The sequence below is a fragment of the Anomaloglossus baeobatrachus genome, chromosome 3 (assembly GCF_048569485.1).
Source record: "Anomaloglossus baeobatrachus isolate aAnoBae1 chromosome 3, aAnoBae1.hap1, whole genome shotgun sequence".
Classification (NCBI taxonomy): Eukaryota; Metazoa; Chordata; class Amphibia; order Anura; family Aromobatidae; genus Anomaloglossus; species Anomaloglossus baeobatrachus.
Window position 1 is genome coordinate 683,644,806 of NC_134355.1, and position 72,089 is coordinate 683,716,894.

The 72,089-nt window shown below is 45.9% G+C and overlaps 3 protein-coding genes across 3 annotated transcripts; all 3 read right to left on the reverse strand.

Moving 5' to 3' along the window:
* Positions 1-3,920: 3,920 nt before the first annotated feature.
* Positions 3,921-4,817, reverse strand: LOC142297424 (taste receptor type 2 member 38-like). Its single transcript, XM_075341652.1, has one exon. The coding sequence runs from the start codon at positions 4,815-4,817 to the stop codon at positions 3,921-3,923; it is 897 nt and encodes a 298-aa protein (XP_075197767.1).
* Positions 4,818-21,716: 16,899 nt separating this feature from the next.
* Positions 21,717-22,613, reverse strand: LOC142297425 (taste receptor type 2 member 38-like). Its single transcript, XM_075341653.1, has one exon. The coding sequence runs from the start codon at positions 22,611-22,613 to the stop codon at positions 21,717-21,719; it is 897 nt and encodes a 298-aa protein (XP_075197768.1).
* Positions 22,614-66,048: 43,435 nt separating this feature from the next.
* On the reverse strand, positions 66,049-66,915 carry LOC142297426 (taste receptor type 2 member 1-like). The gene has a single exon (XM_075341654.1). It carries the CDS (start codon positions 66,913-66,915, stop codon positions 66,049-66,051), a length of 867 nt encoding a protein of 288 aa, XP_075197769.1.
* Between the last annotated feature and the right edge of the window lie 5,174 nt (positions 66,916-72,089).

Below are 72,089 nucleotides of genomic sequence, written 5' to 3' on the forward strand. Positions count from 1 at the left end.
TCACTGGGGAATCCTACTCTGGTAAAAATAATAACCAAGGCCTCGGCCACCTTGGCTGCAGAGATACTTGACAAGGCCACGGCTTCTGGATATTGGGTGGCATAGTCCACAACAGTGAGAATGTACTGCTTTCCAGATTTACCTGGTTTAGCCAGAGGTCCAATGATATCAACAGCTACTCTTTGAAAGGGTTCTTCTATTATAGGGAGCGGTTGCAGGGGTGCCTTTGGGTGATCTCCGGGTCGCCCTCTACGCTGACATATGTCACAAGTTCGGCAGAAATGCGCCACTGCTTGGGAAATCCCCGGCCAATAAAAAGTTTGAGTCAATCGTCTCTCGGTGCGGGTTTTGCCCTGATGGCCAGTCGTAGGAATGTCATGAGCCAGGTGTAATAGGGGAATTCTGTACTTCTGAGGAACAATCAGCTGTTTGCTATAAGTCCAGGGCTTATCTAGGGAGTCGGCATTGGCAACCCGATACAGAAGTCCATTTTCTCTGATAATTCTTTCTCCGTTCTCCCCTAGCTGCCCTATTTCAGCTCGGGCTCTAAAACTAGCAAGGGTGGGGTCAGTCTCTACTTCTTGTCTAAACTGAACTTTATCCCAAGTAACATTCATATTATCCCCACAAGAAGAATCACTCACCGGCTGTAATTGCAGTTCTGGTGGCCTCATTTCCATGGATGGGTTGTACACGTCCACATGGGCTGCTCTCTTGGCTTGACTTCTGGTTACCGCACCGACAAAGTGGCAATGAAGATTCCCCACATCATTTCCTAGAAGAACGTCTGCAGGGAGGCCGCTCATCACACCGACCACACATTGTTTTGTCCCAAAGCCATAATCCAGGGTCACACTCGCTCTTGGAATATATCTCTGGGTACCTCCTGCCAGTTCAATGGCAATTCCTGGTCCCTTTTGAATTGCTTGTGGTTGAATTACTCGGGGATCGGCTATGGTGAGGAAAGCCCCAGTGTCACGGAAGCCAACAACTTTTTGGCCATCCAGCACGACCTCCTGTAGATGTTTGTCCTGAAGATCAGAAGAACAGGTGGCTGGAGCTTGCACCCCATAGACTCCGGGTAGGGGAGCCAGGATATCTGAGTCACTTGGCAAGTCATCAGGCACAAAATCCAGCTCTTCTCCTGGTGAAGGTGTCTGTAGATAGTGAACAGGCAAAGGCGGTCTGTAGCTGTTCTGTCTCTGAACACCTGGACATTGGAATTGCATGTGCCCAGGCTGCCCACACCCATAACATCTGCGCTCTGGGATTCTTTCTCCACGTCGTATTCCCAAAGGTGGTGCATGAGTAATGCGAGGCACAGTCACACGAAGGTCCCCATGAGTTGACGGTCTAGGGTGATGGTGAACATTGGGGCCAGAAGGACCAGGGGCCGCCAGCGTTGGGGGGTTGGTGGTTTTTTTCTCACTGGGTAGTAGTTTTTTCCACTGAGGCTTGATGGTGAGAGCCTCATCAGCTAGAGCTGCAGCTTCCTCCACAGTGGCTGGTCTCCTTTCACGCACCCATTCCCGGATCTCAGCGGGGCACTTGAAGTAAAACTGCTCTTTTAGGAGGACCTGGAGGACGGTCTCCAAGGTTAAGGCCTCCTCTGCCTCCAGCCAACGATGCAACAGATATTTGAGTTTGTGGGCATACATCTTGAAGGACACTTCCTCATCACATGCTAAAGTACGGAACTGAGTCCTGTAAGTGTCTGGCGTTACAGCATAATGTTCTAGAATAGTCTGTTTAATATCCGCATACTCACAGTTCCACCGAGGGTCCATAGCTCTATAGGCTGCAGCAGCTCCACCCTCTAAGAGCCCAACCAGATGCCGGACGTGCTTCCTTTCTGGGACTTCCATTAATCGACACTGATGCTCAAAGTCCTGGAAGAAGCCCTCAATGTCACCAGCAGCCTCATTAAACTTCTTGAAGTCACGGGACCCCCTGGGAAGTTCCCTCATGATGGGTGCTGGGGTTACAGTCTGTCTGGAACCTCTCGCGGCTTCCACAGCGAGCTGCTTATCCAGCAGTGCCATCTCCTCCATCCTGCGCTCCTTCTCTTTAGCTCCACGCATGACCTCCATCTTATATTCTATGGTGGTCTCCTCTCCCAGCAAGGCCATCTCCTCCTCGTACCACACAACCCATTGACTTTTTTGGGTATTTACCTCCGGCTCCCGTCTTTGCTCCCCTTGCTGTGGAAATTGTTCCTCGGTGCCATCTTGCAGGCAAGCGTTTTCCAATGCCTCAATTAGTTGCTCCTTAGAGAGTCCTTTGTAGCCGACACCTAATTCACGGGCCTTTGTTTGTAGGCTCACCACAGTCCAGTTCCTGTATCCTGAGGTTCTGGTTTCAGACGTTGATTGGCCGTTGTCCTCCATTTCTTCTGCTCTGATCCCGCCGCTGCCACCAGTTTGTGACGGGGTGTACATCAGAGCAAAGAGAGACAACAGGCCGAGGATGATCCAACAGGTTTACTAACAGGAATACAGGAACAGCACACGACAAGTCCAAATAAAACAGATTCGGGGGCACCTCCCGATAATCCAAAGTGCCAGATCACAACGAAATAGTCCTCTTCAGAGTCCCAGAAATCCCACACAATCCACTGGACGGCGAGATCTGTCCACAGAATCAGATCTCGCTCCCTTCCTCTTCAAAACTCAGCTCCCAACTGCATTTAGAAACAGGAGTGAATTGTCTGAGCTCGTGGGCCCGCCCCTCAAGGGTAGGGGTCTATGCAATGGTTGGGCCCACTAGAAGATTCTAGAAGGTTGGCTCCGAGATGTCTACAGGTTTGTGTAGTTGACGTTATCCACTGCTTACGAAACAATGAGAAGTTCCCCTGGCTGTGTGGACAAGAGATAATTGCATTATGGGCCCAGAGACACAGGAGATGGGGGGAAGGTATATTACAGCAAATACAGTGAGAAGGTAAAATACATCATGACACTATTGCCACAGATTTCAAATTCATTTTTGCTGTATTTGTAAACATCAATAAAGTCTTTAGCGGCATTTGCTATATTTCTGCCTGTGTTGTCTGATATGTCATGTGAATGTTCTCGTACCCTGCACTTCAATTTTCTCTTTCTGGAACCAACATTTTTGAGATCCCATGCTTTACAATATATAAGTGACAAAATCAAAATTGCAATTCAAAAAATTATGAATTTTGAATGATCTACGGTAGTATGATCAAAATTCTAGAATTCATGTTTTTTTAGGGAGAATGTGCACGTTTGCATTTTAGGTCATGGGTTTTCCAGCAGAACAATGACCCTAAACATACTTCAGGAAGTTCCCAGAAATGAATGGAACAAAGTGCTGGAGAGTTCTGAAGTGGCAGCCATGAGTCCGGATCTAAATCCCATTGACACCTGTGGAGAATTATTAAACTTGCAGTTTGTATAAGGTGCCCTTCAAGTATGAGAGACCTGGAGCAGTTTCAAAAAGAAAAGTCCAAATTTCCAGGTGAGAGGTATAAGAAGCTTGTGGATGGTTCTAGGAAGTGGTTGATTGCAAATATTAATTCCAAAGGATGCACAACCGAATATTAAGTTGAGGGTGACATCAATTTTGTGCAGCCAATTTTTGGGATATTGTGCGAAATTCTGTCCAATTTGCCTTTCTTTCTCTGTTTTGTTGTGTTGTTCCAATGCAGACAAAGGAAATGAACATGTGTATAGCAAAACATCTGTAATTGCAATCATTTTCTGTGAGAAATTTTTCATTTCCGAGAACAATTTCAAGGGTGGACGTGGATGGCATAGACTAGCGCCAGTCCCGCAAGTGACGTCTTTTAGTATGAAATTTAATTTGTGTTTCGGACCCCCTTTTAAATTTCATTTCAATTATATGGTCCAATAAATTATATCCAAAAAATGGGTGATTTATAGAAACAATTTGCAAAATTATGGAATTTGATGCTTTAGTTTTCTTAACCAAGTGCAACGAAGAACAACATAAAATAAATTTTTCAGCTTCTTGTTGCTAAAAATTAAAGGAATAGAGTGTAGACTTGGGTAGGCACACATTAAAATAGCACAAATTAAGCCATATATAGTATCCCAGATATTAATAGTTAAAGTTGCAATGATGTGGGCGAAAAAATACAAAGCATAAAATAAAAGGAAAGAGGCCATGTTCCAAATGACACTAAGATGAATGTCTCGTTGAACGTCATTGAAACCGGAGCTCATATTCCTGGTGTGACGTAAGAGAGACACAATGATAAGGCATATGGCAACACAACACACCGTGAATGGTATCATGGATCCAAAAAAGATGATAACAAACAGATGGACTACATTTACTTCCATGTTTCTATTTCCATAGACAGTCGCATTAACACCCTTAATAGGAAACAAAACCCATCTAAAGGACAAACTAAATAGAAAGGAGATGACCAGTGAGATGAGGAGCATCCAGGGGACCAACTTGGAGATGTTCATCTTGAGCCTCATGAAGAGTCTGTTGCTGTAGTTTGTGATTTTCACACAGTAAAACACAGAAAGAACCGAGCCCCACCACAGACTGCAGAAGACCATACAATTTCCAAGAGTAGCAATATATTCGGGACTATTGAACATAGACCAACGAAATATAGAAAAACAAACATATTCCAAGTGTGTAATTAGGAGTATGAGTCTCAAAAGTCCCAAGCCGGTAATAAGGACGTCAACTGTTGAAAGAGTTTGGTATTTCATCAACCAAAAAAAGTTTGCTGTAACAATAAATCCATTTAACAATAACCCAATGATGACTATGAAGAAGGAAACAAATAAAATAAGTAATTTTTCAGGAGACATGTTAAGTTTAAGGGATCTACTCTGGAATCTCAGATTCTCTGTGAACAGCCAACACCAAATCTCCTACATGAGTTATGGAATTCGGCTTCTACCAGGGTGGACCAGACATGTGTTATTTGTTTCATGTTTTGCATAATATTTGTCTATAAATGTAAAATAGAAAATATAGTTACATTTGAATATATTAAATGGAATTGTGCTGTTAGGTTTCTGTATGGAAATATCTGGAGAGATGTTCGAATTATTTTCCTAATCTAAAAAAACAAACTTGTATCATGCAATAATTATATTATTTTCTCTACGAGAAGCTTTATACAAACAAGCTCAAGATTTCACCAACTTCTGACCTGAAAGCCGAAATTCAGACATCCATGAAACAAGATCTGAAAACAATGCTTGGAACAGGCAGAGGGTCTACTGACCAACACCCGAGAGCCTCATGGGTATATATAGCCCTTCCTATGTACACATCATGAAGACAAAACAATCACTGATCTCGGGGAGACCAGCCAGAAAAAACACTGCCGGCAGCCAGCAAAGGCACTCAACACAGTGAAATCCTAGGTGCATTGTCCCCTGGGAAGTATACAAATTAATAAAGGTCCGTGGAGCCTCTGTTAGGAGTCTCGAAACAGAAAAATAGCCACTGTGTTGAGCGCCTTTGCTGGCTGCCGGCAGTGTTTTCTCTGGCTGGTCTCCCTGAGATCAGTGATTGTTTTATTTTGCTGGTCTACTAGGCATTGCTCGCACCTAGCCAGAATAATACTCCACACTGATGAGGGGAGTTCTACTATTCATATGTGAGGCCGTATGGCACATTTTATAAAAATATTTTAGTGTAGGACTGCCTCAAGTGAGATTTGCTGTGACGTGGCGGGGCGGCTCAGGAGGTTGCAATTTTTTGCCAAAAATCTCAAAATTTTTATAATAAGTACAGTTTGGAATTGTTAGTGCTGAAGTGTACATTTAGTGCTGGCTTTTTGTTTTACATCATGAAGACAAAACAATCACTGATCTCGGGGAGACCAGCCAGAAAAAACACTGCCGGCAGCCAGTAAAGGCACTCAACACAGTGAAATCCTAGGTGCATTGTCCCCTGGGAAGTATACAAATCAATAAAGGTCCGTGGAGCCTCTGTTAGGAGTCTCGAAACAGAAAATTAGCCACTGTGTTGAGCGCCCTTGTTGGCTGCTGGCAGTGTTTTCTCTGGCTGGTCTCCCTGAGATCAGTGATTGTTTTGTTTTGCTGGTCTACTAGGCATTGCTCGCACCTAGCCAGAATAATACTCCACACTGATGAGGGGCAAAACCCTGAAACAGCTGTCTGTGGATTGATACTTGGACTTGGTATTTCCCTTGTTATATCTTTAAACTTGTCAAGAGTTGGATATTGACTAAAAGGGCCACTTAATATGTTGGTCATGGTCGTCTCCTTAAAAAGAGCCACTTCTTGTCTAGGTCCTTCCCGGAGGGATATCTGGCTATTTTTCTGTGTCGAGACTCCTAAAAGAGGCTCCATGGACCTTTATTGATTTTTATCTACACATCATGGTATCCTGCTGACACCATTTTATCTGGCTTCCTGATGACCCTTTGGGAGAAACGCGTTGAGGCATATTGAGGCAATTTGAAGGACGGACACATGATTTTTTATACGATAAGTATCCTTTGACTATCCCAATGATTATCTTGTCTTCCTAAACAATACTATTATGCACTTTATCTAGCATAAGCACTTTATCTAATAGCTGCTTGAAACTACTGTTATGCACTTTACTCAGCATAATCATTTTTATATTGACTATCCTAATTAATGTATTTACTGAATGACACTGTTGTGCACTTTACTCCAGCATAAGCACCTTATTTATCTGCTGATAGGGTGCATTAGGGCAGCTTAGGGATAGCCATTGGAGAGTAGGGGCGCTATATTGCTTATCACTAGGGTGCCGACCTCCACGTAAGGCAGTTGACAGAAGGGAGAATCTATCAGTAGGGTATATCTATTTATGTGGCCCCTTCTCTTACTCCTGCAGGAAGATATTCCAAAACCTCCTATAATGCTGTGAGGTGGAATTGGTGCATTTGTGCGCCTGATTTATATAATTTGGATTGTCCACTTGTCTAAAAGTAAATTTTCAAAACATTTTTTGTACCTTGTCCGTAGATGTGAGCACCTTTGATATCTTTGTGGGGGCAAGGTAGGGAAGTTTAGGGATAGCCTACAGAGAGTAGGGGCACCATATCGTTTCTATCATTAGGGTGCCGAGTTGCCGATCTCTGCGTTAGGTAGTGGACAGGAGGGAGGTGAAATTTTTTACGGTGTGAGCTTTACCCTTCTCCCTTTTTGCTTTGCACTTTAGTTCACTGTGTATAATTTGGATGTTTTTTAAGTAAGCTTGAATAAAGTTTATATTTTAAGGGTTATATATTTTTTTTATTGTCATGGTTCGCCTCCCCATCCACATGGCTAGGGGGCAGAGCCTTCTCCCGGGCCTCACTTCCGGAGCCTGGATGCCTTAAAAGCTGACATTTCCCGTGAACCAGCGCCGGCTATAAGCTTAGCTCTGCTGTTCCTGTGATTGCTGGTTCTGTGAGTGATATCCTGATCTGCTTGTTCCTGTGCCCCTGTGCCCTTGTCTGTGGTCCGTCCCCTTGTCGTCCTTCTTGTCCTCTGTCCCCTCTCCTACCTCCCCACTCGGTTGCTTCCTCTGGTACTGACCTCGGCCTGACCTTGACTCTGCTTTTGCTCTTTTCTCTGGTCCTCCTTCTGCCCGTACTGTGCTTGACCCGGCTCGCCTGACTATTCCTCACACGTCCCGCTGCTCTGCTCTCCAGCTGTGCTGTGAGGCAGTGTACGAGAACACTGTGTATCTACTTCCTGGCTCTCGTTGCTCCGTTTAGTGTCTTCTGCTGCAGAGCTCCGGCTCCCCCTGGTAGCAGCTTGACAGTTATGCAACAATTTCCCTTTTCTGCTATACTTTCTGTATATATGAGGCTATTACATTTGGGTCAGGAAACCAGCGGCCAGACCATGTATTGTGGTCTGTACTCAGACCATGGTACATGTGTGTCTGTATTCTGCCTAATGCTGATTTTAACCCCAAGTTTTTATTTGGTGTAACAATAAATCTGGGTTTATAATATAACATTGGGAGCAGCTGTTATATGGAGGGCTTCCTGGGAGCAATTAAGTCAAGTACCCACTTGGTACCTATGGATTGATCATTCCTCTATTAGTAACGGTAGGAGAAAACTTCTAAAGTAGGACATTACAGAGCATAAAATAAAGGATATAGCTTTGCTGTGGAATGTGACATTTTTATACACCTACAGGCACATCTGTCAGTCAAAACCTTGTTCCGTGTGTATTCAGTGAATGGCATTTGATAAAGAAAAGCTGTCATCAAAATTTTATACCCCAAACTGATGGCATGTATATAAAGATGCTATGTTCCTGATTACTGCGATTGCTTACTTTTCTTGTAAAAAAATATTTTGCTGTTTTATAGAAATTCTAAGTTAAAATTGTTTGCTAATGTGTTGCAAGTGCATTAGACCGGAACTGCACGTACAGCTCTCCTGCCTCACTCCTTATCCTTCTGCCTGAATACTAACTCAGAGCGCTTGAGGCAGCAAGGGTCTCTTGAAACAATAGCCCTTGTTTCGTCAAGGAGGAGTGTGACACAAAAAAGAGTTAAGTCTCCTTTGCAGCTACACAATTCCCACACAGATGTACACCAGCCAAACAGGCTCTACTCACCCACTCCCCAGGAAAAAGGGAGAGGGGCGAGAAGAGCTAAGATAGAGAAAGAGGAGTCAGGTTTCAGTTTGTCTTTAGGCAGTGGAGAGCTGACAGGGGAGGCTTGGAGCTCCCCAAAGAGAAGGTGGTAGCCGGGGTTGGAGCCCTGGACTACAGGACTAGGTGGCCGTGAGGGCCAGAGGCGACAGAGATCCGGTCGCGGGGATCCTGAGGCGACCAGGACAGGGTTGTAGCCCGCCGGTGCTGGGAGAGGGACCTGATCAGGAGGCCGTTCAAACAGACTAGTCCAGATAAGAAAGAGACAGACAGAGTGTGTGAAAGGAAGGGCCCCTGGCTGTACATCTGGGTGTAGGACCCGAAGACACCCGCCAAAGGTGACCGGCCATTTGGCAAGTTGGTTCACAAAACATACTCTGTGTTTCCTGACCCTACACATGAAAGCAGCCTCATCCAACACCATTTACATATTCCCCTTTTGTTGTGGAGCCTGGGATCACAGACCGGGTCACGCCACCGTGATACCTCTAGAAGCAACCCTATTGGCCCGGTTCTGAGTATCCCCTATCCCTGGGTGACACAGGAGTGTCAGGAGTGTTTTTTGTAAGCCTCATTCCCTAGATTGTCTGCTGGGACGGTGGTTTGAAAAATAAGCCTCCCCTTTGTTCACCAGGACACAATAATATGATGGGAACAATCTAAAATATCCCAGTACTGGGTGCGATTGTTCCTTTTCAGCCATGTCGGGCATTTGTTTCTACCATAGTTCTGCTGCCTTACTGTATGTGACCATAGGATAGGACTTACTAATCCTGGGGTAGTGTGAACTTAACCAATCTACCTGAAAGCTCCATTTGAGCAATTGTTTGTTTTCTGTGTACATGTTGCTTTTTAGAATGCAGCATTTTGGTCAATAAATTCGGCATGCAAAACACTGCGCTCTGAAACGCAACGTGCGCATGGAAATTGCTAAATTCCCATAGACTTTGTTTTGTCTTGCTGGTCTACTAGGCTCCCACCTAGCCAGAATCCTACTCCACACTGATGAGGGTCAATACCCCGAAACAGCTGTCTGTGGATGGATACCTGCCCTTGGTATTTCCCTTGTAATATCCTTAAATTCATCAAAGAGTTGGATATTAACTAAAAAGGCCACTTAATATGGTGGTTATGGTGGTCTCCTTAAAAAAAGAAAAAAAGGATAAGACCTAGCATCACCTATTTAGACAGGTGCTCTGGGAAAAATTGTAAACAAGAAAATATGAACCCCGGCACACTGTATGGTTTCCCACAAGAAAAACGGACACAAGTTCAATGATCTTGATCTATTTTTTTCTTTTTATTGTGAATGAGAACAAAATTTGCATAGTAGAAAGTCCACCTCAAGACGACGTTTCGGCTTCAAGCCTTCATCTGGTCGGACAATCTGACTTTAACATATTTTACATGTGGAAAGATATACAGAAAAAAATATATATAAGAATCATAAGGGACATGCAGAATGTAAAAAACCACAGAAATACATACGACCTGATTTATACGTATGGGGAAACAAGACATAGAGACCAATGTCACAATAAATAAAGTAACTGAATTTTTTGTCAATGAGGGATTAGGAAACCGTCTGTGAGAGATACCGTGATATATGGAGTCTAAAATTAGGGGGATAAGATGCTCACCCATCTACGCCTGCATCCAGTGAGACAAAGATGGTAAAAAATTGATAGAGGATGTAAGCCTATGAGGTAAGAGAAGGAAAGGGAAGAGAGACACAGTAAAGGATCATGTCTTGGTGTGGTCTTTAAATTGACATAGGGGAAGGGGGGAAGGGAGGGAGGGAAGGGGGGGGGAAGGGCCCGGGCCTACCTGCAAAAAACAGGATCTAGCGAAAATAGCCCGCTGTGAAGGCTATGAAATCTATAAGGTGATCCTATGAATGAAATAATATAAGTCAGTAAAACCGATGGCACAGCAATATATGTAGAAGCTGGCATTAAAACCTGGACAAATCAACATACCTGCGGATAGAGTTGTAATCAGAGATCTAATAACGGGTATAAGGACCCAATGGTAAGGTATGTCTGACTTTGATTGTATTAGATTCTAGAAGAAAATATATATATAGTGAAAATGTGGTTACACATTGACGTATGTCATCTGGAAAAAAAGTCAGGCATGTGGGAGCATGTATACCGTTAAAGGGCCTCACCAAGTGATGTAGTCTGTTGATGCAAACACAGGTAATATAATATAAGTGTGCTTCGGGTATTTTCCCTATGTGGGAGATGAAAGATATGGTTAGGGTGATCCTATGCATGAAACGGTATATGTCCGTAAGACCACTGGTATAGTAGTGTATGGAAAAACTGGCAATAGAGGATAAAAAGGACATACCTGTGGATCGACTAATGGCTACAAACCTAGTAACGGGTATAGAGACCCAATGGTAAGATACGTCGGACTTTGATTATATTAAATTCTGAAAAGAAAATGTATATGTGTTGAATGACGTATGTCGTCTGGAAAAAAGGTTGGGCATGTTAGGGCACACATACCATTAAGTAACAACATCAGGTGTAGCAGTCAGTTAATGCCAGCACAAATAATATGATAGTGCTTCAGATGTTATCCCTATGTGGGAGATAAAGGGCATGGTTAGGGTGGGATAATTAAGTCACTTAAAACATATGCCAAATAGTGTGATTTACCTCAATGTGGGATGTACTATATTACAGGGTTAATGTGTATTCCTAATGGTGTCCAGGGCCAAGCTCAGTCTGAAACCAAAGGTAGAATATAGTGAGTAGGCATCCTGTCACATAGGGGGTTAATAATGAAGTATTACCATTATACGTGGGAGACTGGGTTGGGTTCAGGATCTGGATATAGGAGCCTCGGAGGTAGATAGGTATCTGAGCAGGGTGGCCTGGCAAGGTAAGACAAAATAGAAGAAAGGAGAAAGGGGGAAAAAAACGGCATGAAAGAACATGGATAAAGTCACAAAATGGGGATGCCAGAGTGTCTGGGCGAGCCACTTACCCTCCTTGTGTGGGTGATCGTGCAATCTGTGCGTCCTGAGCTGTTAGCGCTGCAGCCTCCGTGTCTAAATAGGTGGTGCGTTCAAGGGCGCAATTTCCGGTGATTAATGGGCGGAAGTAGTGCGTGTCGGCGTGAACCGCACGCCGCGCATGCGCAAATGTCACGGATGCTTGTTGTGACATGGATCATGGGAGCGGCGCGTCATATCCGGTATTTGGAATACAAAGAGATGTAAGCGGTGGAACGCAGACCGCGCATGCCTATTGGATTCAGTATACTCCGGTGAGAATAAAGGTGCTAGATAAAGTGCTGTGCAGCTCCAGTATAATGCGATACAATCGCCAGTATATCGGGTGCGGTGGAGCGCTGGTGGATAATAGTATAGGTGCCTATGGACGGGATGAATAGTTCTGTAAACAAAATGAAAGAGGAATTAGAAATTTATCTGAAGCACAAAAACACATACCAAAAAGGTTAATCAGATCCATAAGATATAAGGTACTATAAATCTCTAAAGGGGAGATCTGAGCAATAAATGTATACATAACACAGGAGCACGTCATAGCATATCTAAATAGAACAATTAGTGGAAAATTCATTTTGGAAGTTATTTTTAGAAACCTGATTCATATTTTCGATTGAGCCCATGGGGTTCCATGGTGCCCAAAGTGTGTATCCATCTTGCTTCTAGTTCTAGGAGACGCTTGATTCTGTTGCCCCCTCTGCAGTTTACACAGACCTGATCAATTACTTGATACCTTAGTTGAGAGACGTTGTGTGCCATTGTCAGAAAATGATGGGGAATGGGTAATAAGGTACGTCCGCAACGAATGTCGGATTTATGTTTGTTTATGCGGTCTCGGACATGTTGGGTAGTCTCACCAACATATCCGAGACCGCACGGACATTTGATGTAGTAGATAACGTATGAGCTATCACACGTATAGAAACTCTTGATGTAGAAGACTGTACCGGTTCTGGGATGTGTAAATGTGTTACCTCTGGTGACGTTGGAACATTGTGCGCAACTCAGGCACGGAAAGGTCCCGAACTGAGGATTGACAATGAACCGTTGCCGGGGAGAAATTGTGGCGGAACCTATGTCCGCCCGAATGAGCTTGTTCTTTAGATTTTGAGATTTCTTGTAGCAGATCAATGGTGGGTTATGGAATTCTTTGATGTGGGGATAGGATAATCCCAAAAGCGGCCAATGTCTGAGAATAATGTTCTTCAGTAAAGGAGAGAAAGGATGATAGGTATTTATGAAGTAAATACGATTCTTTGTGTCATATGTTTTCACTGAGGATGTTACGGTTTTCTCAGCTACTTCCTGGGGATACCCCCTCTGGATAAACTTACCACTCATTTCTTGGTGCCTGCTCAGTCTTGTCTCTTTATCACTAACCAACCTGTCCACTCTTGTGTGTTGTGAAATGGGTAGGGACCGCTTGGTATGTCGTGGATGATTACTGGTGTAGTGGAGAAGACTGTTGCGATCTGTGGGCTTAATATAAATGTCAGTGGACAGTAGGCCTGTGGTGTCTTTAATGACTAAACAATCCAGGAAATTGATCTTGTCAGGATCATGGTGTATAGAGAATGATAGACCTGGTAGGAAGCTGTTGATGTCCATATGGAAGGTGAATAAGGACTCAAGGTCACCGTTCCAGATCATAAATATATCATCTATGTAACGACGCCATAGGAGCGCGTGCTGAATGATGAGTGGATGATTATGTATATATTTTTCCTCAAAACGCGTCATGAATATGTTAGCGTAGGGGGGTGCGACATTAGAGCCCATTGCAGTCCCCCTGCGCTGAACATAAAATTGATCCTGGAACAGAAAGTAATTCTGTTCCAAGATGATAGTGAGCATGTCTAAGCAGAAGGATCTGTTATCAGTTGGTAAGGTGGTGTACTGTTCCAAAAACCAGTCAACTGCCGAAAGTCCTATGTCATGGTCTATACTAGTGTATAGACTATTGACGTCCATTGTTACCAGAAAGGATGAGGGTGGTATCTGGTTTAAGTCTGTTAGGATTTCAAGAAAATGGGAGGTGTCTTTGATGTATGATTGGGTAAGTGGAATGAAAGGGGACAGAATTTTCTCAATAGTCTTGGCTACTGGTGAGAAAACAGAATCAGTAGAGGCTACGATAGGTCTTCCGGGCGGGTGAGTGAGATGTTTATGAATTTTAGGGAGAGTATAAAAAACTGGGGTGACGGGGTGTGGATTATGAAGATAGTCTCTGAGTTTCTGGTCAATGGTACCTAAATCTTAGGTCTTATCCTTTTTTACTGACATTTTTTTGACCTAAGCTCCCTTGGTTCCCAGATTCATACGACAATCTTGATTTGAGCGAATGTCTCAACCCAATTTTTCAGTCTTCTCATACAATGACGAGGAGACAAGTAACATAGTTTCCAAAGTCACAACATCAAGCTCCTTCCTTAGTATACCCACGGATGAGATTCGACGAAGGGATTACGAAAAGGAGTGTCAGCGGCACGCGGCACTTGATCTTCATTTATGCACATTGGCTGAATATCACCGCACAAAACGCATACCACGGGGCCTACGTGTCTCACTAAGACCGACCTTGTTCTCTGACAACAATGAATATTGCGACAAATTTGAAGCCATATTAAATAAATGCTCCATGGACATCATCACCCTGACAATCGATTACCTGTATAAAGAAATTGAACAACTGTCCACTAACATCAAGACCACCGAAACTCAGCTGAAACAGGTCCTTCCTACCACGGAGTTTGATCAACTCAGAAACAAGACTCAAGATCTCATCAACGAATTTAGGAAAAATTTGGAAAATAGAAAACGTCAGAAATTTCAGAGGGACCAGGAGGACTATACGAGAGGCTCTGTTTATCGATGGCGATCAGGAGACTCGTTCAGCACAAGGCGCCCTTCGAGATTCACAGGTTACTCCTCCTCGGGAAGTTCGGACAACGAATATCGACCACTACGCCAACAGTCCCATTTTTTAGGGCAACGTCGTCAGTCAGGAAGAAGACGAGGAGGGGACGTAGACACCACTCGTTATCACCGAGAGGATCGGGTGTGGACGAGGTCTCAGGTAAAACCGATTTGGTCTACAATGTTTCGTCCTACACCCTGTCCCCCACCGAGTACCTAGTTTTACAGAAAGGGCTCTCGTTTAGTCCCACTCCCCAGTATGATACGTTCAGAGTTGAACAAGAAGTCAATCGTTTATTCAGATCTATCCGCCTAAAAGCGCATTTTGATAAGACCAGTGAGAGTAATACCCTGAATGTTATACCTGATTCTAATAACCTGTGTTTTTCCTTAAAAGGTCTTAATCTTCAATCTCCCAGCTCTTACATGCCTCCCAGATCATACCACCCGGTCGAGACATTTGTCTCTTTAGTATCTAATGATGTTAGTGCACTTAATAAAAAGATTTCCACAGGAGATTTCCACGTTAAGAATAACCTTACAGTAGAGGAATCCAGGGCATTAAATTCCCTTAAAAATAATTCTTCCATCATCATCAAACCGGCTGATAAGGGCGGCGCCATCGTCGTCCTTGATCGGACATATTATATTTCTGAAATACAGGGACAGTTGTCAGACCGCTCGACATATGAACCCATTAGTAGTGACCCCACTCCCAGAATTGCCTCACTGATTGCGTCAGTCGCTACACGTCACTATGATTTAGGTACCATTGACCAGAAACTCAGAGACTATCTTCATAATCCACACCCCGTCACCCCAGTTTTTTATACTCTCCCTAAAATTCATAAACATCTCACTCACCCGCCCGGAAGACCTATCGTAGCCTCTACTGATTCTGTTTTCTCACCAGTAGCCAAGACTATTGAGAAAATTCTGTCCCCTTTCATTCCACTTACCCAATCATACATCAAAGACACCTCCCATTTTCTTGAAATCCTAACAGACTTAAACCGGATACCACCCTCATCCTTTCTGGTAACAATGGACGTCAATAGTCTATACACTAGTATAGACCATGACATAGGACTTTCGGCAGTTGACTGGTTTTTGGAACAGTACACCACCTTACCAACTGATAACAGATCCTTCTGCTTAGACATGCTCACTATCATCTTGGAACAGAATTACTTTCTGTTCCAGGATCAATTTTATGTTCAGCGCAGGGGGACTGCAATGGGCTCTAATGTCGCACCCCCCTACGCTAACATATTCATGACGCGTTTTGAGGAAAAATATATACATAATCATCCACTCATCATTCAGCACGCGCTCCTATGGCGTCGTTACATAGATGATATATTTATGATCTGGAACGGTGACCTTGAGTCCTTATTCACCTTCCATATGGACATCAACAGCTTCCTACCAGGTCTATCATTCTCTATACACCATGATCCTGACAAGATCAATTTCCTGGATTGTTTAGTCATTAAAGACACCACAGGCCTACTGTCCACTGACATTTATATTAAGCCCACAGATCGCAACAGTCTTCTCCACTACACCAGTAATCATCCACGACATACCAAGCGGTCCCTACCCATTTCACAACACACAAGAGTGGACAGGTTGGTTAGTGATAAAGAGACAAGACTGAGCAGGCACCAAGAAATGAGTGGTAAGTTTATCCAGAGGGGGTATTCCCAGGAAGTAGCTGAGAAAACCGTAACATCCTCAGTGAAAACATATGACACAAAGAATCGTATTTACTTCATAAATACCTATCATCCTTTTTCTCCTTTACTGAAGAACATTATTCTCAGACATTGGCCGCTTTTGGGATTATCCTATCCCCACATCAAAGAATTCCATAACCCACCATTGATCTGCTACAAGAAATCTCAAAATCTAAAGAACAAGCTCATTCGGGCGGACATAGGTTCCGCCACAATTTCTCCCCGGCAACGGTTCATTGGCAATCCTCAGTTCGGGACCTTTCCGTGCCTGAGTTGCGCACAATGTTCCAACGTCACCAGAGGTAACACATTTACACATCCCAGAACCGGTACAGTCTTCTACATCAAGAGTTTCTATACGTGTGATAGCTCATACGTTATCTACTACATCAAATGTCCGTGCGGTCTCGGATATGTTGGTGAGACTACCCAACATGTCCGAGACCGCATAAACAAACATAAATCCGACATTCGTTGCGGACGTACCTTATTACCCATTCCCCATCATTTTCTGACAATGGCACACAACGTCTCTCAACTAAGGTATCAAGTAATTGATCAGGTCTGTGTGAACTGCAGAGGGGGCAACAGAATCAAGCGTCTCCTAGAACTAGAAGCAAGATGGATACACACTTTGGGCACCATGGAACCCCATGGGCTCAATCGAAAATATGAATCAGGTTTCTAAAAATAACTTCTAAAATGAATTTTCCACTAATTGTTCTATTTAGATATGCTATGACGTGCTCCTGTGTTATGTATACATTTATTGCTCAGATCTCCCCTTTAGAGATTTATAGTACCTTATATCTTATGGATCTGATTAACCTTTTTGGTATGTGTTTTTGTGCTTCAGATAAATTTCTAATTCCTCTTTCATTTTGTTTACAGAACTATTCATCCCGTCCATAGGCACCTATACTATTATCCACCAGCGCTCCACCGCACCCGATATACTGGCGATTGTATCGCATTATACTGGAGCTGCACAGCACTTTATCTAGCACCTTTATTCTCACCGGAGTATACTGAATCCAATAGGCATGCGCGGTCTGCGTTCCACCGCTTACATCTCTTTGTATTCCAAATACCGGATATGACGCGCCGCTCCCATGATCCATGTCACAACAAGCATCCGTGACATTTGCGCATGCGCGGCGTGCGGTTCACGCCGACACGCACTACTTCCGCCCATTAATCACCGGAAATTGCGCCCTTGAACGCACCACCTATTTAGACACGGAGGCTGCAGCGCTAACAGCTCAGGACGCACAGATTGCACGATCACCCACACAAGGAGGGTAAGTGGCTCGCCCAGACACTCTGGCATCCCCATTTTGTGACTTTATCCATGTTCTTTCATGCCGTTTTTTTCCCCCTTTCTCCTTTCTTCTATTTTGTCTTACCTTGCCAGGCCACCCTGCTCAGATACCTATCTACCTCCGAGGCTCCTATATCCAGATCCTGAACCCAACCCAGTCTCCCACGTATAATGGTAATACTTCATTATTAACCCCCTATGTGACAGGATGCCTACTCACTATATTCTACCTTTGGTTTCAGACTGAGCTTGGCCCTGGACACCATTAGGAATACACATTAACCCTGTAATATAGTACATCCCACATTGAGGTAAATCACACTATTTGGCATATGTTTTAAGTGACTTAATTATCCCACCCTAACCATGCCCTTTATCTCCCACATAGGGATAACATCTGAAGCACTATCATATTATTTGTGCTGGCATTAACTGACTGCTACACCTGATGTTGTTACTTAATGGTATGTGTGCCCTAACATGCCCAACCTTTTTTCCAGACGACATACGTCATTCAACACATATACATTTTCTTTTCAGAATTTAATATAATCAAAGTCCGACGTATCTTACCATTGGGTCTCTATACCCGTTACTAGGTTTGTAGCCATTAGTCGATCCACAGGTATGTCCTTTTTATCCTCTATTGCCAGTTTTTCCATACACTACTATACCAGTGGTCTTACGGACATATACCGTTTCATGCATAGGATCACCCTAACCATATCTTTCATCTCCCACATAGGGAAAATACCCGAAGCACACTTATATTATATTACCTGTGTTTGCATCAACAGACTACATCACTTGGTGAGGCCCTTTAACGGTATACATGCTCCCACATGCCTGACTTTTTTTCCAGATGACATACGTCAATGTGTAACCACATTTTCACTATATATATATTTTCTTCTAGAATCTAATACAATCAAAGTCAGACATACCTTACCATTGGGTCCTTATACCCGTTATTAGATCTCTGATTACAACTCTATCCGCAGGTATGTTGATTTGTCCAGGTTTTAATGCCAGCTTCTACATATATTGCTGTGCCATCGGTTTTACTGACTTATATTATTTCATTCATAGGATCACCTTATAGATTTCATAGCCTTCACAGCGGGCTATTTTCGCTAGATCCTGTTTTTTGCAGGTAGGCCCGGGCCCTCCCCCCCCCTTCCCCTATGTCAATTTAAAGACCACACCAAGACATGATCCTTTACTGTGTCTCTCTTCCCTTTCCTTCTCTTACCTCATAGGCTTACATCCTCTATCAATTTTTTACCATCTTTGTCTCACTGGATGCAGGCGTAGATGGGTGAGCATCTTATCCCCCTAATTTTAGACTCCATATATCACGGTATCTCTCACAGACGGTTTCCTAATCCCTCATTGACAAAAAATTCAGTTACTTTATTTATTGTGACATTGGTCTCTATGTCTTGTTTCCCCATACGTATAAATCAGGTCGTATGTATTTCTGTGGTTTTTTACATTCTGCATGTCCCTTATGATTCTTATATATATTTTTTTCTGTATATCTTTCCACATGTAAAATATGTTAAAGTCAGATTGTCCGACCAGATGAAGGCTTGAAGCCGAAACGTCGTCTTGAGGTGGACTTTCTACTATGCAAATTTTGTTCTCATTCACAATAAAAAGAAAAAAATAGATCAAGATCATTGAACTTGTGTCCGTTTTTCTTGTGGGAAACCATACAGTGTGCCGGGGTTCACATTTTCTTCTTCCTTAAAAAAAGACACTCCTTGGCTGGACCCTTCCCGGAGGGATATCTGGCTATTTTCTGTGTCGCGACTCCTAACAGAGGCTCCACGGACCTTTTTTTTGGTTTCCCCCATGATCATGTTTGTGCACAGTTTCTATGGCACAGACTTAAAATTAATTTGTGCTGCGTTTGCGAACATCAATAAAGTGTTTGGCGGCATTTGCTATATTTCTGCCTGTGTTGTCTGATATGTCATGTGAATGTTCTCGTACCCTGCACTTCAATTTTCTCTTTCTGGAACCAACATATTTGAGATCCCAAGCTTTACAATAAATAAGTGACAAAATCAAAATTGCAATTCAAAAAATTATTAATTTTGAATGATCTAGTATGATCAAAATTATAGAATTCATGCTTTTTTGTGGAGAATGTACACGTTTTACAAGGGAAGGAGCCACATTTAAAATATCGCGTGGTGGACAACCACATTTTTTTGGGGGAAAAAACTGAGCATGTCGATTGATCAAACTGGGTGAAAGGTATTAAAGCAGTGTGTGCGCTTTTTTAGAAACAATTCTGATACCATTATTAAGAATAGAATTAATTACAGGGTCTCCTGAAAGGATATGTAAATTTTGATTAATAATTAGGGATGAACGAATACGTCAAATATTCGGCTTCACGAATATTTTCCGAATAGGTTGCCGCTATTCGACTATTCGCGAATATTCGATATGCAATGTAAGTCTATGAGAAACCAGAACAACTATTTGGAACTATTCGTGCTTACCATAGACTTACTTTGCGCATCGAATATTTACATATCGGCGACCTATATGCAAAATATTCACGAAGCCGATCATCATTCATTCATCCCTATTAATAATATCAGAAATTGCCTTAAAGAAGCTGCTATATGGAAATTGGGGTGAGTTGGACCATCATATTTTTCCCTTAAAATGAAATCACACTTGAAACTAAATATAAAGGGAAGAAGTATACTTAATGCGCCACACAGAGCATGGAGAATAGAATGAGAAGATGAGAACTGACTTGAGAACCAAAATTGTTGAAAAATGTCAATAATCTCAAGGTTTAAGCCAAACTCCAGAGATCTTGATGTTCCTTTGTCTACGTATCCCAACACAATGAAGTAGTTTACAACCCATGGTTGATCTCTCTAGACGTGGATGGCAGAGAAAAATTAATGAAAGGTTGCAACACAGGACTGTCTGGAAACTGGATTATAGCCCCAATGAAGTTCAAGCTGTCCTGCAGGCTCAGGGGGCATCAGTGCCAGCGTGTACTATACATGGACATTTGAATCAACTGAAATGCTATGGAGGGGACCCAGAAGGACCTCACTGCTGACACAGATACATAAAAAAGCTAGACTGCAGTCTGACAAAATGTACGTGAGGAAGCCAAAATCCTTTTGGAAAAGCATCTTTTGGACAGATGAGACCAAGATACAGCTTTTGGAAAAGCACATTTCTACTGTTTGCTGGAAATGCAATGAAGTCTACAAAGAAAAGAACACAGCACCTACAGTCAAATATGGTGGAGGTTCAGTGATATTCTGGGCTTGTTTTGCTGCCTTTGGCACTGGGTGCCGTGACTGTGTTAAAGTCAGCATGAAATCTGAACATTACTTATGGATTTTGGGTGGCCATGTAGACTCCAGTGTCAGAAAGCTGGGTTTGCATCCTATGTCATAGGTTTTCAAGCAGAACAGTGAACCCAAATATACTTTAAGACGTCTCCAGAAATGGATGGAAATAAAGGACTGGAGAGTTCTGAAGTGGCCAGCGATAAGTCCAGATCTAAATCCCATTGACACTTGTTGAGAGATCTTAAAATTGCAGTTTGGAGAAGGTGAACTTCAAGTATGAGAGACCTGGAGCAGTTTCAAAAAGAAAAGTCCAAATTTCCAGGTGAGAGGTATAAGAAGCTTGTGCATGGTTCTAGGAAGTGGTTGATTGCAATTATTTATTCCAAAGGATGTCCAACCGAATATTAGGTTGAGGGTGCGATCAATTTTGTCCAGCCAATTTTTGGGATATTGTGCGAAATTCTGTCCAATTTGCCTTTCTTTCTCTGTTTTGTTGTGTTTTTCCAATACAGACAAAGGAAATGAACATGTGTATAGCAAAACATCTGTAATTGCAATCATTTTCTGTGAGAAATTTTTCATTTCCTAGAACAATTTCAAGGGTGGACGTGGATGGCATAGCCTAGCGCCAGTCCCGCAAGTGACGTCTTTTAGTATGAAATTTAATTTGTGTTTTGGACCCCCTTTTAAAGTTCATTTCAATTATATGGTTCAATAAATTATATCCAAAAAATGGGTGATGCGCAGAACCAATTTGCCAAATTATGGAATTTGATGCTGTAGTTTTCCTAACCAAGTACAACGAAGAACAACATAAAATAAATTTTTCAGCTTTCTGTTGCTAAAAATTAAAGGAATAGAGTGTAGACTTGGGTAGGCACACATTAAAATAGCACAAATTAAGCCATATATAGTATCCCAGATATTAATGGTGAAAGTTGCAACGATGTGGGCGAAAAAATACAAAGCATAAAATAAAAGGAAAGAGACCATGCTCCAAATGACACTAAGATGAATGTCTCGTTGAACGTCATTGAAACCGGAGCTCATATTCCTGGTGTGACGTAAGAGAGACACAATGATAAGACAAATGGCAACACAACACACCATGAATGGTATCATGGATCCAAAAAAGATGATAACAAACAGATGGACAACATTTACTTCCATGCTTCTATTTCCATAGACTGTCGCATTAACACCCTTAATAGAAAACATAACCCATCTAAAGGACAAACTAAATAGAAAGGAGATGACCAGTGAGATGAGGAGCATCCAGGGGACCAACTTGGAGATGTTCATCTTGAGCCTCACGAAGAGTCTGTTGCTGTAGTTTGTGATTTTCACACAGTAAAACACTGAAAGAACCGAGCCCCACCACAGACTGCAGAAGACCATACAATTTCCAAGAGTAGCAATATATTCGGGACTATTGAACATAGACCAACGAAATATAGAAAAACAAACATATTCCAATTGTGTAATTAGGAGTATGAGTCTCAAAAGTCCCAAGCCGGTAATAAGAACGTCAACTGTTAAAAGAGTTTGGTATTTCATCAACCAGAAAAAGTTTGCTGTAACAATAAATCCATTTAACAATAACCCAATGATGACTATGAAGAAGGAAACAAATGAAATAAGTAATTTTTCAGGAGACATGTTAAGTTTAAGGGATGTACTCTGGAATCTCAGATTCTCTGTGAGCAGCCAACACCAAATCTCCTACATGAGTTATGGAATTCGGCTTCTACCAGGGTGGACCAGACATGTGTTATTTGTTTCATGTTTTGCATAATATTTGTCTATAAATGTAGAAAAAGAAAATATAGGTACATTTGAATATATTAAATGGAATTGTGCTGTTAGGTTTCTGTATGGAAATATCTGGAGAGATGTTCGAATTATTTTCCTAATCTAAAAAAACAAACTTGTATCATGCAATAATTATATTATTTTCTCTACGAGAAGCTTTATACAAACAAGCTCAAGATTTCACCAACTTCTGACCTGAAAGCCGAAATTCAGACATCCATGAAACAAGATCTGAAAACAATGCTTGGAACAGGCAGAGGGTCTACTGACCAACACCCGAGAGCCTCATGGGTATATATAGCCCTTCCTATCTAAACATCATGAAGACAAAACAATCACTGATCTCGGGGAGACCAGCCAGAAAAAACACTGCTGGCAGCCAGCAAAGGCACTCAACACAGTGAAATCCTAGGTGCATTGTCCCCTGGGAAGTATACAAATCAATAAAGATCAGTGGAGCCTCTGTTAGGAGTCTCGAAACAGAAAAATAGCCACTGTGTTGAGTGCCTTTGCTGGCTGCCGGCAGTGTTTTCTCTGGCTGGTCTCCCTGAGATCAGTGATTGTTTTGTTTTGCTGGTCTACTAGGCATTGCTCCTACCTAGCCAGAATAATACTCCACACTGATGAAGGGCAAAACCCTGAAACAGCTGTCTGTTGATTGATACCTGGCCTTGGTATTTCCCTTGTTATATCTTTAAACTCGTCAAGAGTTGGATATTGACTAAAAGGGCCACTTAATATGTTGGTCATGGTGGTCTCCTTAAAAAGAGCCACTTCTTGTCTAGGTCCTTCCCGGAGGGATATCTGGCTATTTTTCTGTGTCGAGACTCCTACAAGAAGCTCCATGGACATGTATTGATTTTTATCTACACGTCATGGAATACTGCTGACACCTTTTTATCTGGCCTCCTGATGACACTTTTTGGGGAAACGCGTTGAGGCATATTGAGGCAATTTGAAGGACGCACACATGATTTATTATACGATAAGTGTCCTTTGACTTTCGAAATGATTATTAGTGATGAGCGAGTACTAAAAAGCTCGGGTGCTCGAGGCTCGGGCCGAGCATCCCAAGATACTCGTGTACTCGGCCCGAGCACCGAGCCCAATGTTATCCTATGGGAGACCCGAGTATTTTTCTGAAATGACCCCCGGCAGCATATAGAAACCCTAAAAATGTCACAAAAGTCTCAGAAGAGTGCTCAAATGACATGGCAACAGAATGGGGAAGACCCCTTGAAGCATTTATCACTCAAAAGTCACAGCTGTGAACAATTTTGTCCGCGTTTTACGCCATTTTTACGGACTCACCAGAAAACCTTCCAAAATGACACCAAAATGAATTTTCATGGCAGAAAAGTTAAGGGCACATAACCAATAGTGAGATAGAGCTGGTGTATGTTACTTTTTGAGATTAATACATGAAAGATTTTACGTAAAACATTGTGTGGCACTCCGATGTCCCTGAGAAGAGACGTACATGAAGGCCTCTTGAGTCTAATGTGCCCATTTTGAGGAAGTGAGTCTTTGTAGTATTTTCCTTTGCCAGGGCAGTCCAAAATTGTGAAGTTCACCAATGCCCCTGCATACAGACGTGCATGAGGGCCTGTAAACCTGAAGTGCCCATTGTAAGGAAGTGGGTCTATTGTAGTATAGCCCTTAGGCAGGGCAGTCAAAAATTGGGAGGCTCCACATTGTCCCTGGATAGAGACGTGCATGAGGGCCTGTAAACCTGAAGTGCCCATTGTAAGGAAGTGGGTCTATTGTAGTATAGCCCTTTGGCAGGACAGCCAAAAATTGGGAGGCTCCACATTGTCCCTGGATAGAGACGTGCATGATGGCCTGTAAACCAGAAGTGTCCAATGTCAGGAAGTGGGTGTATTGTAGTATAGCCCTTTGGCAGGGCAGCCAAAAATTGGGAGGCTCCACATTGTCCCTGGATAGAGACGTGCATGATGGCCTGTAAACCAGAAGTGTCCATTGTCAGGAAGTGGGTGTATTGTAGTATAGCCCTTTGGCAGGGCAGCCAAAAATTGGGAGGCTCCACGTTGTCCCTGGATAGAGACGTGCATGAGGGCCTGTAAACCTGAAGTGCCCATTGTAAGGAAGTGGGTGTATTGTAGTATAGCCCTTTGGCAGGGCAGCCAAAAATTGGGAGGCTCCACGTTGTACCTGGATAGAGACGTGCATGAGGGCCTGTAAACCTGAAGTGCCCATTGTAAGGAAGTGGGTGTATTGTAGTATAGCCCTTTGGCAGGGCAGCCAAAAATTGGGAGGCTCCACGTTGTCCCTGGATAGAGACGTGCATGAGGGCCTGTAAACCTGAAGTGCCCATTGTAAGGAAGTGGGTGTATTGTAGTATAGCCCTTTGGCAGGGCAGCCAAAAATTGGGAGGCTCCACGTTGTCCCTGGATAGAGACGTGCATGAGGGCCTGTAAACCTGAAGTGCCCATTGTAAGGAAGTGGGTGTATTGTAGTATAGCCCTTTGGCAGGGCAGCCAAAAATTGGGAGGCTCCACGTTGTCCCTGGATAGAGACGTGCATGAGGGCCTCAAAACATTGTTCCCATTGCAAAGGAGCGGGTCTCCTGTCGTTGTAATGTCCATTCTGAAAGAATGGGCGAAAAAATTTACCACTAGGGGTTTACCTGAAACAAAGGCCTAACTATTGTAACGGTCATCATGGTGGCGCATGAGGAGAAGGAGGAGCAGTCCAGCGATTATCCAAAGTCCAGAAGTGTGTACCCATGGGTGAGTGGAGGTACATGGCAAATTCCCGTTTCAAACTTTAAATTCCGCTCTCATTTGCTGGTGGTGTGGTGAAGTCTGGCCCAATCCAACCCTTGTTCATCTTGATCAGAGTCAGCCTGTCAGCATTTTCAGTTGACAGGCGGGTGCGTTTATCTGTAATGACTCCACCTGCGGCACTAAAAACACGCTCTGACAAAACGCTAGCGGCAGGGCAGGCCAGGACTTCCAAGGCGTAGAGAGCCAATTCATGCCACGTGTCCACCTTGGATACCCAATAATTGTAAGGCACAGAGGAATGTCGGAGTACAGTTGTTCGACCTGCAAGGTACTCCTTGAGCATCTGGGCAAACTTAGGATTTCTTGTGGCACTACCCGCATCTCAGGGGCTGTGGTACGTGAGGGGCTGAGAAAACTGTTCCACATCTTAAAGACTGTTCCCCTACCTCTGGCGGATTGGACTTGTGCCTCTCTCGGCTGTACGCCTTGGTTGTCCACTGATTCCTGACCTATGCCGCTAGCGTTTTGTGAGGGGAATGCTTTGCCTACTTCCGTGACTATGGCCTTCCGGAACTGCTGCATTTTGGTTGACCTCTCCGCCTCGGGAATAAGAGACATAAAGTTCTCCTTGTAGCGTGGGTCTAACAGTGTTACCAACCAGTAATGATTGTCAGCCAAGATGTTCTTAAATCGAGGGTCACGAGACAGGCAGCTTACCATAAAGTTAGCCATGTGCGCCAGACTCTTAACAGCCAGTACTTCAGTATCCTGACCAACATGATGACTGAACATGCTGTCCTCCTCCTCCTCCTCCTCCTACTCCTCCTCATCTACCCTGTCCTCTGGCCAGCCACGCTGAACCGAGGATATGACTGGTGTGCATGTCATATCCTCAATTTGGCCGGAGAGTTGCTCCATGTCTTCATCCTCCTCCTCGTCATAGTCCTCCACTGCACATTGTGATGAGACGAGGCTGGGCTGTGTGTTATCACCCACACCCACTACTGTTTCTTGCTGCAACTCATCGCGCTCTGCCTGCAATGCATCATGTTTGTTTTTGAGCAGAGACTGTTTTAGAAGGCAAAGAAGCGGTATGGTGACGCTAATAATGGCGTCATCATCGCTCACCATCTTGGTGGAGTCCTCAAAGTTTTGGAGGATGGTACATAGGTCGGACATCCATCTCCACTCCTCAGGTGTTATGTGTGGAGTTTGACCCATTTCCCGACGGCTTAGGTGATGCAGGTACTCAACAACTGCCCTCTTCTGCTCACATATCCTGACCAACATGTGCAGAGTTGAATTCCAACGCGTGGGGACATCACACACCAGTCCGTGAGCCGGAAGATGCAAACAGCGCTGAAAGCCGGCAAGGCCGGCTGAAGCAGTAGGTGACTTTCGAAAATGTGCAGACAGGCGGCAAACTTTTACCAGCAGATCAGACAGCTCTGGGTATGACTTTAGAAACCGCTGAACCACGAGGTTGAGCACATGGGCCACGCATGGAACATGTGTCAGCTGGCCTCGCCTCAAAGCCGCCACCAGGTTCCGGCCATTGTCACACACAACCTTTCCTGGCTTTAGGTTCAGAGGTGTGAGCCAGTGATCTGCCTGCTGTTTCAGAGCTGTCCACACCTATTCTGCATTGTGGGGTTTGTCACCTATGCAGATTAGCTTCAGCACAGCCTGTTGCCGCTTCGCCGAGTCAGTGCTGCAGTGCTTCCAGCTTGGGACTGGTGTGGAGGGTAAAGTGGATGAGGATGCGCAGGAGGAGGAGGAGGCTGAAGAGCATGACATTCCAGAGCTGTAGAGTGTGGGTGAAACCCTGACTGAGGTAGGGCCTGCAAACCTTGGTGTGGGAAGGACGTGTTCCGTCCCTCGCTCAGACTGGGTCCCAGCTTCCACAATATTAACCCAGTGTGCTGTCAACGAGATGTAGCGGCCTTGCCCACAAGCACTTGTCCACGTGTCTGTGGTTAGGTGGACTTTGGGTGAAACAGCGTTGTTCAGGGCACGTGTGATGTGTTGTGACACGTGGTTATGCAACGCGGGGACGGCACACCGGGAGAAATAGTGGCGGCTGGGGACCGAGTAACGTGGGACAGCTGCTGCCATCAGGTCGCGGAATGCTTCTGTCTCCACCAGCCTAAAAGGCAACATTTCCAGCGCAAGCAGTCGCGAAATGTTAGCATTTAGAACTGTGGCATGTGGGGCGTTGGCAGTGTATTTGCGCCTGCGTTCAAAGGTTTGCTGAATGGATAACTTAATGCTGCGCTGGGACAAGGACGTGCTTGATGATGGTGTTATTTCTGCGTAGGCAACTGCAGGTGCAGGACCGGAGGAGGCTTGTTCGCAGGCAGCATGGACAGGGGATTGGCTCGCATGCACAACAAGCGAAGACGTAGCAGTGACATCAGCAAGCACTGCTCCTCGACTCTGTTGTACTTCCCACAAAGTCGGGTGCTTGGCTGACATGTGCCTGATCATGCTGGTGGTGGTCAGGCTGCTAGTTTTGGTACCCCTGCTGATGCTGGCACGGCAGGTGTTGCAAATGGACTTTTTAGAATCATCTGGAGCCAACTTAAAAAACTGCCAGACTCGGGAAGACCTAACATTTGTACAGGCACCTTTTGTCGTGTTGTTGTTCCGGGGAACGGTTGCCTGACGTCTGCCTGGGGCCACCACCCTGCTTCTTACTGCCTGTTGGGATGCTGCGCCTCCCTCCCCCTGTGCACTGCTGTCCTCGCTCTGCATATCCTCCTGCCAGGTTGGGTCAGTTACTGGATCATCCACCACGTCGTCTTCATCTTCCGCACCCTGCTCCTCCTCCTGACTTCCTGACAATTGTGTCTCATCATCGTCCACCCCTTGTTGAGACACGTTGCCAACTTCGTGAGAACGTGGCTGCTCAAATATTTGGGCATCTGTACATACAATCTCCTCATGACCCACTTCAACATGAGCTGGCGAGAGGCCAGAATGTGCGAATGGAAACGTGAACAGCTCTTCCGAGTGTCCAAGTGTGGGATCAGTAATGTCCGAGGACGTGTACTCAGCCTTGTGGTAGGAAGGAGGATCAGGTTCTGAAATGTGCGGGGCAGTATTACGGCTACTGACACTTGACCGTGTGGAAGACAGAGTGTTTGTGGTGGTGCCAATCTGACTGGAAGCATTATCCGCTATCCAACTAACAACCTGTTGACACTGGTCTTGGTTCAAGAGCGGTGTACTGCTGCGGTCCCCAAGAATTTGGGACAGGACGTGCGAGCGACTAGATGTGGCCCTTTGTTGTGGCGAAATTAGAGCTTGCCCATGACCTCGGCCTCTGCCTGCACCACCATCACGTCCACTTCCTTGTTCCTTGCCAACGCCCTTGCGCATTTTGCAATGCTGTGCTGATGTGTATTCACTACACTTGTGCGTTATATATTAGTTTGTGAAAAACACACACAAGTGCACCTGTACGCTGCCACCGACAGGCACACATGTGCGGTTTTTAAATGCAAGCACGGACGCACTAAGAACCTAACAGGTTTTTAGGAGCGACAATTACTGAGAAGTCTGACACTATCTGGACTGGTTTAGACTGTGTACACCAGCCCCAGATATGATGAAGGCTGGTATACGGTCACCACTAGGATGGCTATATACCCTGCCTGCCTGCCTGTATACTGCTACAATAGTCCTGACAAGGACTCTTCTGGTCACTAGCCTGTATTCCGACCTTGCTATACCCTGCCTGTATACAGCAACAATAGTCCTGAGAAGGACTCTGCTACTGTACTCCGACCTGGCTATACCCTGCCTGCCTGTATACAACTATAATAGTCCTAAGAAGGACTTCTGGTCACACTGTTTGCAGCCCTGCTCCGGAACTAACTATAAAGGGCCGCAAACCTTTCCCTGAAGCAGCAACACTCTCCCTGCACTCACTGTCTGGATGGCTGTGAGCAGAGCACAGCGCGCCCACCGGTATAAAGGCTCGGTCACGCTGTGCAGGCCGGCCAATCACTGCAATTCCACAACTAACAGGGCTGTGGCATTGCAGTGGTCTGCCAGCCAATCCCTGCATGAGGGCTGGCTCTCAAAAGAGCGCCAACATGCAGGGATGAAGACCACGAGTACAGCACGAGTATCGCGAGATTACTCGGTCCCCGCCGAGTAGCCCGAGTACAGTGATACTCGTGCGAGTACCGAGTAGTAACAAGCATACTCGCTCATCACTAATTATTATCTTGTCTGCCTAAACAATACTATTATGCACTTTATTTAGCATAAGCACTTTATCTAATAGCTGCTTGAAACTACTGTTATGCACTTTACTCAGCATAAGCATTTTTATATTGGTTATCCTAATTAATGTATTTGTTTGCTGAATGACACTGTTGTGCACTCTACTCCAGCATAAGCACCTTATTTATCTGCTGCATTAGGGGAGCTTAGGGATAGCCATTGGAGAGTGGGGGAACTATATCGCTTATCACTAGGGTGCACTGCTGACCTCCACGTAAGGCATTTGACAGGAGGGAGAATCTATCAGTAGGGTATATCTACTGATGTGGCCCCTTCTCCTACTCCTGCACCAAGATATTGCAAAACCTCCTATAATGCTGTGAGGTGGAATTGGTGCATTTATGCGCCTGATTTATATAATTTGGATTGTCCACTTGTCTAAAAGAAATTTTCAAAAGATTTTTTGCACCTTGTCCGTAGATGTGAGCACCTTTCATATCTTTGTGGGTGCAAGGTAGGGAAGTTTAGAGATAGTCTTCGGAGAGTGGTGGCACCATATCGTTTCTATCATTAGGGTGCCAACTTCTGCATGAGGTAGTGGACAGGAGGGAGGTGAATTTTTTTTAGGGTGTGAGCTTTACCCTCCTCCCTTTTTGCTTTGCACTTTAGTTCACTGTGTGTAATTTGGATGGTTTTTAAGTAAGCTTGAATAAAGTTGATATTTTAAAGGTGGCTTTACACGCTACGATATCGTTAATGTTTTATCGTCGGGGTCACGTCGTTAGTGACGCACATCTGGCGTCATTAAAGGTATCGCAGCGTGTGACACTTACCAGCGACCTTAAACATCCTCCAAAGTGGTGAAAATCTTTCACCATGGAGAGGTCGTCCTTAAACCAAAAATTGTTAATGGTTGTTTATAGATGTTGTTCCTCGTCCCTGCGGCAGCACACATCGCTGTTTGTGACACCGCAGGAGCGAGGAACGTGACCTTACCTGCGTCCCGCCCGCAATGAGGAAGGAAGAAGGTGGGCAGGATGTTCATCCTGCTCATCTCCGCCCCTCCGCTTTGATTGGCAGGCCGCTTAGTGAGGTCGCAGTGACGTCGCCGTGACGCCGAATGCACCTCCCCCTAGAGGGAGGGATTGTTCGGCAGTCACAGCGACGCCGCTGACCATATACGTTTGTGTGATGCTGCCGTTGCGATAATGTTCGCTGTGGCAGTGATCACACGATATCGCGTGAACGACTGGGGTGGGTGCTTTTGCGTATGATATCACTAGCAATTGCTAGAAATATCGTAGCGTGTAAAGCCCACTTAAGGGTTATATATTTTTGTTTTACAACAATTTCCCTTTTCTGCTATAACTTCTGTATATATGAGGCTTTGTGTCAGGAAACCGGCGGCCAAACCATGTATTGTGGTCTGTACTCAGACCATGGTACATGAGTGTCTGAATTCTGCCTAATGCTGATTTTTAACCCCAAGTTTTTATTTGCTGTCACAATAAAGGCCGCTTTACACTCAACAACATAGGTAATGAGATATCGTTGGGGTCACGGAATTCGTGACGCACATCCGGCCTCGTTAGTGACGTCGTTGCGTGTGACACGTACAAGCGACCGCTAACGATCAAAAATACTCACCACATCGTTGATCGTTGACACGTCGTTCATTTCCCAAATATCGTTGCTGCTTTTGGACGCAGGTTGTTCGTCGTTCCTGAGGCAGCACACATCGCTATGTGTGACACCTCGGGAATGACGAACAACAACATACCTGCGTCCTCCGGCAACGAGGTGGGAGTGACCTTCATGTGGCTGCTCTCTGCCCCTTCGCTTCTATTGGACGCTTGCCGTGTGAAGTCGCTGTGACGCCGCACGAACCACCCCCTTAGAAAAGAGGTTGTTCACCGGCCACAACGACGTCGTTAGGAAGGTTAGGTTTTGTGATGGTTACCTCCGATATTGTTCGCCACGGGCAGTGATTTGCCGGTGATGCACAAATGACGGGGATGGGTGCGATCGCTAGCGACATTGCTAGTGATGTTGCAGCCTGTAAAGCGCCCTTTAATCTGGGTTTATAATATAACATTGGGAGCAGCTGTTATATAAAGGTCTTCCTGGGAGCATTTAAGTCAAGTACCCACTTGGTGCCTATGGATTGATCATACCTCTATTAGTAACAGTAGGAGAAAACTTCTAAAGTATAACATTACAGAGGATAAAATAAAGGAAGTCCTTCCCTATAGCTTTGCTGTGGAACGTGACAGTTTTTCACACCTACAGGCACATCTGTGAGTCAAAAGTGTTTGCAAATGATCACACTGTATAAAGTGTTCTGAAAAATTGCAGAAATGCTTCTTTGACAAAATAATTGAACACCTTGTTCCTTGTGCGTTCAGTGAAGGTAATTGAGAAAGAAAAGCTGTCATCAAGATTTTATACCCCAAACTAATGGCATGTATATAAAGGTGCTATGTTCCTGATTACTGTAAATCCTTACTTTTCTTGTAAAAAAAAATAGTTTTTCTGCTTTATAGAAATTCAGTTAAAAATTGTTTGCTAATGTGTTGCAAATGAGCATTTTTTGGAAGTCTCATTCTCTGGATTGTTTGCTGGGACGATATTGTGTGCTTTGCAAAATAAGCCTCCCCTTTGTTCACCAGAACACAATAATATGCTGGAAACAATCTAAAATATCCCAGTACCGGGTGAGATTGTTCCTTTTTAGCCCATGTCGGGCATTTGTTTCTACCATAGTTCTACTGCCTTATGCGGGCTTCACACGGTACGATCTATCGTGCAATTGCACGAGCGATTGTACCCGCCCTCATCGTTTGTGCGTCACGGGCAATTACGATGTCACATGGCAGCCGGCCAATAGAAGCGGAGGGGCGGAGATGAGCGGGACGTAAACATCCCGCCCACCTCCTTCCTTCCGCATTGCTGGCGGGACGCAGGTAAGCTGTGTTCATCGTTCCCGTGGTGTCACACGAAGCGAGGTGTGCTGCCACTGGAACAATGAACAACCTGACGGACGAAGTTTTAGAAGTGAGCGACGTGTCAGCGATGAACGAGAAGGTGAGTATTTCTGCTCGTTCACCGCTGTCACACGCTACGATATATCAGACGATGCCGGATGTGCGTCACTACCGACATGACCCCGACGACATATCGCCCGATATATCGTACCGTGTAACGCCCGCATTACTCTATGTGACCATAGGATAGAACTTAGAAATCCTGGGGCAATGTGAACTAAAGGCCCCGTTACATGCAACGACGTTTATAATGATATATCGCCGGGGTCACAGATTCCGTGATGCACATCCGGCATCGTTAGCAACATTGTTGCGTGTGACACGCAAGAACGACCGTTAACGATGGAAAATACTCACCACATCGTCCATCGTTGACACGTCGTTCATTTTCATAAAATCGTTGATTGTAGAGGATGCAGGTTGTTCGTCGAACCCGAAGCAGCACACATCGCTATGTGTGACACCTCGGGAACGACGAACTACAGCTTACCTGCGGCTGGCGGCAATGAGGAAGGAAGGAGGTGGGTGGGATGTTCAGCCCACTCATCTCCGCCCCTCCACTTCTATTGGGCGGCCGCTTGGTGACACCGCTGTGACGCTGCACGAACCGCCCCCTTAGAAAGGAGGCGGTTTCACTGGCAACAGCAATGTCACTAGGCAAGTAAGTACGTGTGATGGCTCCTAATGATTTCGTGCGCCATGGGCAGCGATTTGCTCAATACGCACAAATGACGGGGGCGGGTGCTTTCACCTAGCAATATCGCTGCATGTAACACCACCTTTAGACAATCTGCCTGCAAGCTCTATTTGAGCAATTGTTTGTTTTCTGTGTATTGTGTGTGTTATTATTATGGCTTTTTAACTGCAATAATTAAAATCTAAAGGGGGCTTTACACGCTGCGATATTGCTAAGGAGATATCATTGGGGTGTTTGTGACGCACATCCGGCCTCGTTAGTGAGATTGCATCGTGTGACTCCTCTGAGCGAACGTAAACGATCGCAAAAGAAGGAAAAATCAGTAGTCATGAAAAGGTCGTCCTAAAACAAAATATCCTTTACTGCTCAGTAGCGATGTGGTTCGTTGCTTCTGCAGTACCAACCATCACCTTACCTCCGTCTACCGGAAAAGGAGGAAGGAAGGAGGTGGGCGGGATGTTCCGGCTGCTCATCTCCTCCCCTCCTTTTTTATTAAGCGGCGGTTCAGTGAGGCTGCTGTGACGTCACTGTGACGCTGAACGAACTGCCCCTTAGAAAGGAGGCGGTTCGCCGGTCACAGCGATGTCGCAGAGCAGGTATGTGCGTGTGACGCTGCCGTAGAGATAATGTTCGCTACGGCAGCGGTCACCACATATCGGCCATACGACGGGGGCAGGTGCTATCATGCTCAACATCGCCAGCAAATGCTAGCGATGTAACAGAGTGTAAAGTACCCCTAAGTCTCGGTTATTACTGCCCTTGCTGAGACATAATATATATTGGTGGTATTGTATACTCTTTGAGTAAAAAAATTAGATATATATCATTTCCTATTTAGCTATAATTACTAGGTGGTAGAAACCATTGCAGGCTGCTTTCACACTTGCGTTGTTTTGCATCTGTTGCAATCCGCCGCCTTGAGGAATTACGGTAACCATTGCAGGAATCCGTTTATTCCTCATAGACTTCTATTATGCGTGGATTGCAACTTATGGTGTTGCGTTGCATCCGCCATGTGGCACATCAGTCATTTAATGACTGACCGTCGGGCGTGAGGAACGCGGAATGTAACGTTTTTTGTTGCTGTGAAAAAACGCACTCCGCAGGATTCCATCGGAATCCGTTAAGAGGCATAATGATTGTCTTTGGTGCTAGATTCCGCTGTCATGCGTCATGTGACAGATTCCAGTGCAGGATTCTGTCATTTTCTACTGAGTATGCCCAGCATGTACAGCCGAACGTTCTAAACCGTGTACAAACTCTCTCTCTCTCTCATCCGTCCCACAACATATTGTGACTGATGCCAAACAATGCAAGAGTGAAAGCAGCCTAAGTCATTTACTATCCACATTTGCATGCAGGGTAATTGTCCTGCTCTTAAGGTATGTGTGCAAGTCTGCGTTCTGCCGTGACAAATATTCCGCAGCGTTTTGTCATTGCATGTGTGTTTTAACATGCAGCGGAAAAGCTGCGTTTTGGAAGTATTTTTCCTGCGATATGGATGCAGAATTCATACATTCTGGATGCTTGCTCTGCTATAGACAGTGAGAAAAGCATTCAAAACCCACAAAACAAGTGATATGCTGCTTTTTAGAATGCAGCATTTTGGTCAATAAATTTGGCATGCATAACGCTGTGTGCTAAAACGCAATGTGCACATGGAAATCGCTAAATTCTCATAGACCTTGCTGGTGACACAGAAGGCATGCGTTTACGCTGCAGTACAAAATGCTGCAGTGCAAAACGCTGCAGAACAAAACGCTGCAGTGCAAAACACTTCAGTATAAAACGCTGCAGTGCAAAACGCTGCGTAAACGCATGAAAATACACTACGTGCACACACAGCCTTAAGCGGGCTTTACACGCTACGATATATCTAACGAGATGTCGGCGGGGTCACGTTGTAAGTGACGCACATCCGGCATCGTTAGTAGAGATGAGCGAACCGGTCCCGGTTCGGCTCGAGGTCGGTTCGCCGAACGGAGCTCCCGTTCGAGTTCGGTTCGTCAAACGTTCGATGAACCGAACTCGAACTGCATAGGAAACAATGGCAGGCAATCACAAACACATAAAAACACCTAGAAAACACCCTCAAAGGTGTCCAAAAGGTGATAAACAACTCACAACACAACACAAACACATGGGAAAGTGACAAGGACATATACTCATGCGAAAACAAAACAGCTGGACAAGGAAAAAGAGGAGGAGACACAGATATATGAGTATATGCAAGGAAACATCGATTCCATTATTGTGCAACTTGAGCCCTGCTCATTTTAGGCTTCTAATCTGGATAAATTGCCTGAGATTGCCACGTACGCCTTGGGGATCTTGTCGTGTCCTGCAGCCAGCGTTCTCTCGGAACCTGTCCTCAGTGCTGCTGGGGGTCTGCTGGCAGATAAGCACACGCGTCTGTCCACTGACAATGTGGACATGGCTCTCAGAGGACTTTTCTTCCCCTGGGTCAGCCAGGGGACGGGAAAGGCACGCGTATTTTTGAGCGTGCTTCATGCAAAGCATCTTTTTCATCTTGAAAATTGGGTCAACTAATGCCAGTCAAGTGGGGTGTGTGTGGCCCAGTTAGTGGAAACGAGGGAGACTGTGGTTGGAGTCCCCTCGCTGTGTTTCTAAAAGAACCAAGATGAACAAGTCATGGCTCTCAGAGGACTTTTCTTCCCCTGGGTCAGCCAGGGGATGGGAAAGGCACGCGTATTTTTGAGAGTGCTTCATGCAAAGCATCTTTTTCATCTTTAAAATTGGGTCAACTGATGCCAGTCAAGTGGGGTGTGTGTGGCCCAGTTAGTGGAAACGAGGGAGACTGTGGTTGGAGTCCCCTCGCTGTGTTTCTCAAAGAACCAAGATGAACAAGTCATGGCTCTCAGAGGACTTTTCTTCCCCTGGGTCAGCCAGGGGATGGGAAAGGCACGCGTATTTTTGAGAGTGCTTCATGCAAAGCATCTTTTTCATCTTGAAAATTGAGTCAACTGATGCCAGTCAAGTGGGGTGTGTGTGGCCCAGTTAGTGGAAACGAGGGAGACTGTGGTTGGAGTCCCCTCGCTGTGTTTCTAAAAGAACCAAGATGAACAAGTCATGGCTCTCAGAGGACTTTTCTTCCCCTGGGTCAGCCAGGGGACGGGAAAGGCACGCGTATTTTTGAGAGTGCTTCATGCAAAGCATCTTTTTCATCTTGAAAATTGGGTCAACTGATGCCAGTCAAGTGGGGTGTGTGTGGCCCAGTTAGTGGAAACGAGGGAGACTGTGGTTGGAGTCCCCTTACTGTGTTTTACATGCTTTTAGAAGGGAAACTGTTGGCTACCAAAATGCTGCCTTTCCAACCTTTTTAACCGAGGATTTTCGAGACCTTATGCCCATCGCAGTGCCCCAAGAGCCGATGCCCAGGCGCCACTCCTTCTCCAACAAAGGCGTGCACGTGCTACACCAGCATGTCGCACTAAACATCACTGATTCCTTGAGAAACTCTGTGTGACAGGGTGCATTTCACCACAGATAATTGGCCCAGTAAGCATGGACAGGGGCGTTACATTTCGCTGACTGGGCAATGGGTTACTCTGGGGAGAGATGGAGAAGGGTCTGCTGTACAAGTCTTTCCGTCCCCACGAGTTGTGTCAATCCTTCTTCTGTATGTAGAAGTTAATACACTGCTTCTGCCTCTTCAACCTCGTGTGGGTCCTCCACCTTGGCGCAAATGTGACGCCCTGGCAAAGCCAGGTTGTCACAGAAAGAGTTAATCCTCCTTGGTAATCTGATCTCACACCGGTGCAGCAGGACAAACCACAGCCCCAGTGTAAGAGAAAAGCAGGGCAGAGGGGAGGGGCTGGAGCAGAGTGTGTGGAGAAGCAGACAGAGAGGTGCCTGGAGCTGTAGCTCCCAGGCTGATAGTGAAGCGTGCTCTGAGAGGGCCGGGACAGGCTGTAGTGAGGAAGGGGCCAGAAGAGGTAGCCGGAGCAGGGCGGTGGCCCCTCGGTACCTGGGTACCCGGATCACTACAGGGGAGTGGATTCCCCGTTCCCGGCTGAGGAGAAAGAGGAAGAGAGTGGAGAGAAAGGCACCTGGCTGCAGGGAAAGAACAACAAGGGCTGCTGCACCGTGTGTGGGACACTAACACCCCCGTACCGTAGGCTGCGGACACCGGCAATTCCTAGTTTACCAGTGACTCCGTGTGACTTACTTGTGAGTACACCCGTGCCCTCGGGCACCGCACTGCAGCACTGCGCCCTGCTCCCTGCTTACCCTATCACCGGGCCCCGGGACAACCAACCCCCTACCCACGGAGGGGAGAACTAACATCTAGCTGCTCCATACCATCACTCCCGGGATCCCCGTCCAGAGCAGCGGTGGTGTCCCAATCACCACAACCGTGGGTGGCGTCACGGACAATCTCCCTTACCCAAATCCCCTTTATACTGTGGAGCCTGGGATCACAGACCGGGTCACGCCATCGTGATACCCACAGAAGTGACCCCGTGGCCCGGATCTGAGTACCCCTGGTCCCCGGGTGACACATTTGGCGTCACGAACAGGATCGAACCCATCCAGTTACCTGGAGGAAGTGCGCCTTGTTCTGGACTGTCAGCGGTGATCCGCTGCAAAATTTTTAAAGTCGCCATCTTTGCCGCCATTTTGGGCGCGAAAATCTCCCGCCCAGCACCTTCTTCCCCAAGCGTTGGGCGCGAAAAAGAGGCTCCGCCCCCTGAGAACGCGGGCGGAAGTGAAGCTCCGGAGGACCGGAAGCGAAAGAGAAACTTTAAAAGTTGCTAGAAGGACTGCTCCCGAGTACCAAGGGGGAGCAGTAGGAAGGAACTGCAGTTCATGTGACCGGGACTGTAAAGGCAGGGACGCCAGGACTTTGCCTAATTCCGTTCCTGGACAAGCAGTAGCCGCGACCCTGATGACATCTTACCCGGCTCCGGCAGTCCGCCCAGCCGCCACGGTGATGACGTAGGCTCTGGCAGTCCGCCCGGCCGCAACGGAGGTGGCACTCGATTGGAAGTCTGCCCCAGATGTGGCGCCAGCCGCTCCCAGGTACCCCGTCACGGCTGTGGAGCAGCCGGAGTGCACCTGCAGAGAGGAGGAGCAGGCCAGTGAGAGATGGAGCCCTTGGCAGTTAGCGAGGCCGGTTGTAGCCGGCGCCGAGGGCATCCAAGTGGGCCTGGCTTCCGAGCAGGAGGCAGTGCACGGAACCCGTGCCCCGTACTGGGAGTGACGGCAGCGGCAGTGGTAGTGGAGCATGGACGGCTACCCACAAGTTAAAAAGTTGACTGTTTTATGGACTGTCACCCCTGTTGAGCGCCCTCAAGTTCAGGAGGAGGCCATCTGCACAGCAGGTGGGGGCGGCAGAACAGTTTAGAGTTAAGAAAACGTACCTCCCGATGTGGGAAGATGTATGATTGTAATGTGTTTATTTTTCCTTTTTCCAGTTTTAATAAATGTTGGTGCCTAGACGGCCCGAGGACGGGCCGTGTTTTACCAAGGGGGTGTGTGACGCCCTGGCAAAGCCAGGTTGTCACAGAAAGAGTTAATCCTCCTTGGTAATCTGATCTCACACCGGTGCAGCAGGACAAACCACAGCCCCAGTGTAAGAGAAAAGCAGGGCAGAGGGGAGGGGCTGGAGCAGAGTGTGTGGAGAAGCAGACAGAGAGGTGCCTGGAGCTGTAGCTCCCAGGCTGATAGTGAAGCGTGCTCCGAGAGGGCCAGGACAGGCTGTAGTGAGGAAGGGGCCAGAAGAGGTAGCCGGAGCAGTGCGGTGGCCCCTCGGTACCTGGGTACCCGGATCACTACAGGGGAGTGGATTCCCCGTTCCCGGCTGAGGAGAAAGAGGAAGAGAGTGGAGAGAAAGGCACCTGGCTGCAGGGAAAGAACAACAAGGGCTGCTGCACCGTGTGTGAGACACTAACACCCCCGTATCGTAGGCTGCGGACACCGGCAATTCCTAGTTTACCAGTGACTCCGTGTGACTTACTTGTGAGTACACCCGTGCCCTCGGGCACCGCACTGCAGCACTGCGCCCTGCTCCCTGCCTACCCTATCACCGGGCCCCGGGACAACCAACCCCCTACCCACGGAGGGGAGAACTAACATCTAGCTGCTCCATACCATCACTCCCGGGATCCCCGTCCAGAGCAGCGGTGGTGTCTTAATCACCACAACCGTGGGTGGCGTCACGGACAATCTCCCTTACCCAAATCCCCTTTATACTGTGGAGCCTGGGATCACAGACCGGGTCACGCCATCGTGATACCCACAGAAGTGACCCTGTGGCCTGGATCTGAGTACCCCTGGTCCCCGGGCGACACACAAACCCTGTGTGGTCAGGCCACCCTTCCTTGTAACTGCGCACAAGGAATACCACACACCTCCTTACTATGCTGGCAGCAGAGCTCAATGCCATCAGGCGGTCAAAGGTTTAGTTTGAAATGTATGGGAAATGTGAGTCACACCGCTGAGAAGTTGTGGACGGTTAGCTCTGGAGACCGAGTTTCATCAATGGTTGTCTCCACTCAACCAGCAGCCAGGGAAGGCCGGGTGCGACAATGATGCAAATATGGGTGCGGCCCTTCGCTGTGACAATGTGACACACGTGCCTTGTGTGGTTCACGTGTTGAACCTAGTTGTCCAGCAATTTTTAAAGCACTATCCTGGCCCACATGGCCTTCTGCAGAGAGCACGGTGTAACGCCTTCCTTGATCCACACACTCAGATGGGCTGTAAATGATAGGCTAGAGGGAAGCCACTCACCAAGCAGGACCCCTAGAACCCCTAGGGCCCAAGGTGATCAATACCTGTGGAAGGCTGCAGTTCCAGAGAATAGTAGTCAGGCAGGGTCAAAACATTAATTGAGGAACAGGAACAGAATGGGACGGCCAGGACTTAATCAGAAAACAAGCAGAGGTGAAATGCGGATCGGCCAACAAGGTACATAAACAGCAAGCAAGAAAAGTAGTCAGGTAACAAGCACACAAAATCATAAAACTGAACTGGGGGTAAAAGTAACCAGAGGTTCATAGCTATGTCTGGCAGTGGTCTGCAGACAGGATGGGCATAAAAAAGGGTGTGGTGTCTTCCCATTGGTTGTAGCTGAATGATGGTATTTCATCTGTGAGATACCCACCAGCTACATTCAGCCAGAGATTCTGCATCTGTCAAGGTAATGCAGCCCAGTGGGTGAGCATAACCTGCGTCCACCTGCGCCGCTGGCATCGACTCCTCTCCCATCATCAGCACTATGCATGAAAGGAACACGGTGTCACCTGGCGACCGGAGTACAAATTGACAGAGCGGACTCCGTTGGTGACTTAACAGCCGTGTGCGGCAATGATGCAAACCTGGCTGCGGGCCATCGTCAGGGCAATGTGACACACGTGCCTTGTATGGCTCACGTGTTGAACCTAATTCTCCAGCAATTTTTAAAACACCATCCCGGCCTACATGGCCTTGTGCAGCGGGCACGCTCACTATGTGCTCACTTCCATCGTGCGCACACAGCAGCTCAACAACTTTCGTCGCTACAGAAGTCTTTAGGTCTGGTGGTTAAACGCCTGAAATGCAATGTGCCGACACGCAGGAATTTGAATCTGCACATGTTGCAGCGTTTGTGGCAGCACCGCCGAACCCTGCTGCAATACGTTATGACATATAGCCTGGGATAACTTGATCCAGAGGTGGTGCAGATCACGCTGCTGGAGTGGTGTCAGATCAAGGACCTATGCACCCTGCTACACAGTTTACAAATGTCGACGAAGATGTTTAGCACTGGCAATGCCATTCTCAGCATGACAATTCTGGTCATCTACATGATGGAGCACACTGTAATTATTATTCGGAGTCAGGTGTTGGGACAAGAGGAAGGGGAGGAAGTACAGGAGGAGTCATATGCGGAAGGGATAACAAGATCTACGAGGTCCAGATGGTCAGCGGCACCTATGCGGCAGTCATGGTGAGGGAGAGGGATTAACAAGGGCGCATAGTATCAGCAAAAAGTGTTGAGGAAGCTGCAGGAGCCCATGAAGAAATGGAGGACGAACTTGCGATGGGCATGGAAGACTCAGCAGATGAGTGAGAGCTTGCTCACATTTTGGTTGTGCGAGGTTGTGGGGAGAGGGCAGAGGAAGGAGGCACGATTCTCAACTCTCTGCCACCAACAAACCAAGGACTTGGTCCTCCTGGATGCACAAGACACATGAGCGCCTTCTTGCTGCACTACCTACAACATGACCCTCGGATTGTACGAATTCAAAGTAATGCTAACTACTGGGTTGCCATACTGTTAGATCCCCGGTACAAGACAAAATTTGGCGAAATAATTCCTGCCGTAGAAATGGACGCACGTATACAGGAGTATCTGCAGAAGGTGGTACGCAATCTTAGATCTGCTTTTCCACTAAACACCAGTGCTGCACAGAGTGAATCTCAACGCTTTGTCATGGATAGGAGGAAATGGTCTTTTACTTGTCCACATCTGAGGGACCGAGGGCTGGCTGCTGTGCTGAGATGGCGTTGAGTACGGTGTCCCTGCAGAGTTGCACTTTTGGTCATATACCAAAATGAGTTGAAAAAGGACAGATGCTGGTGGAAAGGGGAACAGGTGTGTTGGAAAGGGGAAAAAAGTTTTGGTCCGTGGATTTGGTGGTTAAGCAACAGTAACATTTGCTGAAGAAACACCATCTGTTACAGTGGGACTGGCAGATTTGGATACGGTGGTATATACTATGTTACCGCTATATAACGAAAATTAATAAGAAAAGAAAGAGAAAGGTATATATCCCCATCAGCAGTCAGTGTCCACCGTGCTCCCAGATGGAAAAGGAGAGGTTGGCAACTGGAAGGTTCGGTGGAGGACACAGAGCTGTGTGGCTATGAAACTAATAGTTGCCTGAACCGAGTTAGACGCCATTCGGATCTGGAGACTGGGAGCCCTGTTAGCGTCACAGGGTCTACATGCCCACCCAGCCCAGGAACTCCCTGTTAACAACACAGGGGCCATTGAGTACGCTGACCGTGTGCGTAGGGGCCACACCAGTGGACAGCAGGCGCATCAGCAGCAGCAGGCCTGTTAATGCCACTGGGCTGCACAAGCAGGACTGGTAGGACAGGAGCTGGTCTTAACGGTTCTGCGTTACCAACTGTGGTGGTGGCCTGCATCGACACCCTATCCCTGCCTACCTCTGGCCTAAAGCCGCAATGGGTTCAACACATGGAGGTGTGCTCTTTCGGAGCATAATACAAGACTGCGCACCTCCTTGTTGGCTCCAGCCCCTTTTATAACCTGGGTCCGCCCCAAACCAGGGTGAACCACAATGCACCTCCTGGAGACAAAAGCAGAGTGACACGTCATGAGTGGCATAACTAGCGTCCTATTTGGAACCGCAACTTCAATGGTGACCTCATGGCTGCCATGACCCAAACACCTCACCAGTCATCGTCTGACCATCAATAATGCGGTGACAAGTCATAGGGGCGGGCCTCTGCAAGCCATTTGGGAGTGGCCTGGCCACATCGTCAGGACACCTGATGCCCTGTGGTCTATATGGGCCCCCCACATCAGGGGCAGGGCCAAAGAGTTCATTACCGGACCTAGTCTCTGATGCAGTAAGTGCCTGAGCATGCTCAGTAGCATGAAATACAGTCTCTGAAAAAAGACTATCAGCTTTAGCATGGTGTCTAGGCACAAAACAGGACTTAGGCCCGGCACGGAATGCAAGTACCTGTGCAAAGAGGCTTTTCGCACTAAGTGTGGGAGCATGCGCTGTAGCCCGAAATGAAGACTTAGCCTTAGCAATGGCACAGTCAGGCAGAGCATACTCACTAGGCGAAACACTGTAGTTAGGCTGCAGCTGGGGTAAATTGGCACACGCATGCGCACTAGCTGCCTCTCCACACTTAGACGTGGAGGAGAAAGTAGCCAGCTGGACAACCCAAGGCACAGCCCTAAATGGCAGCTGACGCCTGGGCGCAAATGAAACCGCAGCAGACTTCAGGTTACAGGTTTTGTAACAACAAATACCATCCAAAAGAACAGGTGTACCTCTTCCCATGGATAATCTGATATGATCCTTTTTTTCACTGACACAACCATCGCTAACAAATGTAGATGAGGCCAAAACAGCAGCTGCTTCAATGGATCTCAACTAGTGCTCCATAAAGTGGCCTCTCCTCCACCCCAATTTCAAGATCCCAAATACTCCATTCCTCTGTGGTGTCAATCCAATCGCACTTGCTTCCTAACAGCTCTCAAGTTTCCACCAGCCCTGCTCAGTATGGGGTAACAGAGATGGTTGAGTTTGCATAGCTGTTCAGTCGCACTATAGCCTGGGAATCAGAGGTCTGCTCCAAAGCTGCAATGAGTACAGACAAGGAAGTTATTATTATTTTTATAATTATTGATTTATAGAGCACCATTGATTCCATGGTGCTGTACATGAGAAGGGGGTTACATACAGAATACATATACAAGTAACTATAGACAGACTGGTACAGAGGGAAGATGGCAATGCCCTTGCGGGATTACATTCTAAAGGATTTTTGGGAGGAGACAGTAGGAGTTGTTTAGGTTGAGCGTCAAGTACGTATGGTGGTGGTGTCATTGAAGGTTATAGTCATTTCTGAACAGATGAGTTTTCAGATTCAGTTTGAAGCTTGCGGGTGTAGCAGATAATCTGACGTGTTGAGGTAGCGAGTTCCATGAGACAGGGGAAATGATCTGCGCAGATGGCCAGAAGCTTTGTGAGTGGGATCCAGGCCCCGATGAAGAAGGTGCTGAGCCTAATCTACATCCTCATTTCCAAAAAGTAAATCCTCCTGGTGGAGACAATGGGGAACATGATGAGGAGCACAGATACCTGATTGGAATGACAACTTTACTATTCGGTCAGGGCACGAAGAGGTTGTCTCGGAGGACTCAGGACGAGGGGAATGAAAACACACTGGGTTATTGATGAGGTTGGAGACCACACTTACTGTCAAACCAAAGTTAGCCAGTCGATGAGGTCAGCAGAGGAGGTGGAGGAGGATGCTACTGACGACGAGGTTACGTTGCGTCTTCCTGGCCAGAGACAAAGTACTGGAAGCACGTCAACAACTGAATCCTGGACCACAACTTTGACTCTGAGCAGAAGTCGTGTTGGCTATGCAGGTCGCATGGGCTGTAAGCCTTGCCTAGCCTGTGAATTTTTGGATATCGCAAAGGATCACCCAAGTCATGGAATCTGTAAGATTTGTCAACAATCTGTAAGTAGAAGGCAAAAATTCACACCTTTGAGTAGTTCCTCCATGAAGTGTCACATGGATATGAATTGATAGCGTGAAGGTGTATTGCTCAGCTTTAGCCACTGTCAATGCAACATGCTAATTTGCCATTGCATGCATTGTTGCAGACTACACACAAGGGGCTGCTGTTATTTTGGATCTGCCTTTGTTTGGTCACTATAGCAATATCAAATTGGTCTTCGGGTGTGGACTTGGAGATGCTGTCTATGAACAGAAGGAAAAGCTAAAGGTGTGTGTTACAGCAAGGAGCCACCGCGGAAACACTTTGTTCAATTGTGTACTTTTCAATTGTGTAGTTCATCGTTCATGTTGTACTTTGATGATGAGCCCCGTAATGCCAGTGAGCAGCATCCTGTGCGCCACAGACCAACATTCTTACAGTGCTGTCTATACTGTTTACCGTGAGAGGAGCGTAAAGTCTGTATTTCTGGCAACTGGACATCAGAGTACCCGGGTACGGTAGGCTGTGCCCAGACAATAATGCGGGCACGCAACACTTTGTTTTATTAGTAAAACACATATCTGTTCTGGGTAGGCCGACTATTTATAGACAATAAGACTTGCTGCCTCTGCACTGTCAAATTGTCACATACAGTTTAAATCATAGAGGGACAGCAACACATGTTTGCATTGACTGTTGCTTTTCAAGATTTCCATGACTGTGTTGCAGAGCTGTGTGGTTTGCATTCACACTGTTATCATCTGCATTATCTGTGAGGCTTCAGCTAACAAGGGTATTCAGGGGGGGTCATGTGTTTTGTCTATGTTTAGGTAGGTAACTTGGAAGCTCTTGTGATGCGCCACTGGTAAGTCGTGTTCGCACACACACACACACACAAAGTACAAACACACAATTACTGCTACACAGAGGGATTAGCAGGTAGTAGGCAACAGAATAGATTGTTCAATTATTTAAATTGTATGCATGGTTCTTATTGTTTGTTTTGGTAAAGTTAAACAATCATTTATCAACCCAACTGCCTAGAGTCCTTTTCCTGTTGCCTGGTTTTGCTGCATACTGGGGAGCCCACCCTGTACACGACTTAAAATGAAGCATAAGTAGCAATGTGAATTTCACTATGCTACAATGCGGCCTAGCGTGCCTGTGCAACCACCGCCTGCCCCATCAAGTGCATCTGCGTGCTCTTCATCCTTTGTGACTGTGGGGACAGCAGTCACACATAGTTTTTCACACTGAACTTCCACTCCTTTACCCGCAACAGGGAGTGTGATTGGCAGGTCATCACTTGTTTTGGAAGTGGAAACAGAAGGTATTGTTGAGCTGTCAGACATCGAGAGAACCATCATTGGATGCAGGATACATTATATCCTCGCCTGCACCTTCGTCACAGATTGGCTGGACTACCTGCAGTTAATAATTGCATTCCAGAAATGGAAAGGAGTGTAGAATGCACATGTGTTGTACCTTGCTTGGCAGCAAAGGAACACTAACTTAGTATTCCAGACAATTTTAGGATGGCAGAAAAAGAGTCAGCTCTTTGGGCACATTAAATAGCGTGGCAAAAGTGGACAGATGGGGACAGGGGCCGTGTCCTGTGGGTACCAGGACAGTAAAAGAAGCCTCACTTTCTATCCCTCCTAATGATCAAATGCAGCAAGGAATTCCCTGAGTTTGCTATAAAATTAGCATAGCTAAATGTGCATGAGGGTAGAATGCAGAGGTGCTTGAGATTGCTTGGCACAAGTGACACAATAAAGGAGTCCAACAGCCAGTTCTATGATGCCACTAAATGGCAGTATTTTTTGCTATTATTATAGCTTATTAAAAACAGAGCAGGAGGGTGTCCTGCACAGGTGCTGCACATAGATTTGCACCAGTGGGGCACTAATGGAGTACAACAGCCACTTCTTGTATGCCACTAAGTTTACTCAATTTTTGGTATTATAATGTCTTAGTAAGTAACAATGAGTTTGAGTGTGCAATGCAGGCAGACGTGCTGCAAATATCTTTGCACTAGTGGGACTATACAAAAGTCCAATAGCCACGTTTAGGATGCCACTAGGTACACTGAGTGTTTGCTAGTATAATGGCTTAGTTATAATGAGTTGGAGTGTACAATGCAGGCAGACGTGCTGCAAATATCTTTGCACTAGTGGGACTAGACAAAAGTCCAATAGCCACGTTTAGGATGCCACTAGGTACACTTAGTGTTTGCTAGTATAATGGCTTAGTTATAATGAGTTTGAGTGTGCAATGCAGGCAGACGTGCTGCAAATATCTTTGCACTAGTGGGACTATACAAAAGTCCAATAGCCACGTTTAGGATGCCACTAGGTACACTCAGTGTTTGCTAGTATAATGGCTTAGTTATAATGAGTTGGAGTGTGCAATGCAGGCAGACGTGCTGCAAATATCTTTGCACTAGTGGGACTATACAAAAGTCCAATAGCCACGTTTAGGATGCCACTAGGTACACTCAGTGTTTGCTAGTATAATGGCTTAGTTATAATGAGTTGGAGTGTGCAATGCAGGCAGACGTGCTGCAAATATCTTTGCACTAGTGTGACTATACAAAAGTCCAATAGCCACGTTTTGGATGCCACTAGGTACACTGAGTGTTTGCTAGTATAATGGCTTAGTTATAATGAGTTGGAGTGTGCAATGCAGGCAGATGTGCTGCAAAAATCTTTGCACTAGTGTGACTAGACAAAAGTCCAATAGCCACGTTTAGGATGCCACTAGGTACACTGAGTGTTTGCTAGTATAATGGCTTAGCTACAATGAGTTGGAGTGTGCAATGCAGGAACACGTGCTGCAAATATCTTTGCACTAGTGGGACTATACAAAAGTCCAATAGCCACGTTTAGGATGCCACTAGTTACACTGAGTGTTTGCTAGTATAATGGCTTAGTTATAATGAGTTGGAGTGTGCAATGCAGGCAGACGTGCTGCAAATATCTTTGCACTAGTGGGACTATACAAAAGTCCAATAGCCACGTTTAGGATGCCACTAGTTACACTCAGTGTTTGCTAGTATAATGGCTTAGTAACAATGAGTTGAAGTGTGCAATGCAGGCAGAGGTGCTGCAAGAAGGGAATTTTGTTACTTACCGTAAATTCCTTTTCTTCTAGCTCTTATTGGGAGACCCAGACGATTGGGGTATAGCTACTGCCCTCTGGAGGCCACACAAAGCACTACATTAAAAGTGCAAGGCCCCTCCCCCTCTGGCTATACCCCCCCCCGTGGTATCACGGGTTCTCCAGTTTTAGTGCCAAAGCAAGAAGGAGGAAGCCAATAACTGGTTTAAACAAATTAACTCCGAATAACATCGGAGAACTGAAAAACCGTTCAACATGAACAACATGTGTACCCGCAAACAACAAAAAAACATCCCGAAGGACAACAGGGCGGGTGCTGGGTCTCCCAATAAGAGCTAGAAGAAAAGGAATTTACGGTAAGTAACAAAATTCCCTTCTTCTTCAGCGCTCTATTGGGAGACCCAGACGATTGGGACGTCCAAAAGCTGTCCCTGGGTGGGTAAATAAATACCTCATGTTAGAGCTGCAACACAGCCCTCCCCTACGGGGGTGTCACTGCCGCCTGCAGGACTCTTCTACCTAAGCTGGCATCCGCCGAAGCATAGGTATGCACCTGATAATGCTTGGTGAAAGTGTGCAGACTGGACCAGGTAGCCGCCTGGCACACCTGTTGAGCCGAAGCCTGGTGACGTAATGCCCAGGACGCACCCACGGCTCTGGTGGAGTGGGCTTTTAGCCCTGAAGGAACCGGAAGCCCCGCAGAACGGTAGGCCTCTAGAATTGGTTCTTTGATCCATCGAGCCAGGGTGGCTTTAGAAGCCTGCAACCCCTTGCGCGGACCAGCGACAAGGACGAAAAGTGCATCGGCACGGCGTATGGGCGCCGTGCGGGAAATGTAGATTCTGAGTGCTCTCACCAGATCTAGCAAACGTAAGGCCTTTTCATACCGGTGAACCGGATGAGGGCAAAAAGAAGGCAAGGAAATATCCTGATTAAGATGAAAAGAGGATACGACCTTAGGAAGAAACTCCGGAATGGGGCGCAGCACAACCTTGTCCTGGTGGAACACCAGGAAGGGAGCCTTAGATGACAGAGCTGCCAGCTCAGACACTCGCCGAAGCGATGTGATCGCAACAAGAAACGCCACTTTCTGCGACAGCCGAGAAAAGGAAACTTCCTTCAGAGGCTCGAAGGGCGGCTTCTGGAGAGCAACTAGTACCCTGTTCAGATCCCATGGATCTAACGGTCGCTTGTACGGGGGCACAATATGACAGACCCCCTGCAGGAACGTGCGCACCTTAGGAAGACGTGCTAGACGCTTCTGAAAAAACACGGATAGTGCCGAAACTTGCCCTTTAAGGGAGCTGAGCGACAAGCCCTTTTCTAACCCCGATTGCAGGAAGGAAAGAAACTTGGGCAATGCAAATGGCCAGGGAGACACTCCCTGAGCAGAGCACCAGGACAAGAAAATCTTCCACGTTCTGTGGTAGATCTTAGCCGAATTCGACTTTCTAGCTTGTCTCATTGTGGCAACGACTCCCTGAGATAATCCAGCAGATGCTAGGATCCAGGACTCAATGGCCACACAGTCAGGTTCAGGGCCGCAGAATTCTGATGGAAAAACGGCCCTTGGGACAGTAAGTCTGGTCGGTCTGGCAGTGACCACGGTCGACCGATCGTGAGATGCCACAGATCCGGATACCACGACCTCCTCGGCCAGTCTGGAGCGACGAGTATGACGCGGCTGCACTCGGATCTGATCTTGCGTAGCACTCTGGGCAAGAGCGCCAGAGGCGGAAACACGTATGGGAGCTGAAACTGCGACCAATCTTGAACCAAGGCGTCTGCCGCCAGAGCTCTTTGATCGCGCGACCTCGCCATGAATGCCGGGACCTTGTTGTTGTGCCGGGATGCCATTAGGTCGACGTCCGGCACTCCCCGGCGGCGACAGATTTCCTGAAACACGTCCGGGTGAAGGGACCATTCCCCTGCGTCCATGCCCTGGCGACTGAGGAAGTCTGCTTCCCAGTTTTCTACGCCTGGGATGTGAACCGCGGATATGGTGGATGCTCTGTCCTCCACCCACATTAGAATGCGCCGGACTTCTTGGAAGGCTTGCCGACTGCGCGTCCCTCCTTGGTGGTTGATGTATGCCACCGCTGTGGAGTTGTCCGATTGGATTCGGATCTGCTTTCCTTCCAGCCACTGTTGGAAGGCCAGTAGAGCAAGATACACTGCTCTGATCTCCAGAACATTGATCTGAAGGGTGGACTCCTGCGGAGTCCACGTCCCCTGAGCCCTGTGGTGGAGAAATACTGCTCCCCACCCTGACAGACTCGCATCTGTCGTGACTACTGCCCAGGATGGGGGCAGGAAGGATCTTCCCTGAGACAATGAGGTGGGAAGGAGCCACCATTGTAGAGAGTCTTTGGCCGTCTGAGAAAGCGAGACTTTCCTGTCCAGGGACGTTGACTTCCCGTCCCATTGGCGGAGAATGTCCCATTGAAGTGGACGCAGATGAAACTGCGCAAAGGGAACTGCTTCCATGGCTGCCACCATCTTCCCTAGGAAATGCATGAGGCGCCGCAAGGGATGCAACTGGCCCTGCAGAAGAGATTGCACCCCTGTCTGTAGTGACCGCTGCTTGTCCAGCGGAAGCTTCACTATCGCTGCTAGAGTATGAAACTCCATGCCAAGATACGTTAGTGACTGAGTCGGTGATAGGATCGACTTTGGAAAGTTGATGATCCATCCGAAAGACTGTAGAGTCTCCAGCGTAGCATTCAGGCTGTGCTGACATGCCTCCTGAGAGGGAGCTTTGACCAATAAGTCGTCTAGGTAAGGGATCACCGAGTGTCCCTGAGAGTGCAAGACTGCTACCACCGCCGCCATGACCTTGGTGAAGACCCGTGGGGCTGTCGCCAGACCAAATGGAAGAGCTACGAACTGAAAATGGTCGTCTCCTATCACAAAACGTAGAAAACGTTGATGTTCTGTAGCAATTGGCACGTGGAGATAAGCATCTTTGATGTCTATTGAGGCAAGGAAGTCTCCTCTGGACATTGAGGCAATGACAGAGCGGAGGGTTTCCATCCGGAACCTCCTGGCGTGCACATGTTTGTTGAGCCGTTTTAGGTCCAGAACAGGACGGAACGAGCCGTCCTTTTTTGGAACCACAAAGAGATTGGAGTAAAACCCTTGCCCTTGTTCCTGAGGAGGGACTGGGATAACCACTCCTTCCGCTTTTAGGGAATCCACCGCCTGCAGCAGAGCATCTGCTCGGTCTGGACGTGGGGAGGTTCTGAAGAACCGAGCTGGAGGACGAGAATTGAACTCGATTCTGTACCCGCGAGACAAAATGTCCGTCACCCACCGGTCTTTGACCTGTGACATCCAAATGCCGGAAAAGCGGGAGAGCCTGCCCCCGACCGGCGATGCGGAGGGGGGGGGCTGGAAGTCATGAGGTAGCCGCTTTGGAAGCGGTACCTCCATTTGCTTTCTTGGGGCGTGTGTGAGTCCGCCACGAATCTGAGTTTCTTTGCGTCCTCTGAGTCCCTTTGGACGAGGTAAATGGTGTCTTGCCCGAACCTCGAAAGGACTGAAACCTCTGCTGCCACTTTTTCTGCTGAGGTTTGGATGTTCTGGGTTGTGGTAAAGAGGAGTCTTTACCCTTGGACTGCTTAATGATGTCAGCCAATGGCTCGCCAAACAGTCTATCTCTAGACAAAGGCAAACTGGTTAAACATTTTTTGGAACCAGCATCTGCTTTCCAGTCCTTTAACCACAAGGCTCTGCGCAAAACTACCGAATTGGCGGACGCCATTGAGGTGCGACTGGAGATTCTAGGACCGCATTGATAGCGTAAGACGCAAACGCCGACATCTGCGTGGTAAGGTGCGCCACTTGCGGCACTGCTGGATGCATGATAGCATCCACTTTTGCTAAGCCAGCTGAAATAGCCTGGAGTGCCCATACGGCTGCGAATGCCGGAGCAAACGACGCGCCGATAGCTTCATAGACAGATTTTAACCAAAGGTCCATCTGTCTGTCATTGGCATCTTTAAGTGAAGCGCCATCCTCCACTGCAACTATGGATCTAGCTGCAAGTTTGGAAATCGGGGGGTCTACCTTTGGACACTGTGTCCAGCGCTTGACCACCTCAGGGGGGAAAGGGAAACGCGTATCTTTAGATCGTTTAGAGAAACGCCTTTCTGGGTGAGCGTCGTGCTTCTGGATTGATTCTCTGAAGTCAGAGTGATCTAACAAAGCACTCAATTTACGCTTGGGATAAAGGAAACGAAACTTTTCCTGCTCCGCAGCCGCCTCTTCTGCTGAAGGGGCTGGGGGAGAAATATCCAACAGCCTATTGATGGCTGAGATAAGGTCGTTTACCATGGCGTCCCCATCCGGGGTATCCAGGTTGAGAGGGGTTCCAGGAGTGGATTCCTGATCACTCTCATCAGACACCTCACAGGGAGACTGATTGCGCTGAGACCCTGAGCAGTGTGAAGACGTCGAGGGTCTTTCCCAGCGAGCTCGCTTAGGGTGGCTGGGGCCATCATCTGAGTCATAATCCTCGGCCTGTGAAGCCAGGGACCCCCCTGTGGGCTGGATACATTCCAAGTAAGGGGGACCTGAGGACAGAGGCCTCGCCGTGCCCAGGGACTGAGCCCCATGCATAGATTGCAAGGTTTCAAGGATTTTTGCCATAGACACAGACATGTTATCTGCAAAAACTGCAAAGTCCGTCCCTGTCACCGGGGCAGAACTTACAAGCGTCTCAGCCTGGGTCGCTACCTCTCCCGACTCCGGCTGGCGAAGCAGCACCGGGTCGGAGCATTGCACACAATGGGGGTCATCGGAGCCTGCTGGTAGATTAGCCCCACATGCAGCACACGCAGTATACACAGCCCTTTTTGCCTTGGCCGCCTTGCGTTTTGAGGATGACATGTTGCTGCTTCCACAGAGCGATCTGGGATATGCAGCCAGAAGCGCACCTCACAGTGCAAGAAATACAATATCTATATATCTGCCAGTACACTAATACACAGTGAGGCACTAGAGGGACCAGCACAGAAAAATCGCTTACCGCCCGCTTAAAAAGCGGGTGTGTGGTCGCCAGATAGCCCCTAGTCCAGGTCTCCCAGAGCCTTGCGTCCTTCCTCCAGCCAGGCATGCATGTAATGGCTGCCGGCGTCTCGAGAGAGGAAGGGGGGCGGGCCCTGGGCGTTCCTGGCCAAGAGCGGGAAGCCTGCTTCCCTCTGTGCCAAGTGAGAGGGCTGGAGCATGTAAAACAGGCTCCAGCCCTCGTCGCTGCTAGCGAACAGCGTCTCTCCCCTACCCTGAATGACAGGGTGGGGGCGGGAACGAAACGGAGCTGCCGGCGTCCTAGGCCCAAAAAGCCGGGGACTAAATTTATAACCGCCGCCGCCGTAAAAGCGCGGACGGCGGATCCCCGGCGCACCACAAGTCACAGCAGCGCCGCCCGGTCCAGAGGGGGTCGGCGCTGCGTTCCCAAACACAAACAATCCCCCAGTAATCTGTAGGGACACCAACTCCACGTTGCGGTCCCCGGCGCACTACAACACCCAGCCAGCCCGGAGTGTGTCTGTGCCTGCCGGGGACACAGAGTACCTGTATGATGCAGGGCCTGTCCCTGATCGTACTCCTGCTCCGTCTCCATCAGGTTCTAATGGGTCTGTGGATGGAGCCCGGCATCAGAGCTGAGAGGCCGGCAGGATCCCACTTCCACAGAGCCCTACCAGGGGATGTGGAAGGAAAACAGCATGTCAGGCTCCAGCCCTGTACCAGCAATAGGTACCTCAACCTTACAACACCATCCAGGGGTGAGAAGGGAGCATGCTGGGGACACTATATGTGTCCTCTTTTCTTCCATCCGAAACAGTCAGCAGCTACTGCTGACTAAAATCTGTGGAGCTATGCATGGAATGTCTGACCTCCTTCGCACACAAAGCTAAAACTGGAGAACCCGTGATACCACGGGGGGGGTATAGCCAGAGGGGGAGGGGCCTTGCACTTTTAATGTAGTGCTTTGTGTGGCCTCCAGAGGGCAGTAGCTATACCCCAATCGTCTGGGTCTCCCAATAGAGCGCTGAAGAAATATCTTTGCACTAGTGGGACTATACAAAAGTCCAATAGCCACGTTTAGGATGACACTAGGTACACTCAGTGTTTGCTAGTATAATGGCTTAGTTATAATGAGTTGGAGTGTGCAGAGGACAGGAGGGTACAGTGCCAGGATTGTGGGGCTCTGGGTAGAGGATTGGAAGCCTGCCTTTCTATTCCCTCCTAATGGGGAAATGCAGCGACGAAATCCCTGACCTTAGCTACACAGACGCTGTCTCTGTTTTCAGGACCTGTCACCTATGGCTCTGACCCTGCCGGTACGAGCCCTTAAAAGGACTGATAGAAAGTGCTCTCCCTAAGCTGTCCAGCGCTGTGTATGGAGCGCATACAGCAGTATCGGCGATAGGACAAAGGACGGAGCTGCGCCAGTGATGTCTGACACCAAGGACGCAGAAGGCAGATAATGGCGTGCTGGAGGAAAATGTCCGGTTTTATAATGCAGGGACATGTGACATGGACATCCTATCACACATGCCGTTGCTTCTCTGGCTAAAAGTCCACTTAGCTGTGTGTGTGTCTGGGATTGGCTGACATGCTGGCCCGCCCCACTACATGCGCGCGCTTAGGGAAGGAAGACAAGGAAAAAAAAAAAATGGCGATCGCCATTATACAAACAGCAGTGATCTGAAGGCGCTGTTCCCGCACACTATACACTGAAATTTCATAATAGTGTGAGTCACAGAGTGACTTACACTATTACAGCGGAAAGCCAGCTAGGAATTAGCTGTTTTTTTGCTGCTAGAACCATTATCGAACGTTTCTAGAACTATCGAGCTTTTGCAAAAAGCTCGAGTTCTAGTTCGATCTAGAACATGCCCCAAAATCACTCGAGCCTAGAACTGGAGAACCTAGAACCGCGCTCAACTCTAATCGTTAGTGATATTGTAACGTGTTACAGCTACGTGCGACGGTGAATGAGCAGAAATACTCACCTTCTCATTCATCGTTGACACGTCGCTCATTTTCAAAAAATTGAACGTCAGGTTGTTCATTGTTCCCAAGGCAGCACACATCGCTCCATGTGAGACCTAGAGATGAGCGAACCAGTCGCGGTTCGGCTCGAGGTCGGTTCGCCGAACGGAGGTCCCGTTCGAGTTCGGTTCGTCGAACGTTCGACGAACCAAACTTGAACCAATAGGCTATAATGGGAGGCAATCACAAACACATAAAAATGCATGATAAATGTACACAAACAGTTAATAAACATTGCCATAACACTTACCGGTCCCCGCGATCCCTCCTGCACTCTGTCTCCTGCCGCTATTCCATCCGATGATCGCTGAATCCTCCCGGTGACCGGCACTGCCAGCAGAGATGCAGGACCTATCGTGACGTCAAAATAGCCATGTGACCAGTCACGTGGCTATTATCTCATTGGCTACAGACTGGTCACATGACTATGACGCGTCATGTAGGACCTGTGATTGCACTCTCCGGTACACGGTGCACATATGTGTATCGCCGTGTACCGGCAACATGCTCTAGCACACGGTCGACTCCCCGTTCCGTTAGGGACCGGCTGACACAGCCGGTCATTAACGGAGATCACCGTTGCCATAGCAACGCAGTTAGCGGTGACGTCACCACTAACCGCGGCTCCGAGAGCACCGTTGCTATGGTAACGCGTCTGTCAGCGTTACCGCTGTTACCGCTGACAGCCAGCAGCACTGATCACTCACGGAGTGAAGGCTGCACGCTGCTTCCCGATTGTAGTGAGGATTGTAGTGAGGATGAGGTGCCCCAGCTCATCAGTGATGAGCTGGGGCACCTCATCCTCACTACAATCCTCACTACAATCCTCACTACAATCCTGAAGTGCAGTTTCTTCAAATTCATTTAAAGGCACTTGGAACGCTGAAATTGCTGCTTATAATTTAAGCCTCTATTAAAAACCTTTTTGCTTATGGATTGAAAAAAACTCTCCAGGTATCTGAAAAATCATATTGCAGTGATAGTTTCAATTGGCATTAAATATCATATGCCTTGAAACATCACTTAATATACTATACTAGATTTAATAATTGCTCTACTACCGGCCGGGGTACTGCAACCAGACACCTGGTATCTGTTTGCTGCACTATCAATTACTTATTCTTTATTTTTACTTTTATTTTTATTTCTACCATATGTGGTTTATTCTTCTTTCTTTTTCCTTGTTCTATTGTGTGAATTGTTTTGAATAAATTTGTGTCTAAAACAAGGATAGCAATAAAAAGTATAAAATATTAATAAAAAAACCTCTTATCAGCGCTGGTTTATTGGGGATTTATTGGGCTGACAGGGGGTAATAAAGATGGAATCTTTAATGTGTCTGTGTATTTATTTCTATTAAAGTATTTTTTCTCTGTGTGGTGTCTTTTTTTTAACCCTTTATTGGAGATTCTTAATGGCCGGGTTAAACGTGCCTGACATTAAGAATCTCTGGCTTAATACTGGCTAGTAAAACAAAGCCTGTATTAACTCATGATTACCCAACAAGCCACCCGGCTCCAGGGCTATTGGAAGAGTTGGATACAGCACCAGATGATGGCGCTTCTATGAGAGCGCCATTTTCTGGGACGGCTGCGGACTGAAATTCGCAGCAGAGGCGCCCAGAAACCTCGGGCTAACCTGTGCCGCGGATTCCAATCCCCAGCTGCCTAGTTGTACCTGGCTGGACACAAAAATGGGGCGAAGCCCACGTCATTTGTTTTTTAATTATTTAATGAAATAAGTGAAATATTTAAAAAAAACGGGCTTCCCTATATTTTTGGTTCCCAGCCGGGTACAAATAGGCAACTGGGGGTTGGAGGCAGGCCGTGGCTGCCTGCTGTACCTGGCTAGCATACAAAAATATGGCGAAGCCCACGTCATTTTTTTGGTGGGCAAAAAACTTCTGCATACAGTCCTGGATGGAGTATGCTGAGCCTTGTAGTTCTGCAGCTGCTGTCTGCTCTTCTACATACAGACAGACAGCAGCTGCAGAACTACAAGGCTCAGCATACTCCATACAGGACTGTATGCAGAAGTTTTTTGCCCCCTGGAAAAATTATGTGGGCTTCACCATATTTTTGTATGCTAGCCAGGTACAGCAGGCAGGTACGGCTGCCCCCAACCCCCAGTTGCCTATTTGTACCCGGCTGGGAACCAAAAATAAAGGGAAGCCCTTTTTTTATTATTTCATGATTTTCATGAAATAATTAGAAAACAAATGACGTAGGCTTCGCCCCATTTTTGTGTCCAGCCAGGTACAACTAGGCAGCTGGGGATTGGAATCCGCAGCACAGGTTGGACTGAGCTTTCTGGGCCCCACTGCTGCGAATTGCAGTCTGCAGCCGCCTCAGAAAATGGCACTTTCATAGAAGCGCCATCTTCTGGCGCTGTATCCAACTCTTCCAGCACCTGCCTGCTATACCTGACTAGCACACAAAAATATGGCGAAGCTCACGTCCTTTTTTTGTAGTTTTTTGGCAAAAAAAATAAAAAATGCTTCCCTGGATTTTCCATTGCCAGTGAAGGTAACACCAAGCAGTGGGGGTTAGCAGCCAGTAGCTGCTTGGATTACCCTTAGCTAGCAATACAAAAAATGCAGCGGGAGCCCATATATATTTTTTTTAATTATTTATTTAAATAACTAAAAACAAAATGGGCTTCCCTGTATTTTGATTGCTGGACATCACAGTGCTGTAAAAATAAATCTTTAAAAAAATGACGTAGCGCTCCGCGGTATTTTTGATTCTCAGCGCAGATAAAGCAGACAGCTATGGGTTGCCACCCACATCTGCCTGCCGTTACCTTGGTTGGCAATCAAAATACAGGGAAGCCCATTAATTTTTTCTATTTAAAAAATACTTAAAAATAAATGACGTTGGGTCCCCCCATTTTTGATAGCCAGCTAGGGTAAAGCAGACGGCTGTAGCCTGAAAACCACAGCTGGCAGCTTTACCGTGGTTGGGGATCCAATGTAGAGGTCCCCTCAGGCTCTTTTTTTTATAATTATTTTATAAATAATAATTACACAAAAAAAGTAGGGTCTCCCCCAAATTGGATCACCAGCCAAGGTAAAGCGGACAGCTGTGGTCTGGTATTCTCAGGGTGGGAAGGTCCATAATTATTGGGCCTTCACAGCCTAAGAATAGCAGGCCGCAGGTACCCCAGACGTGGCGCATCCACTAGATGCGCCAATCCTGGCGCTTCACCCCAGCTCATCCCGTGCCCTGGTGCAGTGGCAAACGGGGTAATAAATCGGGTTGATACTAGCTGTAAAGTCACCTGAGATCAAGCCCAGCAGTTTTTGATGTCATGGCGTCTATTAGATACCCAACATCATAAACTGTCAGTACTAACCAAAAAGAAAATCGACAAAAGAAATTTATTTGAAAAAACAGTCCCCAAAACATTTCCTCTTTCACCAATTTATTGGAAGAAAAAAAAAAACAAAGGGGTCCCACGATGACTCTGGACCGTCTAGAATATGGGGGGGAGACACTCAGGGAACGTATCCCCCATTTTCTAGGAGTGCGGACCCTTCATGTGAGGAGTGTGGGTGCAATGAATCTGCACTCACTCTCCCCGGGTCCACAGCAGCAGAGTCCATGTCGTAATGGTTGCTACCAAAGCTGCAATGCCCTGCTCATGAGGTAAGGGCATGCCTAATCAGGAGAACTACTGTAGAGGAAGCTCTGCTCACTGGTATATAGGTGCTCAGAGGTAATAATAGATAAAATTAGTGAGTAATCTCGGCACTCTAAATCTCCCAGACTAAGTCAGTAAGTCACAACGGATAGTAATGCAAAATCACTCTTTATTGGTCCGTATTAAGGAAAAATATTTTTTCATAAGCATATATGTTTTTGTCCAAAACAAGTTACAAATGACGTTTCGGCCTGAGACTTTGTCAGATTGGACTTATCTGCATGTAATCATGAAAAATGACAATAATCAGTATCACATAAGAGTGAGAGAACAATAACATAAACTCGAGCAATGTAGAGGTACAATTGGGATGCAGCAAAAAAATTGCAACACAGCAAGAAATGAAACACATGATACAAATGTCATAATACAGTACAAGGACAATATAGTAATGACAAATATGGGGTCAGAGTAGGCTTAGACAGCTCTGGTACGAAAGAGATGTCAATCATAAAGTAACAGGTGCAGTAGGTGTAGAGCTACAGTATGCATGGCAGAGCTAATGGGTAGACCGACCATAGAAAAAGAACGGAGAAGAAGTGGAGAAAAAGTGGAGAAAAAATGTAGAAGTGGACAAAAAATGGAGAATAAATGGAGAAAAAGTGGAGAAAAAGTGGAGAAAAAGTGGAGAAGAAGTGTTTGTTCATGCCAGATGGGAGATAAATAATTTTTTACCGGTGCTGTCATTTACTGTAACGTGATCATCGGTGTACGGTGTATACCTGTGATCAGGTGAGCGGGGACCGGAAAAAACGTCCTGAATCATGATCTCCAGGGTCTCAGCTAGCCCTGAAACCCCGGAGATTTTCTGACGCTGGGGGGCGCTATTCACTTATTTCTGCCTGCTGTTTATAAACGGCAGATCAGAATAAGGCTACATTAACACGACCGATCCATTTTTGCAATCTGCAAGAAACAGTCCGTTTTTTTTCACGGGTGCATCCGTGTGGCATCCGTTTCCGTTCCGTAGACGGTCCGTATGTCATCTGTTTGTCATCCGTGTGCCTTCCGTTTTTTTTGTGTACTGCAAAAAAACTGAAGGAGGGTAAATGCATAAATTTACCCAGGATCCATAGCTTCATCCTACATGAGGCGGTCACATGTTCACTCCAGTGCCATTTTCTACTGCTTTTGACAGCGTAGAGCGCTCTGGTGATTTTCTTGTGCTTGTGCACTTCATATCAGTCTTTTCTGTCATTATAATGGCAGAAAGACACATAATGTCCCACTCTCCTGCATTTTGTAATTTTGCACCCTTTGGTGCCTTTCATGTGGCACTAAGGGGTGCTTAGCTTTGTATTTAGCCAAAAAAATGAAAAAAAAAAATGACGTAGGGTTCCCCCTAGTTTTGTAGCCAGCTAGGGTAAAGCAGATGGCTGCAGCCTGCAGACCACAGCTGGCAACCTCACCTTGGCTGGTAATCCAAAACTGAGGGCACCCCACGCTGTTATTTTAAATTAAATAAATAATTTAAAAAAAAAAAACACGTAGGGGTCCCCCCAAAATCGGATCACCAGCCAAGGTAAAGCAGACAGCTGGGGTCTGATATTCTCAGACTAGGGAGGTCCATGGTTATTGGACTCTCCCCAGCCTAAAAATAGCAGGCCGCAGCCGCCCCAGAAGTGGCGCATCCATTAGATGCGCCAATCCTGGAGCTTCGCCCCAGCTCATCCCGCGCCCTGGTGCGGTGGCAAATGGGGTAATATATGGGGTTAAAACCAGATGTGTAATGTCACCTGGCATCAAGTCCTGGGGTTGGTGAGGTCAGGCGTCTATCAGATACATGACATCACCAACCCAGTCAGTAATAAAAAAAAATAGACGACAAACACATTTTTATTTGAAAAAACACTCCCCAAAACATTCCCTCTTTAACCAATTTATTAGAAAGAAAAACAAATCCAGGTCTGGTGTAATCCAAGGGGTTGCCATGACGATCCACTCTGTCCCAGTCAATGAAGAGCAGAATGTTTTCCATTGGCTGGGAGAGCAGTGCAGTGACCTGAGCTAACATCAATGGGTCAGCCCAGGTCACTGCAGGGCATGACAAGTGCTGCTGTCATTACCTGCGCTGATCTCCTGCACTGCTGACAGCACCTGTCACTGAGTTCAATGACCGCCGCCTTCACAGCCAAGTATCGCGAGAGGCCCATGACGTCACCGCTAGTCAGTCTTGGGTCGGAAGCGAGAGAAGGTGATGTGACAAGCGGCGGCCATGGAGGACAGTGACAGCGCTGAGGTCGGGATGGCGGGACTTCATCACCGCAGGTAAGCCGAGCGGGGCCATTTGTGCAGAGTGTGTGTGTGTGTGTGTACATGCCGCGGGCAGGAGGGGGCGGAACGAGCTGAGCGGGGAAGTGTGGGCTTCCTGCACGTAACTAGGATAAACATCGGGTTACTAACCAAAGCGCTTTGGTTGGATACCCGATGTTTATCTTGGTTACCAGCTTCTGGCAGGCTGCCAGTGATGGCTCCTGCACATTGTAGCTGTAAAAAGCCCTGCTTTTTGCTGCTAGAACCGTTCTCGAACGTATCTAGAACTATCAAGCTTTAGCAAAAAGCTCGAGTTCTAGTTCGATCTAGAACACCCCCCAAAATCACTCGAACCGCGAACTGGAGAACCGCGAACCGCGCTCATCTCTAGTGACACCCCAGAAACGATGAACTGCAGCTTACCTGCGGCCGCCGGCAATCTCTGTCCCTCCGCTTCTATTTGCCGGCCACTGTGTGACGTCGCTGTGACGCCGAATGTCCCTCCCCCTTCAGGAAGTGGATGTTCATCGCCCACAGCGAGTTCGTTTGGAAGGTAAGTACGTGTGACAGGGGGTTACAGCATTGTGCGACATGGGCAACAAATTGCCCGTGCCGCACAAACGATGGGGGCGGGTGCGATCGGCAATGCGATCGCACAACTAATCAACGCGTGTAAAGCAACCTTTATAGGTGTAAGGGCTCATGCGCACGTTGCATAATAGCATGCATTTATGCTGCATATAGCACTGCAACGTAAATGCATGCGTCCTGTGTCCCCCGCACAATATTTGAAGATTGTGCATGAGATGTGCGCACGATGCTTTTATGAACGCAGCGATTTGGGTGCTAAAATTTTGACCCAAATCCGTGCATTCATAAAATGAGCATGTTAATTAATTTCTGCATTCTGGATGCAGCTCCCGCTCTGTCTATGGTGAGGGCAGCATCCAGAGCGCATGAAATCGGCTTTTTTCTACAAAAAAACTGCATCCATTATGCATTGTTTCTGCAACGATTTGAAGCGCACATGTGCTGGCAAATCACTGCAGAATATTCAGCAGTTACGTGCGCATGAGCCCTAAGGCTGTGTGTACACGTTGCGTATTTTCATGCGTTTATGCATCATTTTGCAATGCAGTGTAAACGCATGCATTCTGCATCCCCAGCAAGGTCTATGAGAATTTAGCAATTTCCATGTGCACGTTGCATTTTAAACGGAGGGTTTTGCATGATGAACTAGTTGACCAAAACGCTGCATTCTAAATAGTAATATGTCACTACTTTTGTGCGTTTTGGATGCTTTTCTCACTCTATCTATGGCAGAACAAACATCAAGAACGCATGAATTCTGCATCCATTCCGCATTCAAAATACTTCCAAAATGCAGCTTTTCCGCTGCGTTTTGAAACGCACATGCAATGACAAAACGCTGCGAAAATATTTGTTACAGCAGAACGCAGACGTGTGAACATTCCATTATTGCTCCGTTCTTCAGTCCTTAGCTCTTACTACGACCATTTTACAGCATTTACATCACCAAAGTTTGAATATCCATTGACTTTTATGGGGGTCAAATTCAGATACCGAAACAAACTTTTAACTACAGTTTGGCCGAACTTGGTGAACTCGAACATCCAGGGCTCCACTCATCCCTAATGGTGATTGAAAAATCAGATTTCTGGAGTTTGCTTTTTTCTCTTTATAGTGTTTATTGTGCTAATTAATTGATTATATATTTAGATAAACAACTTTGTTTTGTCAAAACAGCAATACCAAAGACGTTTTTTTTCCATTTATTTTAGTAAGGTAAAGGGGAGGTGAATTGATTGTTCATATTTTTAAAAACTTAAAAACCCTTTTTTATCATTTTTACTTTTATATTTTTTAGTCTTTTTAGTCTCTTTAGTTGAAATACTATGTCCAAAGAATGACAAAAGTATTTTAGGAGTGATACTTTTATAGGCTAACCAGATATGTATATACTACAACGCCATAGTTGTGTAGAATATAGTGAAAATTGATGTCTCCTTTGAAGCTCAGCCTGAAGCTCACCTTCATAGGAATAGCAATAATATACTGATTGGAGTCTTTAGCACGTCCCTGGCTTCCATGGTAATCCATCGTTGCCAATGATCATGTTTCAGATTGTCAATGGGACCTGGTGCATTTATTCTCCCATAACAGTCCAATTCAGATGTCAGAGACAGTTTGCAGCAGCAGGTTCAGCTAAGTTCCATTAACTGCTGTTAATCCACTACTGAGCCCTTTCAAATAGTGACTACGGTGCTAAAATATAGTATTTGAACATAATTTTGAACAAAGGGGTTAAATATCGGGGCAGAATAAAAGGAGAATAGCATTTTCGAAAGCTTCAGCAAATTCATGGGTTAGGGCTGAGAAAATGAATAGCTAAATCTTGTTTTTTGTAAAGATGGAAGTGGGGCCCTCACAATTAATTCCCATGGTTGCCTCAAATTATTTCAGCCTTAAACTGCCCTGGTCAACTTGTATCACATTGGTGACAGAAGGCAGAAGACCAGAATCGTGGAGGGGTTAGAGGGAGTAATAAACATGGAGTCCCTAAGTGTGTCTGTGTATTTATTTCTAACAAAAAAAAATTTTCTCTGTGTTGTATTTTTCTAACCTTTTATTAGAGATAATGGCCGAGTCAAACTTGGCCTGACATTAAGAATCTCGGGCTTAATACCAGCTGGTAAAACAAAGCTGGTATTTACCCCTTATTACCCAGCGTGCCACCCTGCACCAGGGCCGCTGGAAGAAATGGATACAGCGCTAAAAGATGGCGCTTCTATCAAAGTGCCATTTTCTGGGGCAGTTGTGGACTGCAATTTGCAGTGGGGGCCCAGAAAGCTTGGGCAACCGTGTGCTGAAAATTCCAATCCCCAGCTGCTTAGTTGTACCTGGCTGGACACAAAAATTTGGCGAAGCCCACATTGTTTTTTTTGTTTTTTTTTAAATATTTCATGAAATTTATGAAAATAAGTAAAAAAAAATGGCTTCCCTATATTTTTGGTTCCCAGTTTGGTGAAAATAGACAGCTGGGGTTAGGGGCAGCCTGTACCTGCTTGCTGTTCCTGGCTAGCATACAAAAATATGGCAATGCCCATGTCATTTTTATTTAGTTTTTTGGCAAAAAAACAAAAAATAGGGCAAGCAGTGGGGGTTAGCAACCAGTAGCTGCTTGGAATACTATTAGCTAGCAATAGAAAATGCAGCAGGAGCCAACACACTTTTTTAAATTATTTTTTTAAATAACTTAAAAACAAAAGAGTGGGCTTCCCTGCACTTTTATTGCCAGCCAAGGTAACGACAGGCAGATGGGGGTGGCAGCCCATAGCCGACCACTTTATCTGCGCTGAAAATCAAAAATACCGCGGAGCGCTACGTCATTTTTTAAAATTATTTATTTTTATACAACTACAAATTGTGTACCATATATATATATATATATATATATGTATTCTTATATATATATATATATATATATATATATATATATATATATACTGTATACAGTGCAACCTTAGATTACAAGCATAATTGGTTCTGGGAGTGTGCTCTTAAACCAAGTTACTCTTATGTCAAAGCGAATTTTCTCATAGGAAATAATTGAAACACAGACAATTTGTTCCACAGCCCACAAATAATTACTGTATATATACAAATTTATTACAGTAATACAAAATAATGTTTTGTATGCATATAAAATTATTACAGTACTCTAATACAAAATACTGTACAGTAAGAAACATATAAAACAAATTAAACAGCTTATTGGCTTACAATAAAATTGTTGGTGTGCATGAGGTGCAGTACAAGCAATGTGCTGTACTGGTTAGCAGAAAGAAAGTACAGTACTATATCCACAAATGCAAATTGATAGAAATGCTATATAGTATATACTGTACTGTGCAATGGTATATAGTATACAGTAAACAGTGCATATGGAAAGAAAGTTATCTTTAGAGCGGATCAGAGCGTGGTGAAAGGACAGAACCGTAAGTGTAAACAGTGGAAATTTGCTCTTATTGCAAAGCATTGCTCTTAAACCAAGTTACAAATTTTTAGAAAGCTTTGCTTGTCTTGCAAAATGCGCTCAAACCAAGTTACTCTTAACTCAAGGTTCCACTGTATACATATATATATATATATATATATATATATATATATATATATATATATATATACAGCTGTGGTAAAAATTAGGAAACCACTGCAAAATTTTCAGTTTTTCTGATTTTTCTCTTTATAGGTATATTTTTGAGTAAACTCTAAATTGTTCTTTTATTCTATAAACTACTGATAACATGTCTCCAAATTTCCAAGCAATAACTTTGCTATTAGTTTTTTTGAAAATACTAGTGAATAGTAATAGTAAGTAGCTTCCTTTGAGCTAGTTGAGAATCTGGAGCATTACATTTGTTGGCTCCATTAAACTCTTCAAATGGGCCAGAAAAAGAGAACTTTCATGTGAAACTCGACAGTCTATTCTTGTTTTTAGAAATCAATGATATTCCATGCGAGAAATTGCCAAGAAACTGAAGATTTCCCACAACGGTGTGTACTACTCCCTTCAGAGGAGAGCACAAACGGGCTCTAACCAGAGTAGAAAGAGAAGTGATATATATATATATATATATATATATATATATATATATATATACATACACAACTGATATATATTTTTATATTTTTATATTTTATATATAGAGCTGATGTTTAACAATTTGTTTCTCATGCATTTTTGAAATATCACACAATAAGAATAGTTGATAGTGAATAGAATAGAGATAAGACACAGACTATGTATTTACATATAAATTAAATGGTTGCTTTTAATATTGTCAATAATCCCCTCACATTTCTTTTAGTGATATATTAGACAAGAAAAAAATCAGTGAAATTCTCATTCTGAAGATCTATCGACAAAAACTCAGCACAGCAGTATAAAGGAAACAATTCATGTTTAGGCACCTAATTCAATATAGCAATGAAATAAAAACCTTCCATTACTCATGGCTCAAACATAATTAATTACCCATGAAATGAGGCAGATTTTAAAAGATAGGCAGTAAAAAAACCTATGTAAAAAGAAAAGAGAGAGGGAATTAAAAAAAAAAATCATGTCCAAATGTTTTCCACATTTGTGGCTACTAGGGTATCATTAGCTAAAATGATTCATTCAACCAACATATGCTTTTTTAGATCTCCCTATAGAAAACATGTTTGATATAAAAGCTTGAAAAGTAGAGCATATGGGTTTCTTCAGTTTTGCATTGTTGACTATCAATAGAATGGAGTGAAGACTTGGGTAGGAGGAAACACCAATGGAACAGAGGTAGACAAAGATTGCATCTTTCATGTAAAAACCTAGAATCATCAATTGTGAGCTTAGGTAAAAAAGAAGGTAAAAGAACAAAAATGACCCCATGTTTATTATAGCATTTTTGTGGGCTTCCAGTTGAGGTTTAGCAAATCCCGAATTGTTGCTTTTCATGTTTTTTGTGTGTTTTACAACTGAGGCAATCAGAAGATACATGGAAACACAAAACATAAAGAGGGGTATTATGGTTCCAGTACAGTTGAAGATGATTAAATTCAGGTATCTTGCATGGTATCGTGCTGTTGTTTCGTTACTGCTGATGTTTCCACTTTCGATAGTGGAGATTTTAATGGAAAAAGTACTCCATAGAAATGGCAGACTGGAGATAAAAGATATGAACATTGACCCAACGAGCATCCAAGGGACCATACTTGAGATGTTCATCTTGAGCTTCACGAATAGTTGGTGTCTGTAGGTAGTGATCTTAACACAGTAAAAAGCACCAAGGATGGTGCCCCACCAAAGGCTACAGAAGACCACAAATGTTACAGCAGCGACGAGACTTGAAATATTTTCAGATAAGCCAAACATATCAGTAACCTTTTCAACAACTGAAGCTAAGAAGAGATAAATAAAGAGAAGTATGATCCTCACAGACCCCAAGCAGGTCATGATAATGTCAATAGGTTGAAGATCTTTACCTTTCATCCACCAAGTGACGTTCATTATCACAATGAAAAGGTTAAGAAGCAAACCCAGAAAAACCAAGAAACAATTTACAGTCATCAAAAATGGGATTAAGCTCATGGTTTCCTCTTGAGTTGGTGGATTTAGGTCATGAACATCCAGTAGACAAGGTGAGGTGGTACGTGCTTCTATAAGAGATGAGATGGGAGCAGAAAGAAATAGATTATTCTACTCTAGATTTGCATGAGATCTGACAACTGATCTTACATATTTTATTAGATTTGAATACTGTTCTTTAAATAAAATGGAAGTAGCATCAGGTTTCCTGTCTGTTGCCTAATCAATCATATGTCGTAGAAAGTAAGACAAAAAAAAATATGTACAGGACGATGTAATCTCTAAATTACTAATATTGTTTTTTGCATTTATCATTGTGTACACATGTGCCCTACAGTTTAATACATGCAAAAAAAATGTACACTCATGGACTTACATGTTTGAATGGGCAGACAATTGGCAAATGAGATTTAATGTTGATAAATGTAAAATAATGCACCTATGACGGAGCAATCCTATTGCTGAATATACATTAGATGTAAACTTGGGGCTAAAGAACAGGAGAAAGACTTGAGTATTTTGGTTAAAAGTAAGCTGAGCAACAGTGCTCAATGTCAGGCAGCAGCTGTAAAAGCAAACAAGATTTTAGGTTGCATATTAAGGCTATGTGCGCACGTTGCGTACAGTTCACTGCAGAAATTTCTGCAGCAATCTGAAGAGCACACGTGCGCTTCTAATCGCTGCAGAAAATGTCCATAGTGAAGCCGATTCCATGCGCTCTGCCTGCAGCTCCTGCCATAGACAGAGCAGGAGCTGCCGGCAGAGCGCACAGAAGAAGTGACATGTCACTTCTTAGAACGCAGCACTTCGGCAGCAGCCGAAGCGCTGCGCTCTAAAACGCCACGTGCGCACGGCTCCTGCAAAATCTCCATAGATTGTGCAGGGGACGCAGGACGCATGCAGTTACGCTGCGCTACAAAGCGCAGCGTAACTGCATGTATTTACGCAACGTGCGCACATAGCCTAAGAGAGGTAAAATTATGTGTTACCAACAGATTGTTACTGCTCTATAAATCACTTGGAAGGCCAAACAAGGGCGGACATATCACTGGTGCAACCTGTGTGTGGCGCCCCTGGGATTCAGTCGCCACAGGATATTGTATCTGACTTAAGGTGCAATGCACATCCTGGGTAAGGAGAGGTTAACTACTGGTGTTTTCTAGCTTACACAACACAATGAGTTATCAGTTACACAACATCCTGTGCTCATGGCTTACACAAAACAGCTAGCCTAGGAATTTCCCGGTTGCTGGGACAACCACTAGTGAGTCATCAGAAAGGTGGGGGCTGCCTGGGGAAGTGAGTGAGCACACACAGTTTCACTTCGGAACTTAAAAAGAGTTTCAGGAGAGAATAGCATCAGACAGTAAAGAGCAAGGCCTCTGGGGGATGCCGAATGGCTCCCCTCAGAGGGGCCGACCGGGTACCGGGCAGACTGAGAAAGAAGCAGGAGATGACCAGGTGGAGCTGTGAGACAGAAGAGCAATACGGTAGCCAGAGGGTGAGCCCCAACAGCCACTTCGGGACCAGCGCCGTCAGGGTGCAGAAGCCCTAGGGTAGAACATACTCCACATTGGACTATTAGAATCTGCAGGGAAGGGGCATTTCATGTCCCATTGCCCAACACCAAAAGTCCCGGGGCACCAGCAGCACATAGAGACAGGAGCATGGCCATGGTCAGGTACATAACAAGTTTCGCACTGCCTACGTACGCGACGGCAACTGAAGCCAAGGACACTGGGGTTCCCAAGTAGCTCCATGCCACGGGGATCTACACTACATGGCGCAAGTAGGAAGGTCTCACACACTTCACAACACCAGTGGTGACCTCTGATTCATCTGGGATCAGTCATCTGGGGCCCATCACAGCGATGACTGGTACTCTGAGGGTGCAGCACACGAACTGTGAGAAAAAGACCTGGAACCGCAACCACTGCCTCAGCCTCTTATTGCCTGGCGCCGTCGCCCTGCGCCTTGGTGCCAACGGCCCTTCCCCCATCACCACCATCCTCCTTGGTGCTCGCTCTACCTGTGGGGAGCTGGACTATCTGAGCTGTGTTAATCCCTGGCCGCGCACCATGGGTGGCTCTGCAAAGCAAACTCCCATCCCCTGTTACCTGTCACCTTGCACCCTCTTTGATGTAGCCAACTGGCCCACAGAGCAAGGTCAGGCCATTCACAGCAACACCAAATACCACTGGCTCGGTGATGAGTAGCCCTGCAGGTCCTGTGGGGTGCTACATGTGCACAGGGGCCCAAGAGGTTGGGGGGGCCTATTTCTACCTCCAAAGCAAGTAGAAATGTCCATTTTGATAAGTTATTGGACTGAAAAGTTCCCATACACTGCTTGCTCAGAGGCCTTTTCTATCCGTGTCAACCAATAAGGCCAACTTCTAGAATATGGATCCAGTTTTGGCTTCCACATTTTAAATAGAATATTCAGAAGTTAGAGTCAGTTCAAAAGTGGCAACTAGATTATTACAAGGAATGGAGGCCTTCCATATGATGAGAAGTTGAAAAAGTTGGGCTTCACTAGCTTAGAAAAAAGATGTCTCAGAGGAGATCTCATTTATATGTATAAATACATGCTTGATCAATAAAAAATATGGGCCCATGACTTATTCCAAAGGACCAGGGGGCACTTACTATGGGTGGAAGAAAAGCGATTCTGGCAGCTAAATAGAAAAGGGTTCTTTACAGTTAGAGCAGTCAGACTGTGGAATGCCCTATCACAAAAGGTAGTAATGGCAGATACTATAACAGCTTTTATAGGAGGACTGGATAATTTCCTCAGTACACAAAACATTATGGACTATAGATAATTTAGTGACAAAAATGTATAATTAGTTGAAATTGATCAACTTAGGTGTTTTCAACTTATGTAACTATGACTTTTTCATGTCTTATTGTGTGTTAGGTGAACCTTCAAAAAAAGAAAAAATGCTGGCACTGCTCTGTATCTCATCATATAATAGTAAATACATAAATCAAAATAACAAAAAGGAGACAGCTGCACTCTGTTTCGCTAAGATATGTTTAACAATGAATATGGGAATAAAGACTTGCTTTACTCCTATGAAAAACGTAAAAATTGAAATACTTAGCACACAAAAATGGCCAGTTTTATGCAAGCTCAACAGCCAACAGCAAGGCAATCTCTTTTTGTTGGCTCTCTGCTTACTTTAAAGGGGTGGTTCACCCATTTTTTAAATTTTCTATAACAGGGCAACTTACAATTTTAGATGTCTTCTTCATTGGCTTCTATATGCAGTTCTGGCACTGAGCGGCGCTATCCTGCACACTCAGTGCCGGTCACATGACCCCCCTGGTTCTGTGGCCGCTAGTAACCTCTGACGTCACGTCAATTTCCTTGCTCTCAGACTTGACTTTACGTCAGGGGATACTGGCGCCACTCCCACTGATTGACTGGGCTGTGTGCGGTGACTACCGCACGTCACAGCCCAGCATCGAGGGGAGGATCCAGAGGGTGCCAGTGTGGAGCTGTGAAGAGCGCTTAGCAGATTTGTGAGACACGAGGCGCCAGTGTGGAGTACAGGGGGTAGAGATGAGCGATGTTCGAGGTTCACCAATATCATGTTCGAGTGATTTTAGGGGATGTTTGACGAACTCGAACGATTTGCTAAAAGTTCGGCAGTTCGAGTTACGTTCGAGAACGGTTCGATCACCAAAAGCGTGGCTTTTCACAGTAAGTGTACGTTGCGTTTCTGCATGCGTCCTGCGTCCCCAGTACAATCCCTCTCTCTTTCCTACTCACTAATCACGGGCACCTTGCTGCACGGCTGTCACAAATCTCCGGCAGCTTTTCCTCTTTTGAAAATGGCTGCCGCTTTATTATTCAATCTCGTATTCCGTGCCTTCCCCGCGCACCGGCGCCCATGATTGGTTGCAGTCAAACACGCCCCCACGATGAGTGACAGCTGTCTCACTGCAACCCGGCGGGCGGGTTTATATCATGCAGTAAAATAAATAAATAAATAATAAAAAAAAAATGCGGTCCCCCCCAATTTTGATACCAGCCAGGATAAAGCCACACGGCTGGAGGCTGGTATTGTCAGGATGGGGAGCACCACGTTATGGGGATCCCACAACCCTAACAATATCACCCAGCAGCAGGTGCCCGGAATTGCCGCATCTATTAGATGCGGCAGTCCCGGGACTCTACCCGGCTCATCCCGAATTGCCCTGGTGCGGTGGCAATTGGGGTAAAAACAGGGTTAATCAGGGCAAGCGTCTCCCCGAGATACCTTCCATGATTAACCTGTAAGTGAAAGTAAAGAAACACACAGCGAAAAATCCTTTATTTGGAATAAAAGACAAAAAAAACCCTCATTTACCTCTTTATTAATCCCAAACAGCCATCCAGGTCCGATGTAATCCACACAACACTGTCAGCTCTGCTACATGAAGATGACAGGAAGCCTCGTAGAACACGAGCTCTTTGTGTCCTCTCCACGTAGCACCTGAAGTGAGCCGCACTGTCACTGGAGACTTCACTTTGCAATGTAGAGGTCAAGATAACCAAATCTTCCTATGTTTCTCATTAGAGATAGTGACTCAATGGTTAGAGCTACTGCCTAAGAAGCATTACTTCACGAGTTCAAGTCCCGCCCGCCCCGGTAAAGAATTTAAATTATAATTATTTATTTATAATTTAATTTAATTTAATAATGCACTGGGGGAGGAGCCAAACATCAGCTGTGAGCTGCAGGCCACACCTCTAAAATCGGAGCAGTTCACGGAATGAGGCTGCATTGCTCTCTCCAGTCTCTCTCCTCTCTCTCTCTTCTCTCTCTTTCTCTCTCTTGTTCTCTCTTTCTTGTTCTCTATTGTTCTCTCTCTCCTCTCTCTCTCCTCTCTCTCTCTCCTCTCTCTCCTCTCTTTCTCCTCTCTCTCTTCTCTCTCTCTTCTCTCTCTCTTCTCTCTCTCTTTCTCTCTCTTATTCTTTCTCTCTTTCTCTCTCTTGTTCTGTCTCTCTCTTGTTCTCTCTCTCTTTCTCTCTCTTTCTCTCTCTTTCTATTATTTTCTCTCTCTCTTACTCTCTTTCTTTCTCTCTTCTCTCTCTCTTCTCTCTCTCT

Excerpts from the sequence above, each read along its gene's own strand:
- LOC142297426 (XM_075341654.1), bottom strand. The coding sequence starts at position 66,915 with ATGAACGTCACTTGGTGGATGAAAGGTAAAGATCTTCAACCTATTGAC.
- LOC142297424 (XM_075341652.1), bottom strand. The coding sequence starts at position 4,817 with ATGTCTCCTGAAAAATTACTTATTTTATTTGTTTCCTTCTTCATAGTC.
- LOC142297425 (XM_075341653.1), bottom strand. The coding sequence starts at position 22,613 with ATGTCTCCTGAAAAATTACTTATTTCATTTGTTTCCTTCTTCATAGTC.